General features: G+C 35.1%; 3 protein-coding genes and 1 long non-coding RNA gene across 5 annotated transcripts; 2 read left to right on the top strand and 2 right to left on the bottom strand.

Moving 5' to 3' along the window:
• Positions 1-29,049: 29,049 nt before the first annotated feature.
• LOC134662130 (uncharacterized) lies at positions 29,050-31,173 on the bottom strand. Its single transcript, XM_063518400.1, has 3 exons — positions 30,993-31,173; positions 30,095-30,184; positions 29,050-29,278 (listed from the first exon to the last, which is right to left on the bottom strand). The coding sequence occupies exons 1-3, from the start codon at positions 31,063-31,065 to the stop codon at positions 29,067-29,069; spliced, it is 375 nt and encodes a 124-aa protein (XP_063374470.1). The 5' UTR covers positions 31,066-31,173; the 3' UTR covers positions 29,050-29,066.
• Positions 31,174-31,244: 71 nt separating this feature from the next.
• On the top strand, positions 31,245-33,329 carry LOC134655294 (salivary glue protein Sgs-3-like). The gene is made up of 3 exons (XM_063510748.1): positions 31,245-31,362; positions 31,562-31,648; positions 32,332-33,329. The coding sequence occupies exons 1-3, from the start codon at positions 31,290-31,292 to the stop codon at positions 33,327-33,329; spliced, it is 1,158 nt and encodes a 385-aa protein (XP_063366818.1). The 5' UTR covers positions 31,245-31,289.
• Positions 33,330-34,819: 1,490 nt separating this feature from the next.
• LOC134658803 (uncharacterized) lies at positions 34,820-37,823 on the top strand. The gene is made up of 3 exons (XR_010097738.1): positions 34,820-34,877; positions 35,541-35,630; positions 37,622-37,823. It is a non-coding gene; the product is annotated as an uncharacterized LOC134658803 (long non-coding RNA).
• An 11,732-nt stretch (positions 37,824-49,555) lies between these two features.
• Positions 49,556-59,120, bottom strand: LOC134657899 (roundabout homolog 1-like). Of its 2 annotated transcripts, none has more exons than XM_063513488.1 (17): positions 58,702-59,120; positions 56,966-57,158; positions 56,333-56,436; positions 55,878-56,031; positions 54,879-55,083; positions 54,148-54,334; positions 53,729-53,853; positions 53,489-53,623; positions 53,216-53,413; positions 52,823-53,120; positions 52,604-52,719; positions 51,389-51,600; positions 50,953-51,113; positions 50,735-50,866; positions 50,480-50,631; positions 49,946-50,391; positions 49,556-49,847 (listed from the first exon to the last, which is right to left on the bottom strand). In XM_063513488.1, exons 1-17 carry the CDS (start codon positions 58,796-58,798, stop codon positions 49,766-49,768), a joined length of 2,997 nt encoding a protein of 998 aa, XP_063369558.1. In that variant the 5' UTR covers positions 58,799-59,120; the 3' UTR covers positions 49,556-49,765. The 2 variants fall into 2 exon arrangements, with proteins under 2 accessions (XP_063369558.1, XP_063369550.1); XM_063513480.1 differs by having other exon boundaries at positions 49,557-49,847; positions 50,735-50,878; positions 58,702-59,117.
• Between the last annotated feature and the right edge of the window lie 12,969 nt (positions 59,121-72,089).

The following is a 72,089-nucleotide window of genomic DNA, read 5'->3' as shown; positions in this document are numbered from 1 at the left end:
TTAAACTATTGCAAACAGAGCGTTCATACGCCACAGATTAGTCAATGGTTACATAGGAAAAACGGAACATTCAATATGTTTTGCAAACAATTTAAAGTTAGACACATTTAAAGACGAAGAAGGAAAGTGGTTGTTAACAAATTTGTAGATACAACTTTTTGGTAGCTACCAGCTCATTTTACAAATCATCCTCAAAGTTTGGAATGTTTAATTAAAGTTAATTACTTTTATGCGAAAATACGAACGTATAAAATAACTGGATATAGTTAATATGTTCGTATGAAGTTAATGCGGCGTAAATATCAATTACGCTGCGTATATTGGGAAATTTGGTAACCAGTCGGTGATTGTCCACGCACTCTGCTCCCCCTGTCGGTTGCATTTTGGCGAATATTGCTAATTTACTTTTATTATACACTAAACATAAATATAGGGGCCAGTCCTTTTGAATAGATGTCGTAAATCTTTGTTGTTATTGTTGTTCTATCAAGAGCTGTATTTTCATCGATTACTTAATCAAGTAATCCAAAAGCCAATATAAAAAGTTTATCTCTCTCTCTCTCTCTCTCTATGCTAGTTCAAAAAATAAAAAAAATATATTCATACCCGCAATATATCACAAAAAAGTTATAAATTTCAAAGACAATTCTTTTTTACGCACAATAATTAGAGTCAAAAGCATGACACGGTATGATCGATAAATGCCGCAGCTAATTACACAGTTAATGACAATGATAGCGATACCTATTAGTCACATCATTATGGCATTATGATTCATCATAAAAAGATATGCCAATGAATTGTCATTAGCTGCAGTGTTATTGAAATGATTATGTTGTTTGGTATATTTTGCGTTGATTAAAATAGTTGAAATTTTGTTCCCGCTGATTGTTAATCGCTTTATACCAGCCCAAATGTTTTATTGATCACGTTCTCATACATATATATCTACCAGTCAGCGTTATAAGCAGGTATAACAGGCAGGCAGGCAGGTATAGTTAGGCATAGTTGTTTATCGTGTGAACTTTATGGGTGCGTATCATAATGAATACGCACTTTTGGTATAATTTCAGTTTACAAACGTTCAAAACGTATACTAATCTTATGTATAATGCACTAAATCTATATTTTCAATTAGTATAACATAAAAATAATATAACATACAATATACATATCGCTGTTTGGTATAACATACAAATAAACGAATAACATTTAATGTAACTTTCATTACGCATAAAAATTAAAATAAAATAACATCTCATATAAGTACCTACCTACGCTTTTTCCCCGAGGTTTTCACGGAGGTCACACTAAATCAATGGGTAGGTTAGGTTCGTTAGGTAGCTTCAGATGCCCGAAGGGCAAACAGCCCAGAAATAGGAGCCCCGCGTAGTTTAGTTGTGAAGGAAATGTTTTTTTTTTTAAACAGTGCGGTGAGACCCATGGTAGAAATAAGAAGAAACTGCTACCAGAAAAGTGGGTTAGGTTAGAACTGTAACCCCCCCCAAAGAAAAAGAAACTTCAATCTGAAATTTGTTTTGTATATTATTTCAACGTTATACCTTTTTATACTTATCATAAACGATATTATATGTAAAGTTCATTATACATAATAAAATTATAGAATTCATTGTTATACGTATCGCACGTTATACTTATTGCACGTTATGCCATTCAAAATTATACTAATTGAATTTATATATTCTGAGCAATATATTATAGGTTTGTATACGTTCTATTACTTACCCGAACTTTATTATGGGGTTAGAGCACCTCTTCTGCAACATGACAATTTGATATAGGTACCGCCGCTCCGCCGTTCATACTTTTCATAGAATAAGTTTGTTATTGATGTTCTTACTTATCGCTTGCAACTAACTACTTATATAAGCGAAATGAACGATTGACTGATGTCAAAGTGAGGTCAAATTGACATCAATCTGTAAACTCGACTCGGGCTTCTTTTCTAAACACCTATATATCTTTTATCAGTACATTATACCATTGTGATTAGGCTGGTAACTAGACTGTTAGGTATTTCGCCGAACGCCTAGCACGATGCATGTTGCATAAGGCAAATCACCCAGTTTTATTGCCCTATTAAGTAATTTAGTTAGGATTTAAATTATTTAAAATTGCCATGAAAAGTCATTTTAGAATTCTAGGGTTTTGCTTTTAAAGGACAAGAGGTGGTAGGTACTTAATTAAATTACCCCGTCCTTTAGAAAGTACATTAAAACTCCAAATAGGTTAATCATGCCTACGTCCGCCATAAACAAATTTTGCCAATTTCCTAATTTCTTCTTAAAAGTACATATTATGAACATCAAATTATAACCCACCTTTTACCACAAAGCCGAATATCCACACGGCATGGCACGATGCTTTCTATTCATATCCCATTATACGGGAAACTCGCCCCTTATGCGGTGCGTCGACTGACATGCATTGTGCTTCTGATTAATGGTTTACAAAAGCCAATCTTTTACTTGAGGAAAATTTTAAGGCTTCGTGGCTTTAAGTAGATGAATGTTTTAAAAATTTATTCAGGTGTTTTCACATTTATTGTGTAAAAAATGTCGAGAGCATGATCTTTGTAAATTTCGGTGCTTTGTTGAAAGCACAATGATACTGAAATAAATAGGAGCTTACTTGCTTTATAAAAAACTTGCCCTTAAACATGTATCTACATGTGTTTAATTTACCATATCCGTTACCCTAAAATCCCAGTTTTTAGTGAAAACGTGTTTTCCTTTCAATACGTTAAACTGGTTTTCCGAAACGCTTTCGTGAAAACCAGAGTCTGTTCGGAAAGAGAAGAGTCGTGGAATGTATTGGGCCCCATATATTCCACGACTCTTCTCTTTCCGCACTAACTCTAGTTTTAACTAGAATTTCACAGTCAGAACTAGTTTCCGTAAAGTGCCTACTAGGGAAATTGCGTTTTCACTAATTTAAACCAGTTTTCACGGTATTCTGCCACAGATAAAATATACTTTTTAGGGTTCCGTAGCCAAATGGCAAAAAACGGAACCCTTATAGATTCGTCATGTCTGTCTGTCTGTCCGTCTGTCTGTCCGTCTGTCTGTCCGTCCGTATGTCACAGCCACTTTTCTCCGAAACTATAAGAACTATACTGTTGAAACTTGGTAAGTAGATGTATTCTGTGAACCGCATTAAGATTTTCACACAAAAATAGAAAAAAAACAATAAATTTTTGGGGTTCCCCATACTTCGAACTGAAACTCAACAATTTTTTTTTCATCAAACCCATACGTGTAGGGTATCTATGGATAGGTCTTCAAAAATGATATTGAGGTTTCTAATATCATTATTTCTAAACTGAATAGTTTGCGCGAGAGACACTTCCAAAGTGGTAAAATGTGTGTCCCCCCCCCTGTAACTTCTAAAATAAGAGAATGATAAAACTAAAAAAAATATATGATGTACATTACCATGTAAATTTCCACCGAAAATTGGTTTGAACGAGATCTAGTAAGTAGTTTTTTTTTATACGTCTTAAATCGCCTAAATACGGAACCCTTCATGGGCGAGTCCGACTCGCACTTGGCCGCTTTTTTACCGAGGCTTCACGGAAAACTAGTTTCAACTAGAAAAAACGCTATTCACTAAAAAAGGGTTATACGGTAGATAACCTATCTAACTCATCTCATTTTGAACGGAATGAGTACGGTATAGAAACGCAAACGTTTAATATTCAACTAGGTAACCATAATGAATAATGAATGTAATGATATACGCAATACATACTAAAACGGCTGTCTCGTAATCTAGTTGGCAGCATCAAAGATAAGATAATGGAGGCAAAACAACGGTCTAATGCGCCATATTGGGTTTCAGAGCAAACAGTGTAGACGCCAACGCCGCCTAGTGTCACATTACCACACATGCTGCTGCCAAAAGGTCATGAATAGAACTGATTTGTTTGTACAGCTATCGGGATATTAAAACAGGAGGAAGTTGTGTTCTGTACGACTTTATACCTAGTTCAATGTAATACTAGTAGATCGCAATAAAAACATCGGTGCCTAGCGAGACACCGATATTGTAATTTATTTTATTATAAAATAATTATTATAGTAGGTACAAGACATTTCAGGTCATCGCAATAGGTAGATTGTTTTGCTTATTTTTCACTTTTCAGGTTATCGCCGTAGTTGCCATTGTTTGATGTTCGTTTCTCACAGTGACCAAAGTTTATTCATATGACAAGTCAATCAAAACACATTTGATTCTAAATCATATAATCCCTCATGTTGTTTCCAGGCACAAAAGGAAAAGTGTAATCAAATTCCAGTTAGTGCTACAAATCATCTCATTTCTTTCACCGTAATCATGTACTTTTTCTCTGTCGTTTCTTTTGCGCTTTTCGGGTTTTTCTTGGAATCCAACAAAAACTGGCACAAGATTCGTCGGTATCTGCGCTAACAGGAAGTTGGCGACCGGAAGGGCTATCTTTGCGCTTCTCTGAAAGCCTCTGAGGCGTAGTGCTGATGTCGGATTGTAATAAATCATTTCTTAGTCGCGACATAGTATTAACCCTTTACCTACGGGCCCTTGAATCAATCCGTAACCGCCCAGTACGGGCATGTTTTGGCGAGAGTCGGCGATTAGGCATTTGATTTCAATAAATATCAAATATCATTATCAAATAATCACTTACTTGTAACTTTTGAAGTATTACAGCTACACACTTGAAACTTCACACACACAACAAGTATAATGTGTTTAATCAATAAATAATCACTTGGAGTAATAATATTCACTATTTTTTCTGCTATCAAGCAATATATCAGTCACTAAGAAATTGAATATTTTTAAGTTACTACTTGCGGATTTCACAAGTTTAAGTTTAAGAACATTAGTTTATAGTATACTTAACACAAATAAATACTTAAATAACGATAATTATGAAAATAATGCATAAATATCAATCACTTAAAACGTTGCATAAAAACAATTTGCCACTTATGGAAAATAGTGATGTGCGTCTATCGACACATTTGTCGATATATCGATAACCTAGTAAATGTAAAACTTATGATTTTGGTGAAATTATTATTAGGTAGGTACAATAGTACCTAATAATGATTTCATAACATGTTAAATTCCAATATTTGAACCAAAAACGGTAAAGAAACACTAAAAATAACACCCCAAACACTGCCACGCCGTACTCTCATATCGACAACAAGTCGATGAAATTTAAAACAACACTACTGTCCGCCATATTGAGTTCAATTTTTAGCACCTCTGCAGTACGGGTGTCAACCCCAGTTGCCAGCAAAAAAGCGGTAATTTTAAAATTATATTTATGTCAGAGCCATCTACCGAAATATTATGATATTTTTTTCTTTGTATCTATACTAATCCCAGTGCATAATGTGACCGCTATTACCAAGCCACAAGGTCTCATTTTGATTTAAAAAAATGTTTAACACGACCATTACTTCGATCAACTATAGTTGACACCCGTACTGCAGCGGTGTTGCCTTACTGGCAACTCTGGTTGACACCCGTAGGTAAAGGGTTAACTGATATTTCAGTGCCGAATGCACAAACGTACAAAAATACTTAAACCTAGACTAATATCGACCGCTAAATAAAATGACTCTATACTTAACGTTTAAGTAAATAAAAGATTTCTTTTTAAAATTCCAGGTTTACAATATTTCCATAAACTATCAAAATGAGACTTGTAACAGAATATGTATTAAAAAGTCTAGATATAATCATCTTGGTTATACGACTTATACGGTTTATGTTTTTGTTTAAGTATTAAATATTTGTCATTAGTTTGACTGTTTCAACTTTGGTTTTTACGCATCATGACAACAACATGTTGATCGTGAATCAATAAAATGTTTACATAATTTTACCCAAAAGTGTATTACGGACAAAAAATTAAACCGAATAAACTTAACATTAAATAGCTCCTTTATTAAAAGAACCTGAATACACATTTAGAGAAAATAACAGTCTGGTAATAGTAGGGATTGCAATAGTAAATACTCTGACTCTCGACAAAAACTCGCGGAACGCGAACTAACTGCAAAGATAACTCTGCAGTTTTGCACAAAAGGCGTGCATCTGCATAATCGATGGCTTATTGGCGTTCCCCTTTACTTCTAAATTGCAAATTTTCCACACGATTTCGCTCCACAGAATAAATTTTCAAGTCGCGAATACGAGTAAAACGCCGGAGTCCCCGTTATTTACATTTTCTTTTGGTACAATTTAGTTTAGGGTGTCGGGCTCATGTAGGGAAAGTTTTCAACAAAAAACCTTCCGATACGTTTTTTTTAAGACCAAATTTAGGTGCCTGATATTCTCTAAGCTGCCATAAATGATAACAAATTGTTACAATATATTATTAAATTATACAACGGGACTTAATCGCGTATCTAAGTTTTAAGATTTACCTCCGACGTTTCGAGGACGGCGTTGTCCCCGTGGTCTCGGAGAAGACTGGCTTAAGTTGACATCAGCATCGTCTAACCGCGCGATCAAGACCAACCAAGATCAAGATCTCATCCACATGGAATCCAGTCATTAGTAAATGTAAGCGTAAACGAATATCGACAGTCGATAAATCGAATATCGTTAGTGTTGTGTGTCGACAGAGTGACATCCCTAGTGCGCAAAACGTTCAAGCGGATAAACAAGACCAAGTGCGGGTAGTTCGAAAAACTCGCGCGGTTAGACGATGCTGATGTCAACTTAAGCCAGTCTTCTCCGAGACCACGGGGACAACGCCGTCCTCGAAACGTCGGAGGTAAATCTTAAAACTTAGATACGCGATTAAGTCCCGTTGTATAATTTAATAATGTGTAAAAATCGTGAAAGTTTAAATCAGTGTGTTACAATATAATAATGAAAATAATGCTAAATTAAAATGTCAAACCGATGTGGACGCCTCAACGTGACCACGACCGCTCTGTCAAGAGCGATACGACAGAGAAGAAGAAAGTGTGAAAAGGGACTCTACGTGTTGGTTTCGGCTCCGCGCATGCCTCCCAAATGTCTGGAACACTATTGTTCCGTGATGGGTAAATAATGATTCAGCCTATATAACCTGTCTCTGGGGTCTTGTGTGTGCATGTGTCAGCCGGCATCGTCGTTTTTAGGGTTCCGTACCCAAAGGGTAAAAAACGGGACCCTATTACTAAGACTTCGCTGTCCGTCCGTCCGTCCGTCCGTCCATCCGTCGGTCCGTCCGTCCGTCCGTCCGTCTGTCACCAGGCTGTATCTCATGAACCACGATAGCTAGACAGTTGAAATTTTCACAAATGATGTAGATATATCATGTGTTCATGAGATACAGTATTTGTTATTATAGCGGCAACAGAGATCTGTTGCCGCTATAACAACAAATACTAAAAATCAAATAAAATAAATATTTAAGGGGGGCTCCCATACAATAAACACGATTTTTTTGCTCTATTTTTGTTGATGGTGCGTAACCCTCCGTGCGCGAGTCCGACTCGCACTTGGCCGGTTTTTTTTGTATGATTGAAGGAATTACGCGTACACACCTGGTTATATATTTAATAGCCTATTTAGTCTCCCACTGCTGAGCAAAGGCCACCCATCTCTCTACACACGCTCTTAACACATACATACAATTTTAAAATTCATGTTTTCATTCCATTACTGGAACGCTTTCCTTTGCCACATGAAATAACGCCACGGATTTAAAAACATTTTCATATAGGTACGTACATTATAATGACTTAATTCACCTCACGAATGTTTATTAGTTCTATTATGTTTCCAGTGAGCGATAAATAAAAGTAATTGCCTAATTATTTAGGGCCGGGGTAAGACTTGCTAATACCCGCCTGCTTTGCAAAGCCTTGTTGAATTTATCGTTCCTTGTTCCTATAAGCGCAGAGCCTGGCAGTCATGACATGACTTGAGACTTACCTTGGGACTGTAAAGCTTTTTTTCTCAAGTAATTCATTTTGTAATCTTAATTAACTGAACCTGTTATATAGGTACTGATAATAATAGTATCGAAGCAAAAGAAAACATTTGTGACTTTTGTTGTTATTATTTAGTTTAGGAGAAAACCTTATCAACTTGGCGGGGGCACTACCGTGCCCCCAGATTCCCTATGTTTTGCAAGAGGCTTGTTTGGTTTAGGATTGTGTTAATCTCAATCTGTATGTTTATGGCGCCTTAACTCAAATCAAAAGTTTGTAAATAAATGGGTATTAACTATTGCCAATGAAGATAAAGTGAATGAATGTGTGTGGTTTTAGCAGCCCACGGTTTAAAAAAATAAGTTCAGTTTAGGGTTATAAAAATAGGTCATAAAGACAACTTTACTGCAGCAACTAAAACATTAATAAATATTTACATAGCACACGTTTCAGTTGCCACTCAACTTTAGAGGCAAAGGTTTAACGACCGACTAACAACATATTTTTATATTCATTCATCATTTAAAATTTGATTGGGTTTGAACAACGGAAACACACGGATATAAAATTTTGGTAACGTATGTGAGTTACGAGTTGTTCAGCTATGTACAATTGATGTCGCACAACTTAGAATTGTGCCAATATCGATGAACAAATCTTACAATTAATTACTAAGTGATCTTCTGTAGTTTCCACAATTAAAGTTTAATGAAACTTTAGGTAAGAAAAAGTTCGCACAGGAAGTCCGAGGAAGGAAAATGAATCCCGCTTGCCCCTCACGCCCCGAAACCAGGACTTCGTATGCGAAATATAATTTATGACAAGTCTTTATTTCTTTAACTAACCTGTAAAAAAAAGTTGACAATAAACTGATATAATATATTGTTTGTGAGATGTTTGAACATGCTTTAGCCGGTATTTTGGAACTGTAGCTTTGGGCATAAATCAGTAGATAATTTACTTAATCATTTTATACGTACTTAAATACACACCACTCCATATTGGTTGGTACTCGGGTGGTTATCATGTATTATGATATAATTTTGCCTCATAAATGAAACAAAATAATATAATTCTTCTCCAATAGATAGGTAGCGTTCCAAACGTTCCCATAAAACCCGCGGCGGTAATTGCGGTCTATTAATAATAATTATCGCGCGAATTATCCCTATCAAAACACATAGCAGCATGTAACGGTACATAAAGGCATAACGGTAAGCTATTACTATTAATATTTCTACTAAAGCGCTCATCCCCAATACCGCAATTATGCCTAACGTGTCCGAAGTGAAGATGTCATTTCACTCGTCCCGTCCAAATTCAGAGTCATTCAATTTGCATATAAAGCGGCCAGAGGCGTCAATGGGACGAGAGGGCTCGACGGTGCAATACCAGCCCTGGAACCTGATGACCATTGTCGAATTTTTCAGTTGGGAATTCGGTAATGTGTAAAACGAAGGGTGAAGTTTGAGAACGACGATACCTACTGCTTGACGTTAGTGGGTGATTCTTAAATTGTGTCAAAAAAATTTTATTTTCATAAACTTTTTTATTTTTCACATATTATTACATATATCAAAAGTGCATACAAAAAGCAATTTTTTGATTCATATGGTCAAGCTTGATACCCTCGGGAAAGGTAAATAAAATGAGTACATAAACACGGTTGTGACAAAGTGTCCCTCAGTCGTGACATTTCGGCATTTTGGTGGCCAACTCGGCTATTTTGATTTATATAGTTATTTTACCATAGCCTAAGTCACTTCTATGACTACGACAAACCTAATGACAGCTCAGACGTCGAAATGCGTCAAACTATAAAGGCTGTAGAGCGTGACAAAAAATTCGATACACATCATACATACATACATACAAGTGAAAATATTTTTTTTTGCTCTGGCAGTCGGGCAATAATAGCAAATGATCTGTAGCTAATAAAAATGCATTACTGAAAAGTGCATGTGCCTCTAAATTAATCAAACGAATTAAGAATGACACGGCCACGTGTCTATATGTCACGAACGTGGACTTAAAAGTCCGTGGTGGTGACTGATTTTTGAGGCCACGGTCGTGATAATTTGGAACATGTTCGATATTACATAAACATTTCCTTTGATTTTGCAAATGTTAAATAATTAGCTTAATCTGCAATGTATGAGGTATACCTATCTTATGTTACAAACAATAACGTGAAACTGCAACTTACTTTTAAAACTCTAACACGGCGGTGATGCGTTAAGGTTGACCATTTTTTCAAATGAACACAAATAAATAATTTTCGACAAAACTTCTCCCTGCAGCCATTTGTAAACCTGACAACAACACAGTGCTGCTGTTCTAAAAAAGCTTTAATAGGGCTGCCAGTAGTAAACATAATTTTCTACCGAGTACCGCATGTTTATATTACCACGCGCGGTGGTGACGCGAAAACTAATCACAAAATGTATGTTGTTTAAAATCGTTATAAATCCATATAATTTTTAATCAGTGTTGTAGAACAAGGATTAGTGTTTTGTATTTGATATAAATATTTGTAAATACACTTCATATTTTTTCAAAAAAAAAATCAAATATCACAAAATCTGGGGAAGTCACACTACACGGTCCGTGACATTTCGCACTTGTAATTTTTTTTTATATGTTTCTAATTCTCTTAGGACAATACATTTAGGTTGACCTAAAACTAGAGGTAAATTGCTAAGTATATTGATATAGAGTTTACTTATTTTCACAAAAATACATGCTATTCTTACGTGTTACACAAAAAATGCATAAGAATAAGAATTACCCTAGTAGTAAATATTTTTGCCGTGATCGCATTTTATCTTTTTTAAGTATTTCTAGAAAACAAATTTAAATGTAAATCATTAACAAAGTACGCTATACCGAATTAATTAGGTGTGGCCTATAGGCTGTATACAGCCTGGTTATAATTATTCGCTTAAAAAAGCTTTAGTGATTTACATTGACATGTTTTGTAAGCATTGTGCTGACAATATTCATAGTACCTGCACTTATAAAAAGTGCAGGTGTAATAGAGAATGTTGCAAATGAGATCTTTTTTTTACCTTAACCATCGACCTTATTAATAATTTAATTTTTGATGTCATTAATCTAAAACTGATATACTAAACTGCCTTTTATTTGAGAAAATAAATAATATTTAGTTTCCAGCGGCGATTTCCTGGAAATAATGGAGGATTGTTCCAATCCGCGATAAGGCACTGGCAGTAAATTAAAAGTTAATTGTAACAAAGGCTCGTGTTTGCTTAACCGCATGATAAGGACGGTCTTAAAACAAATCCAGATTTACAATGCGTTATAAAACTGAACTTTAAAAATGAACGCAATATGTTTGACTTTAGATCATATATTATATTTATGAATGAATAAAAAGTATAATGGATGGCCCAAAACTAAGTTATCTAACAAATCATTTTTACTGCGTATGTGTATCAAAGCTAACGGAGGATATTTTGCAAATAGATAATTCGTCTTTTTATGCATGATGGTAAGCGATTACCGTCTCCCATGGACACCTGCAAGTCTAGAGGGGTTTCCTCGCTTATTTGGAGAATAGCACTAGGTACAGCATATATACAGGATGGCCAAATAAGAGGTATACACTTTATTTTTGATATTTTATTCTATAAAACATAAAAAATATTAAGTATTCCTTGTTAAATATAATATGTAGGGTCAGCAATTACACATGGAAAATAATGTCAGACAAATTTGTCCACCTCTAGCAGCATGGCAGATGCGAACCCTTTTCATCGCGTTTTTCATCACTTTTTCACACATTTCTGGCGTTATCTCAGCGACAGTGTTTCGAATATTTTGTTTTAATTGCTGAAGGTTCGTTGGCCTATTAGCATAGACACGTCCCTTTAGATAGCCCCACAGAAAAAAATCAGGAGCTGTTGAATCAGGCGATCTTGGGGGCCAGTCAATGTCACCGTTTCTCGAAATTAATCGACCGGGAAACGTTATTTTTAATGTTTCTATTGTTTTTAATGATTAAAACACGTTGTTCCGCCGTAAAACGCTCCATAATAAATTTGCCGTATCTACACAAACTAATTTTCATGCAATAACTGTCATATTTACCGCCAAAATAAAATGGCGGCAAAAAAAAGTTGTATACCTGTAAGTTGGCCACCCTGTATATGCTTCGGCGTATAAAATAGTTCTTCTTTGTCGGACTCAGCTTCACATCGCCAATTGCCATTTCCCGGCCTCTGCAATAATGTATAATCTTCGTTTCTTAGATAATAGAATCATAATTTCTTTAAACCCATTCAAACATTTTATGGCTTTCACGCTTGCTTCCAAGCATTCAATACACATTGTTTAGTTCCAAGTCAAACAGTTATTCAACATTGAATTCCAAGTTTCAAAGTAAACAGACGTTACTATCATTTTAACAGTCAGTTTGAAACTAGACATGAAACGCGGCGATGCGACAGCAATGGCGGAACGTCAACTTTTCCGCGCTTCGCGTAAATTCAAAGTGTCGTAAAATATGAAAAATATCCAGACGTTCGCGAATGCAGTAATAAAACTCACAGAGGAACAATTTGTAGGTACTAGAAAGGCTGCACAGCACAAAATGAACGGACATGTTTGCACTTGAGAATCATACCGCCCCTATTTCACCACGGCAACACTGGTGCGACAATTTGACAAATGTCACTGTTGCTGACGTACAGGCATCCATGGGTACCATCGGGCGGGCCGTATTCCTGTTTGCCACCATCATTGTATTATTTAAAAAAACTTTATTATATCGGCAAAAAACAGGTATTTCTCTTTCGAAGTTTATGATGATGATAATGACAATTGTCACACGATTTAATAGAAATTTCAGTAATTTTTGACAGGAAATGAGTTCTGTGTCGGAACTTCGTGACAATTGTCGTGTTTCTTGTGACAATTGTCATTAGCATCGCAAAATAAGTACTTATTTATTTGCGATGTAATGGAGTTTTTTTTATTAATATGTTGGTGGTAAACAAGCACACCGCCCGTCCGATGGTAAGCGGTTACCATAGTCTATGGACGCCTGTGACGTCAGTAACAGTGATGTCGACAATTGTCGCACTTGTCACCGTGGTTAAATAGGGGTCTGGGTGACGCAAGAATTGTTTTATGTCAGGGTCGTAAACCTTGGTCTACTCGGAAATTTATGGTTTTCAGAACGTGACCGGTTCAGTGGTCAAAAAAGTAAAGGTATGGATAATTGATATTTAGGAATACCTACTATAAAATTAGTAGCAAGTAGGTTTTAAAGTTGTTTTACAAAAGAAGATAATTTAGGATTAACCCGGCGACAGTAGAGGTGGGTAAATTTTCAGATTCTGTCAATTTACCCCATTTCACACACAAGCGCACTTCACGCACACTACCTCACTTTACTGGGACAGGTCATTGACCCATCAAGTTTTTTTAAGATAGCGTTTTGAGTTTAGTGATAACCACTGACCTCTTTTGAGGAACAGAAACTGTAAAAACGTTCCATTGAAAGAAGAAAGAGAAACAATACATTAAATCTTGCTCTCCTTGTCTGTTCATGTCACACGTGACGTATTTAAATTCTAATTTAATTCATTTGATTGTTAACTATTTTCTGCATATTACGGCTTTACACCGGCTTTAAACCGAATAAACCCAGATGTCATTAAGTCAGATGTAAAATGTTATTTACTACTCTATACGGTTATTCATAAGGCGAAAAATCAATTCAATTAGAAATTTAAATAAATAAAGTTTCGGCAGGGTGGAAATTTATTTAAGGCGGACAAAATAAAATTTAATAATATATGTCGGCTGATGTACCCCTAAGATCTTTACAGATTTACTTGTACGAGTATCGTATATTCGCTATTTATTTTGCTATTAAATTTATAAAATTAAAATAAATAATTAAATATTATACTGGCATTCCACCGCTATTATTTCAGTGCTGAACTGATTATCTTCGATCGTAGCCTTGATGATGTAGTTGTACTTACACTTACGGCGGTAGGAGCGGCAATGAACCCCGCGCAGCGTAGAACGAGAGGTGCATTGGGGTAAGTGCATATACATATAATTCTTCGTGCGTCTGTCTGTCTGTCCGTCCGTCTGTCATAGTCTATTTTCTCCGAAACTACTGGACCAATTCAGTTGAAATTTGGCACACATATGTAAATTTGGCACACTAATGTAAATTTGTGACCCAAAGTTGGACGTGTAACGTAAATAAAATTTATTTTAGAGAATTTGAAATACGGCAGCCATTTTGGGGGGGGGGGGGTAAATGAAAAAATAATGTTTTTTAAACTATATAGTGTTACATATCAAATAAAAGAGCTCATTGTAAGAATCTGAAATATTATTTTTTTAATAATTTTAGGATTAATAGTTCAGCAGTTATTCATGAAAATAGGCAAAAAATGATCATTCTCCGCCCACCTTCTCCGAAACTACTGGATCTAAAATTTTGAAAAAAAAATACACAAAGTAGTTCTTTACCTATATATGTCAGGAAAATCTATAAGAAATGTGCAGTCAAGCGTGAGACGGACTTAATATACGGAACCCTTGGAATGCGAGTCCGACTCGCACTTGTTTTTGTTTAGCTCTTATTAGGTTTAAGGAGTTTTATGAGTGAAAAAAGAAGTTTTTTGTTTTATGTGCCCGCGTTATTGCCGATCGATTGAGTTTTAAACGATAATTAGACAAAAAAACTTGTTTTTCACCCAACGAATGTATATCCCCATGACACTTTTTCCAAGTCGCCTTTGGATAGGCTTAATTTTAAAAATAATTGAAATAATGTTCTATATCATACTTGCAAAAAAAATCTAAAAATAATTTACGTGACCAATGCTTATTATTAGTAAATATCTTATAATTTAATATCTGATATATCACACGATACAAAAAATGGCCGCAAAGTTAAAAGTTCATTTATTTACGTTACTAGTCCATCTTTGGATCACCGACTCTTTGTCATATGTGACAAATGTGTACCAAATTTCAATTGAATTAGTCAATTAGGGGCAGACACACGAGTGATCTTAAAAGGGATTTTTTTCTTGAATGATTTGTATGCACTTACCCCAACGCACCTCACGTTCCACGCGGCGCAGCGTAATCAGTAAGTACCTAATAATTAGTGTCCGACCGAAACACAAATTTCTGTATATATAAATATTGTTGTCCTACTTGCTCCCCAACTTTTGGTCTTTGTCACATAGTTTAGTTTCATAATACGAAGTACTATTTCGTATGTTTCGGCCAGGCCGAAAGATTCGGCCGTTTTTTGGCCGAAACCGAAACTACGGCCGAAACTTGATTTTATGGCCGAAACTGGCCGAAACCGAAACCGAATTTTCGTTCGGACACTACTAATAATCACAATGGTCTTAAGTACCACAGACCCTACTGTCGCTTAAGTCCTTTATGACAATCTCTGCCTATTAGAACTTATAAAAAAAAAGAAACCGAGTAATTATATCCAACTACCGAACCTGCTTACAAATTTTCTCGAGATATTTGAGAAATGTGATATGCAAAGGAGAACATTCGAACAAACGAAAGTATTTTTGCCCAAGCTGAAACGGAGACCTTCGTCTACGCTCGGTCAGTGATGGTTTAGGTACAGTCAGCTGCAGGTCACCCCTGCATAGAAGATTGTATGCAGGGGTGGTACCTTTTCTCTGCAGCTGACTGTACACCTATAAAAAATAGTTGTACCTGCTGCAATTTTATACCGGTACCGTAATTTATATTTCAACAGGTATAGTACCTTCAAAACGAAGCGGTATTGATAAATAATAACGGTACCGTACCGCCTATAAATAATAATAATAATTCAGCCTATATACAGGGTGGTCCAAACCTTGACGTCCAAAAATTTTTTTTTAGATTCCTCACGTCGTGGGCTATCAGAATATACCCCATGTATGTTAGCCGATTTTTCGTAGTTATCGAGTTATGATTTTTTTTTTACTTTTAACTTTTCTTATGAAATTCCGGGGTTCCCATACAGAGTGGCTAAAAAATAACTGCATTTCCGTTGCCAGGGAGGTTTTGAGATTATACTGAGCAACTTTTACAATGGGGCCAACCCCGAAACCGCGAAAAAAAATTACCCTTCCATAGAAAATGGACTAGCCAAAATGTATAAAAAAACCAATTTTTTTTTCGCGATTTCGGGGTTGGTCCAATAATAAAAGTTGCTCAGTATAATCCCAACACCTCCCTGGCAACGGAATGCAGTTATTTTTCAGCCACTCTGTATGGGAACCCCGGAATTTCATAGGAAAAGTTAAAAGCTTAAAAAATCATAACTTGAAAACTACGAAAAATCGGCTAACATACATATGGGGTACATTCTGATAGCCCACGATTTTTGGACGTCAAGGTTTGGACCACCCTGTATAGACAATAATCTCAACGCTAGCCCAATGCGGATTGGGGACTTCACACACAGCTTTGAATTTCTTCGCAAATGTATCCACTACGAGTATGCAGGTTTCCTCACGATGTTTCCTCCTTCACCGAAAAGCTAGTGGTAAATATCAAATGATATTTCGTACATAAGTTCCGAAAAACTCATTGGTACGAGCCAGGATACCAATGAGTTTTTCCTTACCGCTTATACCGTAAAGAAATAATGCAGTCTCTGCTTTGCACGATTATTGTGTGGACATAATTCTTATAATCACCGAAACATACATACCTCTACGCACAGAATGTCATTGAAATAAAACATTGTTTTTTATAGTAAATTTATATAACATTCGATTTATACACATAACAATAAGCAGGCCGGGCCGCAGCGATATTGGCCTGTAAGCTTCATCTCGGTCTCCAAATCCACAAAACTCGCTGGTACTAAATGCTGATCTTGCCGTTATTAATTATCTTGATTCTTGAAGATTATCAGAACAGCACGTTACGTAATCGCATACATAGACTGAACGAACGTCAACAAAGTAGGTGTAGACACTGCAATTCTTTAGGTATTAAACGAATTACGCTTCGTATTAATAGATGAGTAATATTTAAATGAACATATAATATTCTCTAACATAAATACAAGATTACAATTAATTGACATCAAAAGTCATTGACGTACAGAAGTCATATACATTTTTATAATGACGCAAAATTGATACCAGCATAATGAAAATCAATCCCAATCAGTAAAACGAGTCTTTAAACTTTTTTTCATTTTAAGCGGGTTTTGAAGGAACAAGTTACTTAAATTCGATTGTAATCGTATTGTTTTAGGATAATTTACTGCTGTTTTCGACCGTTACGACCCGTAAATAACAACGACTCACATTTAAAATTTGACTCGAGCTCGACGTGATTATATTTATTTACCCTATTTTATGAAATACAATTTATCTACTGGTATACATTTTCGTATGCGTATATGATGAAATGTCTATAATAATATCAAAAACGAGCTACGACGACGTACGTCTGCTTCGATGCAAGGCCAACGGCCATCTGACTTGAAGAAGAGTTTTGAGTGATGTCGTCAATGTATGGAAATTATACGAAAGTTTACATTTGGGATTGAATTTCTGTGTTGTATCTGTGAGCAAAAATATAAGTAGATAATAGTTTGGTAGTTTAGTTATCTAGCCTTCAAAATCCCACAACAACTCAATAACTGTCAAAGACAAAACTGTAATGCGTCGTGCTCAAACGGAACTCCATATTTTGATTTTTGGACAGTTTTAGTGTTGATTTGTAGAGAATTACAGCAAATAAAAAATATTATGGCGTGAAGATCCGGTACACGGCTTCTTCGTGAACATATTTACGTATAATTTAATGCAGTTATTAATCATTCATTGAACAAATTGATTGCACAAAGTGAGGTCTAAATCGAAAACGTCATATACCGTCCCCTTAAGCCATAAAATTAACAAGTTTAGCCATAACATTAACAAGTTTAGCCATAAAATAAACAAAATTACACATTTGGATAGTATAATCTATTTGTTTCAAAAGTAATAATTCTATGTTACCTAAATAAATAAAAAATCTAATTTAATTAAATTATCAACGTAATCAACGAAAGATAGGTACATTACCACAATAAAAACATTGAAAATTGTTAAAAATGGTTCCATAAAACGGGAGGTAACGTTGTTGTAATTTTAATTATACAGTTCTATCTTCGTTGGCGGGTAGTGTTGATTGATGGCTGGTTTAAACAAAGAAACCGCCATTATTCACTCTGACCCACTTAATGATTCTATGGTGTAAGTAGATAGGTTTACAAATAGTAATAAGTAGGTACCTACTTAATTGTTAACCTACATTAATATTTTTAATGATATTTGGTTAGTTATATGTATACGTTTTTTTTTTTACAAGAGTTTATGGTAAAATTAAATTAATTTGCTAAATAAATTTCAATAAGTCCGCGTGCGTCAATTAGCATTTTAGCAAGCAATTCATACTGTGTAAAGTTCATATCTGAATATAGATTGTTATATTTAGTAACCTAGGTATATAATATATACCTACATTCTTTTCTTTTTTGTGTGTATATGTATAAAGCGGTTCTATTTCAAAATTGAAATAGGTAGATTAGTTACTTGTTAGAACACAACGGTACAATATACATATAACAGCTTCCAAATATGACGAGGAAAATCCTTCCAAATTACAAACAAGGATATCCAATATTCGACATTTAAAAACAAATTGTATTGAAGTACTTCCATGGTACGACTTATCAGCCTTGTTCAATTCAGACGCCATTGTCCTAGTTACCCTAGAATTCAAGTTTCACAGGTCTTGGTAGGTAAGTTATTCTTAGCTTATTCTGTGCAATTTCCTATGCAAATTTAATTGTGCCCGGGGTTCACGTAAATCTCTGCTCTCTCTGGCTGCAAAGTTAATTACGCGCCCGGGCTACTCTGTGCGATTAACGAGCCAGCTGCTTTTATTGTGTCTACATCGACAAAGAAAAACATGGAATTATTAGATACCCGAGGAAATGGAACAAAGATCCGCTTTGTTTGTTGGGTGCTTCAGCCGTCTAAGGACTCTGGGCGAAGCGGGAGTATTCAAAACGGCTCTTCGGTCGTCCTTGTGCTCTTGAGGATGTTTTACTGTAAAAACAGGTTTTTACTGCTTGTATTGTGTATTTTCTTAAGTAGATATTTTTGAAGATGAATTTGATAATAGCCGATTGAAAGAAGTAACGTAGTGAATTCTGAAATTACGTGGTAAAATGTTAGAACAGTCTATTAAGGTTTTTATTACTTAAAAGTTCTCGATGCGCATGCATATATATCGATGTAATGTCAATTACTCGAAGGTCTAGCCTAGTCTGAAAGAAATTCCTTAATTTATCATGTCTCATGTGTAATCAAATTAACAATATAGAGGTTTTTAGCCCATAATGCATCACGACTGTAGTTAAAATAAACAGTTAAGTACTTAAGTTTAATTTACACCTCCCATTCGCGACAATTCATACTCACTGTTAGTTCCTCTGGCAGCTCCCCGGGGGAAGAAAACTGTGGACATAAATATTGTTATTTTATTACCTGTAATGTTTTAGGCCGGTGTTTCAATAAAGCTAATTAATTCTACTTTATCCAACGTAATGAACTAATTACAAGATGGTCAATTACTGTCGTGAATTAGATACACGTTACCCTATGACAAATTAAGGCTTAAATTAATATTAATAAACATAACTAAATGGGAGAAAACAATTTAAGGTTAACTTTGAATTTTAGGTAGGTATGTCATTAGTGTTTGAATAAGGTACCTATGTAATGCCATCATTTGTAATCCGACTGATAAGTAAATATGTTACACCTGCCAATTTTTTTAATTAATCATAATAAAATTGGGGACAGTATCGCGCCCAGAGAAGTAGGTATTATTTATATTTCTGGAGTTACTTTTTGACTGAGTTATGTTCCGTGTTAAAGCTTAAATAGGAAATGGGTCATACCCTGAGATTGTCAATGACTTCTTGATTAATGATCCTCACGATCGAACCCCAAGATAAGTTACTGATGATCGAACAACTAAATGTAGCGCTCTGAGGGCCTACCGCGAACCACGTTAGACGTGTTGCCTCTCCCTCGCACTTGTAAATTCGTACGTAAGTGTGACAGGGAGGTAACACGTCGAACGTGGTTCGGGGTAAGCCCTCTGATCCACTTTGTGTCTATTATAAACTGAATTGTGGGACATTAAAGTGTTGTTCTAGTACATTTTTGTGTATATAATCGATAAATCTGTTACATGGTTCCTAAACGTAAGTAGGTATGAGATAAATAAATAAAGTAACTAAGTAATGCCTACAGAGTATTGTTCCTTAATTTAAACTTATTGGTTGTATGCAAAGTGTAAAACAGCGCGGGAAAATGTACCTACCTACCAAACTTTCATAATCATAATCATTTATTCGTGGGATGATATCGCCACAAGTAGGTACTATTTGACGGATGTCAACTGTCGGATAACTCGTGTATTTCATCCTAGGGCGACATCACAGTTATGCACATTACCTACATATTATGTACAGTACATACTTTATTGATATATCTTTGAAAGCCACTCCCAAGTTGAAAATAGTTTTCTTGCATAAGACGCTAGAGATAGTTAACGCGTTGCTATAGTTAATACAGTGTTTTAAGAGGCTCGCTTAGCCTACAGGACACAATACCTATAAAAATACAAGATACTTGTGAAGTGAAGATAAGCTCAATCGTAATGCTAATAAGTCTCATAATAATAAAAGTAAGTATGTAACCCGCAATGCGTCTTTACACATTTGGCGTAATTCCAACGTCACCAATGACATCGTCAACTTGTGAACTTCCAAACTTTTGTCATAACAGCGTTCAGTTCTGGCTATTTACGAGCTGGCTGAACCTGAACATGGAAATATAACATTTATACTATTGCATCAAGAGTGAGTTTTGCATGTCATAAAATGCGGTTTATTACTTGTCCTACTCCATTTGATTACATTGAAGATTGAGATTTTTTTACACGAAAAGGAAACGTACTTATATTTATTTTGCTCAAGTTATTACGTTCAAACTATAAGTATATACGTACGTAGTGATATACGTATAAAAAACTTTCTAATGAAATAAGAGGTAAAAAAAAAACGATTACAATGGAAGCGAAGTCCTGACTTTGGACACAGTATCTTAATACAAAACTGACCATGCAAAGTGCAAAAGAACATTCAGAAGATCTATCTGCGAGCTCCGAAACAGAAGTAGGTAATTTACATATATTCGTTCATATTCTACATAGGTAGGTAATAGTGAACAACATAAATTTTACATAAAGATATCAAGAATGATATCTAGAAATAGAAATAGAAATTCACAAATTTGACTGACTGGTCGGTACTTTATTGTATATGAGACCCATAGATATAAGCTACATGCCAGTCTGATAAAACAATATATGTAATATCCGATATATACTCTGGATTGCGACTCGCCTTATTATACACATTCATTATATCATACGTATACCTACCAAAGCTTCGCACTATATTTTTATAGCCACAAATTCTCGGCATAATGACGCCTCACTTCCAACCATCGCAACTCACGCAAGCACCAAGTCTATCACAAAGAAACAAGTTTATTCTATCATCCAGATTGTTCTCGCCTCGAATGCCAAAATTCGCTACATTGTAGATGCCAAAGGGATGTTTTGCTCCGTCTAACTTTATGAGATATTTGTTTGTTTTAGCACGCTTTTGTACACCATATCTGCTATGAGTTTGAATTATAGTCACTTTGTTGCTTTTTGTTGTCAGTGTTAACAATAAGATGCCAAGAAAAATATTATTATGCTTGAGAATTCCAGCAGCATTTGTCCTAAAAGAAACCAACACTTTTTCCTCAGTAATTTACTGTAAGAAACCGCAAATGCCAGAAAAGTTATTTTCCTCTGGGAATAAAATATTAAAATCAGTTTATCAATGTAAGTATTTGTGTTTAAATGAAAAGGTGTTAAAAACTAGTTTGTTATTGACTGATGCTTTTAATCCGTTTAATTGTCTAACTGAAACAAAATAAAATCAACAATTAGAACAAGTTGACTAATTTAACTACATCGAATTAAAGTTTATTATAACTTTTAGATTAAATATCATATAGTTACATGATCCTATTAGTTTTATAATTTAATAACATTATACTTACTAATTAAGCTCTTTTACAATTTTATTATATTCATAGAAGTACCTTTGCTGTATAGCAAGCAGGTTTTATGCAAGTAATATGATCGGTTTCAGTGTAATCTTAGTCCATGTCATTACACAGAACAGTAGTTTCCACTTAAATTTATGGGCATATTTTATCGAGTGAAACGTGGCCGCCTTATTGGTGCATTAATGAAGACGTTTTGTCCCTTCTTTACTCGCTTCGGACTGCATCTTTAATTATAGAACTCTTAATAAGGCCCACTACACACGGCTCCGTTTCATCACAGCGATGATGGCGCGTCTAATTGGTACAGTAAATTTAAATAACACTGACAGTTCACGTTCGTAGCTAGTCCTAATTATTAAGAGAGAGTGAATCGTAAAAATAATTCAACTCGGCTCATTTGTAGGGAACGTATTTTTTTTTATTACTTTAATGGCGAGTAGGCTGATTACATTGATTGTATTTATAAACTACGTTTCTTATCGTGGTTTTATTAAGTCCTGGAGCTTGTTATATACTCGTAAACTACATGTTAGATAAGTTCGTTGTTTTATTATTTTACTAACTAGGTACATTACATTTTTTAACAGTAGTAAATATTTTATTACGTAACATATTTGTTTATATGTACACATTTCCTGGCTGGTTTGTAGTAGATCAAAGTAGAAGCTAGCTACGCTGATATAATTTGTAAATTCGGCAGGTAGGTATCTGCCAATGTATGTATACTTACAGGTATACAGGTTGAAACCCTCATTAAGCTTCAAAGTTTTTGCATCTACTAAATAAAACATTAACCGGGAATTCAAGACAGAATAATTAAAATATTTTGTTTAAAGAATAAATACCTATACATATGGGTACTTACACTAAATTAATGTTCTTACGCATTTTCGTAATACATTTATAACCCAAATTAAATAGTAGGTATATAAAAATCATTATCATTGCAGGTTATTGTTATTTAAATTTAAACTAATTACTTATAATGAATATAATGTAGTTGCTTAACTGTTGTAATTTAAAAAAATATATAATGCAGTGTTATGAAAATGGGTACCCATATTTTTAAGCAAAGCGAGAAAGGACCGTAAACATTTATGGCTAATTTCCCTTGGGAGCTTAATTTTCCTGGCTATCCTAAAGAAACAGGATACATTTTTTTCAATTTATCATTTCATTTTATTAATTTTAAATCGTTATTAATATTATTTTTAATTTCATTAGTGTGCAAGTTCTTGAGATAAATGCTGTGTTATTAATTATATTATTTGAAACAATTTACTTTTTTATTCAAATTGTTAATTAACTTAAATCAAAAGTTACGTAGTGTATCCGCAACTAATAATAATGACATCACTCTTCAGAGCATAAAATATCAAAGTATCTATTTCAGTATGCAAAGTACCTAAATAACAAAAATTGCTATTACCTATAGCTAAGTTAACAATTTGTTTCCCGCAAACGTGAAATTATATCTTCTTTTATTTTGGCGCTAAACAAGCTAACTAGAAACGCGAAAGCTTTAAGAGCGCGATATCGTGAAGAGCTTAGGTACATTAATTTTCCAGTCCCGTGGTCAGCGCAACGGAAATATCGAATATTTCCTAAAAGGAAAACACGAGTTGTAAAGTCGCTGCTCCTAAATTTATAACGGATTTAGGTACGAAAGGAAAACGAGAAGAAAACAATAATGTGTTGTTTTGAAATATGGCCGGCGGAAAACCGCCTTCCCTTTGCCATAATGGCACGATTTTTCACTGCAAGGAAAACCACTGAAACGCTTAGGGCTCTTAGGGTTCCTTGACAATGTACTTAAGGATTATAATTTTTGGTTCAATTTTAGAATTTTAGCATACAAAATTATTATTTGTTTAAAATTAGTCAAATTAATCAAATTTGGCATTTAGTGTTTTAACAGCCTAGAATGAAAAATAGTGGGGGTAAAAGCATTTATAAAACAAAACACCGGTCAATACATTACTGATATAAAACAACTTTTATATTTGAATCTCATAACAGAAGTATAAACTGTACATACCTAACATTGTCTTAAGTGCTAATTTAATGCTTGCGGGTTGTTTATTGTTTACATGAAGTAAGCTAATCTTCAATGTTACCCAATGAACAAGTTTACATCGAGATCGTTGCTACAGCAGAACCTTGGCTTTCAATCGCGGTTCTAACTTCTCCACCTTTTCTAGGAAATTGCAGTTGGGATTAGACACTTAAGGTATACTTACATTCGAAATTGTGCTTTGACTTAATGACTGTCGTTTTAGTGCCACTTAATACATAAATTGCAATAATTTATCTATTTTCTTCTTAAAATGTTTCGAATAATATTCTGCTAGGTAATATTATTTCAATGCAACAAAGATAATAGGTATTGCTAAAATCTAAATAGGGTTAAACTATACACAAATAAAGCATAACAATTACCAATACGAACATTAAATGTTGCTCAAAGACAAAGTAGCTGACATTTTACGACTTTGGCGTACTCGTACGTATAAAACACGGAATAATTAATAGACGCAAAGAGTATTTTAATACTATCTTCGAACATAACATTTAATATAGTTTCCTATTAAAGTTAAGTTATCGTTCAAGTGCTTTAAAACTGACATATTTACGAACCTAAGAGGAATAATTCAGTACAATGTTACCATACAGGGAGATAACAAATAAATGACTAATAAGGATGACATAATTATGTTATTAATAGTCGGTGACACTTGACTTCGTGCGGCCACCGGATGGATACAATGGAAGCATTCTTCACCTATGTACCTACAAAGTTTTGTGATTATTTGACTTCGTATGACATGATTCATAGCAACATCTACATAGAGTAAATAATAAAATAAGTTAAGATTGGATAAAGGCACAAAATAAGTAATAGTTGATAAAGGGAAACGGGATCTAACTTTATTGATTTGAGAAAACTCGAGCAATTTAAAATGGTTTAAAATATCTACAAACTCTATTTTGATATGGATTAATTATATCTACAGATTCTCAGATATAATTTTATTTATCAAACTATTCGATGTAAAATAACTTGTTTAACTTGTAGCTAACGGTGGTGCCCTCTACATATTTGCTACCATTGCTATTAGTGTACGGATACGTCCGGTCTTTATTCCCTAATCCCGAACTCCCGTGTCGACCCGCTTATTATTTTGCATTAATGTTCCAAGCTTCCGCCTTGTAATTCCTGCTGATAAGGAAACTTCAGTTATAGCCATTCGTTAGAAAAATTGGACCGGATTTGTAGTAATTAGCGCTCAGTTGTTCGTAGCGATAAAAGGCGTATTCCACTTTTTTAAATCTTTTAATGCTGGAACTATTGCTGGCTATTTTTGGGAAAAGTAGTAATGTCACAAGCTGTGTAATACCGGTTCGGGCTAAAATGACTAATGAAATGAATAAGAGCTTAACTGAAAAAGCTATAAATAAAATAACTTATACAATTACCCTGACTTAAGTATTTGTCACAAGTGTTTCTTGAAACAAGCACCTGCAGACCAATTCGAACTTACATTTAGATATCAAATATAAATATGTAATTTTGTTTTTATTCGGCTGTGTGACTCGTTCATACCAATACATGTACAAGCAAGTACGAGTGATTTGCACAAGCGAATAATAACAAAATTATATAATTTTGATATCGGAATGTAAGCGTAAGTATGTTTTGTATGTTTGATTCGAATTGGCCTCCTGGCCGGGTGGGATAGCTCGATATTATAATTACCTAACACTGTAAAGAAATGTATTATGAATACAAAGAACCTACTGAGACTTTAAAATGTTTAAACGATCTTCGGAAAGGCAAAAACTTCATCGTAAAATAACAATTTCTTCCGGAAGACCGGATAACCAACAGTCTGAAATGCTTCAGTCTGTGAGTTGATGAGATACGTCAATAAAAATCTTTGTAGCAATCCATAAAAGCAAACCGCTCAAAGTCCATAAGCCACAGTCGACGAGGGCCCCTTCTATTCACTAAAATGGACTTGAGACCTCGTCGATTCCTTTAAAACTCAGTCTTGGGGAAATCGCTTTTTCATCCCCGGTAATGGCCGTCCTTTCCGGGACGTTTTAATTAACTCCGACTAGAGTGCTTTTTTAGTTTCGGTTTGAATTATTGCTAAAACTCTATCCATAAGTTTGACGAAAATTTGGATTGTATAACCAACCTTGAATTTATAATTTACTTAAGTTAATTATTTTTAAATGTAGGGTAGTTTTGCACATTTGAATTTTGTCAGATGTCAACGTATTTTTAGGTACTCAGTCCCCGGTTGATCACAAATGCTAAAGTATTCAAAACATTATACTCGTACCGTTCGTTAAAATACTTTTATTTCATGAACTTATTTAGTTCCGTAAAACACCACCTTGCTAAAATCCTAATAAGGAAGCCGCAATTTTGACTCCCTTCATAAAGTGCGCAGGTATAATATAATCTTAAGGTGGATAGCTTAAGGTGTTATTTATACCTTGTTTTACTCGTTGTTTATCGTTCAACCGGGCTTGCCGCCACTGGCGACAAATTTGACGTGTTTACACTAGGAGAGTAACTCTTGACTGATATTTATCATGCGATCTAACTCAAGTTACGTACCTACAAACAGTACCTACATTATTTATTTTATCTGTATAGACTCGACTTTTCATTTGGTACGAGATGCGTACCGTGCGTAAGTATAAAGATTGTTAAGAAATACATATTTTAAGAATGTCTCCTGTTTACTATTTCTGAATAAATATGTACTTATTTATAAGTTAGGTTATATACATGTTATATACAATAAATATGGTCCCTTCGTTAAGTTTCTTCCCTTCCTGTTATTGTTGTTTTATTAATCTTAACGTGGTTTGCCAATTCTGGCAATTATAAGAATAAGAATAAGAATAATATTTATTAAAAGAAAAACCTTATTAATTATACTTGTTTAGTCTCATTTATCTCAGATTACTAGATCGATGGTCTGCGGCTTTTCCCTCTCTTTGAAGTTTACCATTCTCCTTAAATACTATACCTATAGTATAGGTACCACCTTAATTATGTCTATAAACAGAATATTGTTTGCCGTTATCCGTAATACAACAACGCCTCATTGTCTCTGAATATGACGTATGTCGTCACAAATGACGGACAGTTACGACAAAATATGTGCATAAGTTCCAAAAACCTCCTTTTACCCGTCAAGAGTGGTACAGCGAAGTCACCTCAAACAGCAATTACTTACCTCATTCATATTTATAAACACTATTTTAAGCTTTAGTGGTTCCTATTAGCATAATTCCCTTGTGTTCATGCGCGTGCGTCATTTATCCCTTCATCTCGACGTCTCAGCGGGCAACGAAAGTGTTATTATGAAGCCTTTAACCTTTTAAACTGGTTTGAATTTTAATAAGTTAATATGTCGATGCATCATTGACTAATAGCGAGTGTTTCAATAGTAATACTTGCAGATTTTCGCTTAAAGTCTCAGTGGGGTGCCGATGGGCTTAAAGTACCGGCCAGGTAATGTAGCGTAGGTAGGTATCCATTTAGTATTGTTGAAAAGAGTATCAAGTTTCAGAAAGGCAACGTGAAGGCAACACTACTGAATTTCAAGATAACCTTGATGTTGCGGTTGCCACTGTTCTTAAGAGTCCTTCATATCAGCATTAATTAAATGGTCCAAATTATTATTTATATTAATATGTATACTATGTTTATGGTACCTATATACATATATCTATTTTAACATAAATCATATTTTAAAAATGTAAATATTTAGCTATGTCGTAACGGCTGTGGTAACGGCCTACCGGATCTCTCAAGTGTTCCACTGCATGTCAATATTTTTTAAATAATAACAACTAATAATGATTTATATAACTTTAGAACATTTTTTGTGTTAGATGAAAAACAAGCTGATAACTATAATTCGCTAATCATTACAATACTGTGATTTAAATTAGCTTTTCAGTGTGGAAAGGTATAACGTGGACACCGGTGATAATATTTTAAAATAATATTAATGAAACTTCAGTTAAAGTGAATTAAGTATTATAATAATTTGTAAGGTTAAAGATTTGTTAAAGGATTTTCCTAACAGAAAATTTTCATATTAGCGAATTATCACATCCTGTTTTTTCATAATCATGTTCGCCTTTGTTTATTTCCTTCGCAATTATTTTAATATCATTATAATAATAACGATGTGGGATTAACTAGGTAATGCCCTGAAAAATTTAATGTGGTTTTTCTATTTTACTATGCAATACGTAATTTTTATCTCATGGTAGGGAAACAGAAACTCAAGCTATCGTGTCACACAGTATTCTAATAAATATCTTCGTCCTTAAGGATTTAGGAGCCAGCCCCGTGTGATTGGGTATTTAAGCTAGGTACCTATTTACACAAGTTTCCATGAGTTGCCAACCTTGTCATGCCGATAAAATTATATTTATTAAAATATACGTTTAACTATTTTAACAGCCTCTGGGAGCCGGGAGTATAGCTGAAGGGCCCGAGTTCAAAGTATATACCTGCGACATAATAACCACAAGCCTTATTGAGCTTATTAAGTTGAATTGGCCTTATTTGTGTAAGATTGTCCCATAAGTAACGTATCTATGATTTAGCATTTTTTTTCCTTTTTCTATAGGTAGGTAAGATACGTCTCATATCTTTCGGTTAAATCTTTCGACGAAAGTAAGGACACCAAGCAGGAAGAATTTCATACATTTACTTGCCATTTCCTATCTCTATCGCACGCGTATAATGATAATTATCATCAGCGTGACAACAACATAATTATGCGCGTGCGATAGAGATACGTAATGACAGGTCAATCTATGTATTCGTGCTTATATAGCGTCCTTATGTAAAGGACTAATAATTATAATCATAATCAGGAGTGTCAGGGTATTCAAAGGCTGGTGGCTTCTTGGTTGCGGTCGAAGAGTCTATTTCTCTTCTACTGCATTCATTCAACTGTTGTTCCAATTTCGCCAATTCTCGTGTGTATGATAATCTTATTGATTGCAGTTGTTGTTTTACTCTTCCTAGTACATACTTAGAATGTTCTAGGTCTCGCCTCATTTCTGAAAAGTAATAGTTTTATGACGTAAACAGTATAATAAAATGAATAAATTATCTTAAGTATTCTTAAGCATGGTAGCTTAAAACAAAGCTTTGGATCCTTTTAAAAGTCACCTAATTTCGCAACCTGTAGGTAGTTACAAAATATATTTTTTCGTAGTTGCTGTTTGTACTTCGTTCTTTCAACCTCTTCATGTTACATCATGTCAGTTTAGGTATATTTATGTTTAAGCTAGTGCTTAAATTCAGGAAACGTCCAGAGACTAATATGAAGGGTCCACGGAAAGAACATGTCTAGTCACATTTTTCGGAAAATGAGATTTTTATCTCAAAATGAAGAGCTCTTAATGAACTATTAGTTATATCTTTTGCTACCACTGTATAATAAATGTAACATAACTTTATTTTTAGTTAAATAATACCTGGTCACGGAATTACCATACGTTTTGACATTGTTCCAAATTTTAAAACCGCGATTACTCAAAATATCACTAGTGTGACTAGACATGTTCTTTCCGTGGACCCTTCATATAAGAGTGTCAGAAAATCCAATTCGTTGCTCAAAAATACATTTGATATAGTGCCTTGCTGCCAAATTATCCAATGTCAAGTTATAGGCATTAATTTAAACATTATAAATGAACACGAGGTCAAATGCAATTTCTTCAAACAATATGGATGATTTAAAAATACTTGCATATAATAAATTTATAGGTATATATTAATATAAATCGATTATCTATCATAACTTCTAGGATAACATATGAAAACAAATTCGTTTGTTATTGCTTAGTTATAAATTATTTATTCTTACTTACCACGTTTTGCACGACTAAGCTTTTGAAATGAGTTACGAAGACCTTTTTTATCCGTAGGTACGACTGTTATAGGATAGACAATTATGAATTCTGTAAAAAAAAGATACTTAAAACTTACGTCAATTTAATTTGAATTGACAACTCTTTTTTAACTAAGACAGTGTAATCTACTTTATTCTAAATTTAATTGTGTTGTTACGTTGTATTGTATTGAATTTTGATATCAACGACATCAACCATAGTTGTAAAGTACAAAAACCCAAGTTCCAAATATAAACACTCTAATCTATAATCTAATTTCTATTACACCTTATGTGTATAATTGCATGAATTCTATAGTAATTTAAATTGTATTTCTTTTTCCTTATTTTCTCGTAATGCATGTTAATTATAAGATGTAAATTTTTTTTTGAAAAGATGTGTCCCGCCGAGTTTGTTGCCGGTCCCATATTGGGATACCCTCCTCCAATTGAGGGGGGATTTAAATCTTCTCGGGGCAGAGGTGTAGGGTTGGAGCCGGTCTACCTAGCTTTATTTGACGTTCATAAGCGCATTGTAATTATGCCTACTTGAATAAACTATCTTTTATCTTATCTTATCTTAAACTTCCCACCTATAAATGGCTCTCGTAACATCATCATAGGTACAAAACCATTGACCCGCTGGGTATCCACCACTATTAGGGCGTTAAAAAAAATTTAAGTATGCATATAGGTATACCTACTTCAATTTTTTTATTATTATTAAGAAATAAAGAAACAAACGGTCATTTACAATTACAATTCAATCTAAGGATATATAATGGACATTCTAAACAAAAGTGTTTATTTTTATATTTTTTAACGTATATATTACTGTTTATGTTAAAATATTGTATTTTACTAAATAACGTAATTACCCAAATCCCACCAGGAGTACGCGCAGTTGATGATTGTAACAGTTAATAAAATTGTTAATGTATGGACCTTCATGTTCTGCTTATTGATAAGAAATAAAGGAAAATAAGTTAATTAACCACTAATCAATTACTGTCCTAGTAAATCATGCAGTTAATTCATTTAAAAATACATGCCTATATTTTTTTTTTTACATAATTAATAATCATAATCAGCCGTAGCCATATCAAAATTCAATTATGAGGTGTTTAATCAACGTTCTTGCTCAATATTTTCATACACTTTACAATAAAGTCGCCATGAGGATATCTACATTAACTATTTTGTCCATTTTCACAGTCAACAATTGTGTCAATACATTGCGGACATGCGGTAATAAGTTTATTTAATACATATTTTTACAGTATAGGAAGGTCAGAGTTTTTACTAAATAGAAAAATAAGTTTGGGACAAATTGTTGAGCGAGGTAAAATATAATGCCATGATTAACTCCTTTTTTATCGAATTGACTAGTCAGTTTTGCAAGAGGGTTTCATAATTCCATACATTTCCTATGTTTTTTGTTCGACAGATCCAAGGATACTTAGAACAAATACAATCGTGGGAACAGAAGGTATTCATACACAACAGCGTTTTCAAAAGCTTTGCGTTAAAAAGGGTAAGTTAAGTATCAGTAATGCAAAAGCAACAGTTTATGCAAAGTTAGCTTGATCCGAATAGCAATTTTTATTTTCTGCTTTTTACAGTTTTTAACTATGTTTTGGCTAGTAATAGTATAATATAACATTTCCGCACTATAACCCCGGGGTACACTTCCAAAGAGCAGTGAAAAACGGACTATATACCTAATAAAAGTAATATTAATTTCAACAAGTAGTAGTCTCGAGTTCGATTTAAATGTCACCAAGTACTTTCAGAATCATTAACACATATTATGTTCATAGTTTGGAACTATGACTTTTAACAAAGTTGCCTCCAGCAATCATACCACAGTAACATATGAGTTTCGATTCTTTTCTGAACGAATGTGAACCTTCTGTCATAAAACAGTTGAATAAGTCAAGATCTATACAGAATTAACACATGACACCTGTAGATGTTTTTGCTACAGTTTCCGTGCTAGATATTATTTTGGCATTAGACACTTGGCATTAGAATATCTGTTTATCTGTTATTTATATAAAATATATATACAGTGGTACTACTAAACTAACTTGGCATTAATATGCAATGTTTTATTTGTGTTTACTGTTTATAATAAGTTCAATAGAAACATAAACCCTATTTTATGTATATTATTTGGTATTACTTAAGAAACTAATTATGAAATCATTTTTTCAGATATGGCAAAAGATCTGACGCAAGCTGTGGTTACTCTCCATAAACTGAAAATTGATATAAATTATTTAAAAGGTTACATACCCGAGATACGAAAATTTAGAAAGATGTTAAACAGGTGTATTACTAGAATACCTATAACAACGACTACCACCACTACAACCACAACAACCACTACAACACGACCAACAACTACTACAACTACTACAACTACTACAACACGACCAACAACAACAACAACTACTACTACACGACCAACAACAACTACTACTACCACAACTCGACCGACGACAACAACAACTACAACAACTCGACCAACAACAACTACTACCACAACGCGTCCCACAACACGAAAAACAACAACTACAACACGACCCACAACACGGAAAACAACTACTACCACAACGCGTCCCACAACACGAAAAACAACAACTACAACACGACCCACAACACGAAAAATAACTACTACCACAACGCGTCCCACAACACGAAAAACAACTACTACCACAACGCGTCCCACAACAGTCACAACACGTAAAACAACAACTACAACACGACCCACAACACGAAAATCAACAACTACTACTACAACACGACCAAAAACTACTACAACGACACGTCCGACAACTCGAAAAACAACAACGACTACCACGACACGATCAACAACAACAAAAACTACAACACGACCCACAACACGAAAAACTACAACTACTACTACGACACGACCGACAACTACTACAACGACAAGGCCCACAACTCGAAAAACAACTACTACTACAACACGACCAGCAACTACGTCTACAACACGACCAACGACTAAAACAACAACCACAACACGACCAACAACCACGAAACGGCCGACAACAACAACCACAAAACAACATTCAACTACCACTCCTAGGACTACGACATTTTCAACGGAACAACCAATAACAACTACTGACCGAAGTCGTAGAACAAAACCAACGACACGTGATCCTATATGGGGTGAATATTATTAAGAGGTAATGAAAATTCACGATTCTCGCCTTCGGACAAAATAAATGTAAATATGATACCTACACTTGGAAAACTTCTTAATGCTTCACATAGGTATACTTATGAAGCACTAAGTAACAGGCAAAGTTTGACTTGTAAGTATTTTGTTTTCATGTATAGGTAAGTAGGTATGTTTCTTTGTATTGTATTTTATTTTGTAGTTTCACAGTGCCTTGGTTTTACTGTTGTGTTCCTTATTGGCTAATAAAAAAATACTCACTTAAATTGATGCCCTTTTTATGAGAACATAAATTATGTATGAGACCAAGAGGCAAATTCCTACTTACACCTGACATCAAAAAGATTTGCAAATGCCGTCCGAGCGAAATGAACGCGCGAATGATAACTAACTGACATCGTTTCGAAATCGTTTTGATGTCAGAAAATTAATATTTTTACCGTAAAATTTTGCTTATGTATTATTACAGTTATCGTAAATTTACCTACTAATTATAAAATGTATGGGAACGAATAGGTGCGATTTAGAATTCTATCTCGAACATCATTATTATTATTTTTTACTTAAAAACATTAAATATAAGTAAGTAAGTATAAAACAGTAAAGCCTTTTTGATATTAATTATTTTGATTTTTTCCATTTTATTGTGATAGTAGGCTGGTAATTTGTATCGACTAAACTTTATGTTCTAAGTTCATCATGTCTCATCAATCATCATACCTATTGTAGGTAGTGATTTATAAATAATAAATAACATTATAAAATAAAAATTCTAATTGTTTTTTTTTGAACACACATAATTATCGGCTTCAAACTTAAAAAAATTGATCACGTCTTGATACTAGTACTAGTACGCGTGATCCGATGGTCCCACTACCATGTGGTCTAAGAAAACGTCAGTTTTAATAGTCCTATTAGTTAATCGGACTAAGCGGAAAGAAAGTTCATGTGGTCCGATTGGTAGGACAAAGGCAGAAGGACCACGTGGTCAGGGAAATTTCATCTATGGAAATAAGAAATCAATAAATTCATTTATTTATTTGCGTTTTACTATATCTAAGGTTATTTAAAACCCATAAATCACATAATCAATGACAATGTTTTCAACTGAAAGTTGCATTCAGCCTTGCATTATCACTTTTCACGCTTAGGAAAAAATCTTTGATACGTGCACGCCGGGCACATTGAGTTTGTGATATTAGTAATTGTGAAAACAATGGCTGGCATAATTATCTACCATAGAGAAACAAATGAAAAAAAAAGGAACTTCTAATTACACCCTTTAAATTAGATTCGTGTGATGAGTGTATAATTTAAAAACAAAGATTTAAAACCAATAAAACACCTCCCGACTGCGCGACCGATCGCTCCCACAAATGTGTGTACACACCACAGAAACACGAATCGACCAAGCGAGCTCACGAAAGAAATACAATGTCGGTATCATTTCCACATGATAAATTAACATTCGCGAATAAAGCCCGAGGTGTTATTTGCAAATCAGTCGAAGACCTGCCAAAAATCAATTATGTGGTTCGTAATTAACATTCTGGTAAGTGAGGTTTTTTCTACATTGCCTATGGTAAACCCAGCATGAGAGCCCATGCATTAGTTTATTTTGTCATTATTATCATTGTAAATAATGTTAACGCTGGGTGGGATGCTGTTAAGGCTAAGAGATACTTTGTTTAAAATATTCAAACGTAAACTATGGATTACCATTATTTGTTCTTTTTTTTATTGATAAGTAAATTATTTAACCCAGTTAAAGCGCCTCTCATAGCTTGTAAACCCAACGAGATTTTATTTAACTTTCGCCTAGTTGCTAATTTTCAGTCATATATTTACAGTCAAGGAGATCCTTTGACAACACATATGTACATTGAAAGTCATCGAATGTCACATTATGATTCGTGAAATCTATAAAACAACTATTTATTTCATGTTTTTGGGGTTAGGCCCATAATAAAATATATAAATATGGCGTCCTCATTCACATCTCAAGAGTATCGTCAGGCACAACAATATTACCCTACACAGCCACGGACATAAACAAAAACCACCATTGCTCGTTTTCTCAAGGACTACTTTCATTAACATGGATGATATAAAATCACATAATTATCACGTCGCGTATGCCCCGTGATCGCTACATTCTGGAAATCCTCCAAACCACGTCACTTGTAAGGTAATTCGCTCGTTTTCTATGTTACAGGTACGTCGATCCGCCTTGGCATAAATCGGCGTATGGGTTACGTTGGTGTTCCAACAAAACACCGTCTGGCACTTCGTAGCGTCGACTATGGTACTCTTAATTACTTTTCAATATTATGTACATATATTTGGTCAAACCAAATTTGTCAGTAAATAAGAACAAAAAATCTATACTCATCCTTTTCTTTTGGGTGCTAGTACTAGTGTAAGACAAAGATAGTATGATTATCTCTGTCTATGTTTGAAATGAGACAGTCCTTTGGCAAACTATACGAGGGGCGTTCAATAAAAAGTGAGAATGAGTATGTTATATACAACTTTTATTAAATGTTATTTTATTTTTCGACATAGTCACCTTTTAGCATAATACACTTAGTATATCTTTTTTCTAAACTTAATATTCCATTTCTAACAAAGGTTTTATCTTGAGTACTTAAAAAATCTTGTACTGCAGCGACTACCGCGTCGTCGTCTTCAAATTTCTTGCCTCTTAGGTATTTCTTCAATCTCGGAAATAGGTAGAAATCACTAGGGGCGAGGTCTGGTGAATACGGAGGATGCTTAAGGATATCGAACCCAGCATCACGTATTGCAGCCATTGCAACGGCGGACTTGTGTGCCGGTGCATTGTCCTGATGGAACAACACAATTTTCGATAGTTTACCTCGCCGTTTTTCACGGATCTCATTGCGCAATGTTGCTATTTGTTTGGCATATAAAGAGCCCGTAATAGTGGCTCCATGCTCGAGATACTCAATCACTACGACCCCTTTACCATCCCAAAAAACAGAGCCCATGACCTTATCGGCAGATGGGCCCACCTTGAATTTCTTCGGAGTTGGAGATGATGGCCTTTTCCATGTCATAGACTGCAGTTTCGTTTCAGGGTCGTAATGATGGAGCCATGTTTCGTCCATTGTTATAAATCGCGCCAAAAAAAGTTCCCGGTCTTGCTGTATCAGGTCCAAAGCTTCTTGACAAATCTCGACTCTAGTTTGTTTTTGCGTGTCAGTAAGCATTCTGGGTACCCAACGCGCTGATACCTTTTTCATACCCAAGCGTTCATGTAAAATATTATGCACGCTCCCCGTTGAAATCTTTACATTTTCAGCAATAAAACGAACCGTGACACGACGATCCGCCAAAACTAAGTTTTCGACTTTTTTCACAATTTCTTCAGTTACTGCTGTAGTAGGGCGTCCGGAGCGGGGGTCATCCATGGTCGATGTTCTTCCACGTCTAAATTCGGCGCACCAACGTGTAACTGTCGAATACGGAGGAGCATTAGACCTTAAAGTGTCCCGTAAATCTAAATTGACTTGGTCCGTATAAAAATTTTTCAAACACAAGTATTTAATAACGGCGCGCAGTTCAATTTTCTCCATTTTCGCTAACGTACTCAACAGCATCGCAAAGAAATCGCCGTATTTTTTTTTTTAAACAAAAAACAGTTAGTTTTTTTTTCATGGCAATCAGCTAGGTAGATTAGCTTTACCGGCCAGTATTTACTTTCCTAATATTTAAAGAGTTTGCATCTCATTCTCATTATATATTGAACGCCCCTCGTAACTGACAATTCGAAAACTTTTTTAAACTTATGCCTGAGTTTTCTCATCACAGAAATATATAAAAAAACCTCTAAGTATATTTTTTCGTCACTTTGAGCTTTGAGTGAACATCGAGAAATTAAATTTCGCTATCTGCTTGTGTCTATCGTGACGATTAAAAATTGAAATTAGATTTTCGATGGTTTGTAACCAGATGGTGAGAGAAGTTTCTCTTTTTAACCCTAAATCACGTTTAAAGTAGCGAGGACATGTTTTAGGGAGATGTGATTGGAAGTGTGTGCGTACTGGCTTAAATGTTAATGGACTAAAAGATACTTAACCATCCAGATGATAAAATAAATAAAAATATCTAATATATATATATATATATGTTTAAATAATTAATTATATGAATATAATTATTAATCAATCAGCGTAGGGTTTTTATTAGAAACGACAAAGGAAAAAACTAAATTCCGAGAAGCAGCCTTTGCAACAAAACACTAATACCATATCATTATGTACTTACTTTCAGAAATGCAATCAAACATTGCATATATGCACTCAGCTATTCTGCAATTTAAAAGTGATATCAATAAATTGAAGTCTTACATACCCTATTTACACACGTTTGAACAGCTTTTGGCCGATTGCGAAGCTATGCAAATACCTTTGGCCGTACCAACAACCACAACACCTTCAGTTGTAAATGGACCGACGTATCCTACAGAACCTCCTAGATACAACCAATGGGTCTGGTACGATCCATACAAAGTTAAACATATCAGGCACCACCACAAAGACCACAACCGACACAACAGGCACAACCGACACAACCGACACAACAGACACAACCGACACGAACATAGAGGATATTCGAAGCATCAAGATAGACCAGATATTAATTGAATGTTCAATTTCACAAAATAATCAATTGAACCATGGCAATGCAAAAGAACTTGTGGTTTTATTTATGACTAACTTCTCCAAAAACAAACCTTGTTCACAAACAAACATAACTTCAGTGTCCACGCACCATTACACGCCAAAGTATTTGTAAAATAGGTAAGTAATCAAATAGTCGTATATAAATGTTTATTTGGTTTGGACCTCGTTGGGATTTCATTGTATGCCACGTGACTGTGTTTTAATAATCTTCAAGGAGATACTCGTACATCAAGTAAGCAAGCTTTCCTAAATTGTTTGGACAGTTGTGTCATCCTGAATAACCTCATAGTAGTTATTGAAGAAAACAAATAAATGTTTTATTACGAGTAAATGGTCAAATCTTACACACAATTTGCCTTGGCCAATTTCCCGTGGATACGGGAATTATGAGCCATACTTATACCGGACTTCATTTAAATATATATATAGAGAATTTCTAAATATAAAATAACAATTACCAGTTTTCTGTCGCTCGTGACGACATCTCAAAACAATTTTAAGTGCATAAAGCGATGTCAAGATTAATGTTTATTTTCAATATAATAAAATTATTATATGCAGTGTTTGCTTTATGTATGATAGAGACCACCCGCTAGCTGCGTAAGAGAGCGCGCATTCGAAAGATCTTTGTGCTAACAGTTGGTTTGCCTCAAACAAACATAACAAAACAAACAGACTGGCAATTGAGGAAAGCGGTCGCATCTGATTTTTTATTTCTTTGCTGTCGGGAGGTGGTTTACAATTTAACACAAAAGAGAAAGCTTTTTCCAACATTCTGGGTTATTATTCGCTTTTTATACTTCTTCGTAACATTTTTTTTTATTCAAGCTCACTCTCGCTTAGCATAAATGAGCAAATTTTAATTTATGCAATGGTTACTTATTACATATTAAATACTTTCTGTGTTGTTAGGCATATCATCGTCGTTATCCCATACATGTTCAAAATACGTACACAGCACTTTTATAGGTTTCCTCCAAGCATCAAAGGGTCTACTGCAAAAATCTAAATTTCGTTATCTGCCTCTCTGTCACCCATGCATATCCGAGAAATAGAGAGGCAAATAACGAAATTACGATTTTCGTTTCTTGAGATAGGCCCTCAGGATCTCCACAACGAATAGTCGTCAGCTGTTATCCAACGACTCTCCGTCGCGGAGGCGTCAGCGCGTAATAAAAAAGTATTTGTATTTTGATCAAATCGAGGCATAAATATAACACTTAAATCTAACTGTCGCTTCAGAATTCACATAAAGCGTCACTAACGACATTATCGTTGTGAAGGGGTCGAGCTCCGACGACGGGGGAACTTAACCGAAAAAATAGTTTCCGACTGCTACTTGTACATATTATGTACGCTGGTGAAGTGTGCCACAATTAAAGATAATGATAAACTTTATTTAGAATTTAGGTGTAGTTGTCTACATTTGCTAGTCTTAACTTGAACTTTAGACTTGCCTGCTGTCAAATTACGTAACCTGAACCAATTGATATTTTTTGTAAGCATGATGTGCACGCATTGCACATTTCCGCTACATGATATATGTATGCAGGTCAAAATAATAATATGCCACACCTACGTTGCTCAGGTAAAAATGCCCGCATCAAATATTATAAATAATTCAAATAGCTCGACGATGATGTTGCTATATTTATGGTCGGCGCACCAGCAATTGTTTAAAACAAAAACAGTCAAATTTAAACAAATCACAGCATAGCCTATGCATAAGATTGAAATGTAGGTTATTGGACCCCATACATTCCCTTTAGACGCATAAAACCACAAACGCGAAATACCAATCCCAGGTTTTTTGGTATTTTGCGGACTTCTAAAAAATATTACGCAAAACGCCAACTACGCATAATACCACAAACGCGAAATACCAACCTGACGTGTTGTGGTGTTTGGCGATTTTATTACGCAATATACCAAACACTTACAATACCACAAACGCGAAATACCAACTGGAACTTGTAAAATATAATATTTACAATCGAAGTATAATACCTTTCATCAACAACAGCCATTCGTTATCTAAAGAGGTTTCATTTTATAAGGAAGTGAAGTTAGGATTTCCCTTTAGACGCATAAAACCACAAACGCGATATACCAATCCCAGGTTTTTTGGTATTTTGCGGACTTCTAAAAAATATTACGCAAAACGCCAACTACGCATAATACCACAAACGCGAAATACCAACCTGACGTGTTGTGGTGTTTGGCGATTTTATTACGCAATATACCAAACACTTACAATACCACAAACGCGAAATACCAACTGGAACTTGTAAAATATAATATTTACAATCGAAGTATAATACCTTTCATCAACAACAGCCATTCGTTATCTAAAGAGGTTTCATTTTATAAGGAAGTGAAGTTCTTATTTCATGTGACTTTGAATGTCAAAGCTATAACTATAAATAGTTTTAATACATAAGATTTCGAACCTATGGTTTCCAAAACGGCCGACTTATTTTGAAACTGTAGTCTACAGACGGCAAGGCGGACATGCATCTAGTTGGTATTTCGCGTATCGTGTTAGTTGGCATTTCGCGTACTGTGATAGGTGGTATTCCGCATACATGGTATTTAGCGTGATTTGTGTTTTGCGTAATTTCATGTTGGCGTTATGCGTAGTTGGTGTTTTGCGTAGTTGGTGTTTCGCTTAAGTGGTTTTTTGCGTAGAGTTGGTGATTCGCGTTTGTGGTTTTATGCGTCTAAAGGATACATTCCACGACTCTTCTCTTTCCGAACAGACTAATAAATGTTTTGCCAGTCGATAATAACAAGCTCCGTTCAGCGGGATAGAGACCGCAACACGCCGTTAAACTTTTTAACGTTACAGCTCCAATCCTGTTCTAAGTATTTGGTTTTAGTAGTATTTCTACAGATTAACTGCAAGTCTAGATTCTGCTTTGATTACGCATTAGGTAAATTGTCATAATATATATATTTTCCTGATAAATACGGTACCTACTTATTTTAACATATCCAAATAACATTTATTATAGAAACTTAAATATAAATACAAACTAAAAATATAAAAAAATAACTACTTACTAAAACCCGTCCCGGGCTGTCCCCAACGCAAAGGTGCCCATCACGCTCGCTGTATTGCCGCATTGGATTGCGATGGACAGCCTTTGCATTAGGAAAAACCCGGAGCGGGGGTCAAGGCCCCTTTCAATCAGGCGACGACCCAGCTCACGGAGGAAGGTCTTACCCTCAGCGCACCAGCAACCCGAAGTCTGAACAGCGAGGGAGACGAATAAATACCCGCTCAGCGCCGAGTATATATCTTTTTTAAGGGACGCCGCGTGCTCAGCAGCCGCTCTTGCATACCGCATTGTGCACATAAAATTTACAACTGATGTGCAAAAATAATCATTTGTCGCTCATTGACAGAGAAAAATTAACAAAATGAATTAAATTTCACCATAAATCATTTACCGTTAGTCGGTGATTATGATTACACACTTACGTTATAATTTTAGTCTTGTCTTGTCTAGCTTCGATTAATCGTAGAAACTCCTAGTACGTACGTGCGCGATTTGAGATCCGCTCGACGATAACACGCCGCACGCCAAGGGATGGCACCGACGCCGCCGGCCTATTTCTAATTTAAAATATCAACCAGATAAGTGCAGTTTTAGCACTTGGTGCCACCTAGTCAAGACGTTAATTATCATAAATATTAATCTTTATGCATTGTCATGTAACTTCACTTCAGGGCTATTCCTGTAGGAGTGAAACCTAGAGTCCGAATATTTTGCACCACTAAATTAGGAACAAATAAATAGGCCAGGTACTTAATAGTAACAAATTTTTATTTTTGCATCGGTATAGGTAGCTATTAACTATAGCTACCTATACCGATGCAAAAATAACTTGCAACTGACGCGCACATCTAGCGTCTCTGACACTAGTCAGAGACGCTAGATGTGCGCGTCAGTTGCAAGCACTATATATCATAAAACAGTTTATAGACACACAAAATTTCAAACTATACCTATTATGACACTCCATATCATTAAACAAGATTTTTTTAACCATTTAACAAAAAAGGAGACAAGGAATGTGACGGTACAAATGTTCGCTGTAAATGCGTAAGTCTCGGTAGCTCAGTTTGTAGAGCGGCGAGCTGGTATCCCGAGACGCGAGTTCGAGTCTCGCCCTAGACAGTGAGTTCTTCCACTGTTCCTCTATTTCTAAGCATTATAAACATTTTACGCTAAATATATACTTTCTAGTAGATACATTGTGCAATGTACGAGTAGGGGGGTCCCGTTGTTTCCCATATAGTTTTAAGTCATAATGTATTGTTTGTCATATTATCATTAGTCATAAAACTGAAACCGTTAACATTTCAGGATTTTCGTTAGGTTATCCTATAGATAGGTTAGGTTAGGTTAGGTTTGTTTTATGGCAATTCTGAAAATTAATTATGACTAACGAAAATTCGGGCAAACAATGCATTATGGCTTAAAACTATTTGGGAACCAATAGAGACCCACGAGTAGGTCTTTGAGCGAATCAAACCGACAAATATATAGTCCAAATAGGTGAAACCAATTGACTACGGAAACCTAAAAAAAAACAGGGTTTTCCACTAATACCCCTAAGGAACACCTTCTCGTTAAGTCACCTGTATTAAATTGCATTGTTGCATGAATTAATATGATAGTCGCCTTGTTGCATAACACCATTCATTAGGGTTTTATCTCGCAGGAAGGCGTCGCGATGATATATTGCCCGCTCGAAATTGGTACTTCATTTCAATTTATGTAGGATACCTAGAAAGTCATAAATAATTTGGAAATACGATATTCGGTATTCGCTAGTTGAAATCTCGATTTAGCAATAGCAGAGTCTAATAAATAGAGAAGACTGGTAACCCACATACACCGCAGTGAAAATATTACATGTTTTAGATAACGGCAAATATTATTTGTACCTTTTAGTTATTTCGGTATGAAAACTTCCATCTTACTGCTAATTATATTTTTTCATTTTGAGCCCTTATTATACGCCATTCAATAAATACATATTATATGCCTAAAATAATTTAATGTTCTCGTACTTTTATGCATCAGGACAGCGACCAAGAAAGTCGGATTGTACGTTTATGTCATAACAACAGTAGGTATGTGACAGATTTTATACGTATAAAGCTAAAATGGAAAGCTACATGAAGAACGTGCCGAACATGGTGTTGTATGGGAGTTGTTCGTCTTGAATATTTACTAGTCTCTGGTAATTGCTACATTAACATTATTTTAGTAATGGCTCTGTGAGCTGTAAATCTTGCAAATTCCCATGAATCCGTCATGTTAAAAACTGAATTGAAAAAAAAAACATGACAAAGTTTCACGATAATCAGATGAGAAATGTCACCTGTAGAGAAAAGCATCCGGACATACGAAAGCATTTTTACCCAACCTGAAACAGAGACTTTCGTTTCGCTCGGTCAATTAGTGATGATAATGATAGCTACATATTGTATTCTGTGAAAAGGATATGAAAAATCTGTTCACTTTGTGATTCTGCTTCTTGAATTCTTAGTCCAGTCAATATAATTTTCTACCGTGTCGTCTTGTAGCTATTGTTCAAGGACATGACTTATTGACCATTGATCGACACTAAAAATATAGGACCACAACAAAAACCACGGAAATCTCCTAATCCAGATTAATGTAAATTAAGAGGCTATTAGAACTAGAAGCTCCATCCATCAATGCCCAAGGGATCTGTTAACGGGTTTTCCGAACTCCAATGAGTTTCCAAAATAGGTAAAACTTTTGGGTCTCACCCATTAATTTTGAAAGCACTTGTTACTAAAACTGCCACATTTCAAGCTATATAAATACTAAGCTTGCTGGCAGTTAATAATTTACATTTCTAGTTTGTTTGACAGATAAATTAGTTCAAATATGAGATACGATATCTAGAATTGCGGCTTGGTTGATGATAAAATCGGATCTTAATAGATATGGCAGGTGTATTTGCTATCTAGAGTATAGGTAATAAAATTTACAGTGAATTATAGACTTAGTACACCCAGTAAAAGTTGCGGTAATAAGAGTTTTTCATCCGATGTTTATCCTTATGCTTATCACCTAATCTCTCTTTCAATATTTAATTACAGTGGCGAGGCGGCAATAGAACTCGATTGCCATCAGGTTGCCTCTTATACCCAACCATCCTGAATGGTTTAAGAAATAATTTGGAGCCTGCATGACATTTCAGTACTTACACATACTTTACCAGTTTTACGGACCTGTTTTTTACCCTGTTTTTGAGCCTGGGGCACTGGAGGCTTGGGTCACTTTTTTTTAGTATATGACATTTATTTCAGTTTACCTGTTTTTTACTTTATTTTTCTGGTTTGTGTTTAATGTCAGACACTGCAATCGATTTCAATATACCTAATTGACATTTCAAGAGTAACAACGCAATGTTTTGTCGTCTGAATTCATGGTTAATTCGACAAAATACATTCTAGCTTGAATAGGTATATACTTAAGTAGCATTTATAAATTTACAGGCGAAATTTAGACTTACCTCGGTGAAAAGAAGTCTGAACTATAAGAATGTACACCCGACCACTGCTGACAATAGGCTGGCAGTCAAATTTAAAAGAAAATTCTAAAGATGGCCAGCGTTTTCTTTACTAAAACTTCAAACTTAAGGAACTTGTTAACTGGTATCTGGTAGGTGTGCTAAAATGTAGCTTATTTACCTACTTGTATAAAAACTATTTTATTAGGTATGTACAGTTAGTCGACGTCAAAGATATGTTTACATTTTTCGTCTTATTACAAAGCGCGTCTATCTCTCAAATCGTGTCTAAGTAGTACCACCTGTCCTGTAACTTAACAAGGAGAAACTTTATTAGTCTAGTAATAAATTCGAGACAAAACAAAATTAAGGATAACAAAATGTCCGGGGAAAATTACGTGATTATAGTCGTATTAGTCATGGTTTATTTGGTTTTATAAATCACCAAAAAACAGGCGTCTATCGCGTGACCGCCCCGTCACGTTACCTACCAACGCCGATGTCATAATTCTGTGTCGATTTCATTCACCCGTGACTAATGCTTACAAACTTAGAACTTTACTTCACGTTTTATTAAGGCTTAGTTTTAATTTTAATGTTTAGTTAATTTATTCTGTTATTACCTATGTAGGTACCTATTATAGTAATAAATTTCTCAAAACTTAGAATACTTAATTGCTTTAAAATTATTGTCTAGATTCTTTTAATTAATATAAGTACACATTTTTGGATTTGGCACGAACGTTGAATAATTATAAACAAAAAGATATCGTATAAAATTGTGTATTTTATGCGATATCTTTTTGTTTACTGTATCGATTGTTGTTTCTTCTAGTTTTAATGTAATAATTATGTACAGTTGATTTTTAAAGTACCTGTTCAATAATTTCATTAAGTTTTATTTGGCTGTGTGCTATACTCGGTAAGTAAAATTAAATAATCAAAATAGATTTAATGACTAACTAAGCCATCACCTTCCACTAAAGTCAACGCGCAATTACGATACGACTCACCTTAGTTAAGTGGTAAAGATGTATGTATAAGTATATTGGTAACACAACCACAAGTTTATTATAGCAAGATTGATCGCTTTTTCCCCAAAATATTCGATCGCGTGAACATTTTTCATAAAAATAACATCTTCCAGACACGATAAAATACTAGAAATCCGTCGATAGCCAACAATCCTTTGGGGAGCGCACCTGAAGTGCAGAACTGGAAATTGGAAACCGTAACTCAACAAGTATTAGGGGAAGGAAAACTCCGTAGCCGCCATCTGTAGGCCTTATCTAAGGCTATAAATACACGGAGCCCCGGAACGAAGTAGCAGGAATTATGGCCGAAGGTACGTACAGTATAATGGATAATTCATGCACCCTCCCTCGCCTCTAATTTTAAAGTATATTTCTTTTGTATGTAATTATTTTAACCAAAGTTGTAAAATGTTTGTGAATAAAAATTATGCTTTCGTATTTTAAATTACTTAATTTTGAAAATTGTACCTTCTTATTTTATGTTGTACAGCGCCATACATCTGAACACACACTCTAGCACCTTGACAACAGAGGCGTGTTCAAATATTTATGAGCAGCTTGGCCGCTCGGATATATCTAATGGTGACTGTACACTACACCTTTTTTTAGATTTGTTAATGTTTATCTTGTTTCTATTTAGAATCCCGAGCTTTTTCGATCCTAATACAAGAAAAAAGTGTCCCAAGATTTTATTTTCATTCTGTTAGGTACCACTTTGCATATAGACGGAATGGAAGTAACGAGAAATATATGGAAATACTAGGGCACTTTTTATCTCCTATTAGAATCGAAAGAGCTCGTGATTCTGAGTAGTAGAAACACCATCAAAATTAACAAATCTAAAATAAAATTATAGTGTACTACCTAAACTTTATGCAAAATGGCTCTGGGTCCCGTTTCTCAAAAGCTTGTAACTTGTAATACAAGTGGAAGTCCCTTCCTAACAGAAGCTGTCAAAAAGTGACATCCGCTTGTATTATTACAAGTTACAAGCTTTTGAGAAACGGGCCCCTGGTATACTAAACAGAATACAAATATATTATACCGCACTTTTATTTTAAGTTACTTGCCCAAACCTTCGGGACTTCGTGTTAAAGCCGGCTTGCCGTTTTAATAGTTCAAGTAACATTTAGACCACGTACAGTCCAAACTCTACGTTCAAGTTTACAGTAATATAATTATACCTGTAACAACTAAGTTTGCAGACAACCACACCGCAACACCATTCTAATAAATGGATTACCTACCTAATTTTTCACTTCTACCCCCCAGAGACTGCGGCAAATAAAACAAAAACAATGCGACGTTCATTTGTTTCTTGTCACTGCACGCACGAGGATCGCAAAAGCGAGTTTACGATAAGTTTATAAATTGTAATTGTAATATAAACAGTTGGTACTGCATTAAACAAATATGGATTCATTCTACTTTCATAAAAGAGGTGTTAAAATATAGCCTGATATCTGTCAAGTTAGTTAGTCGGAAATTATAATATAATATAATTATAATAACCGAAAATTTGTAGGCACCTACAGGTTAACGCTTTCATTACAAATAACCAGACTTGTTTGCCACGATATGATGGTTGGTTGTTGATTGTGTGAACGTTTATGACGACATTTGAAATAATCTCATCTTGACCAAACAAAAATACACACAAGAAACAAAAACACAGCGACATTCATTTGTTCCTTGTCACCACACACAAGAACTTTCACAATAATGACGTTTCTTACATCTCTCGCAATTTTTCTCCGCTGTCTCCGCCACTTGACTCCGACAGAGGGCTCTCTCAAAACCGCCCTAGGGGAGTGTTGATTAATAAAGGAAATAAAAAAAAACTCTGAAAACGCGGTATGATTGAAAGGAGTCACGTTCTACGTAGGGCTCCGAAATGAATTCTGATTTTCGGTGATAGGAAACATGCATTAGCCGCGTTGTTGACTTTCCGAGTGCATGTTCTAGTGTAGATGTCAAATTATTCGTTTTCCTTTAATCCAAGTGCTGTTTTTGATTTATTTTTCATGGGAAATTGTTCGAAATATCTTCGAGGTACGTAATAACTTCACATTACATTTTCTGTAAACTTATATTGATTTTAGAGATTATTTTGTATACATAACACACATAATTATATTGTGGTATGCGCATAGCACTCTAAATATATATTGAAACATACTAATATCACTTGTACTAAGTGGATAGCAGACGACCGCTTCGCCATACAAACATAGTCGTTATTTTCCTGTCTAGATATTGACATAAAAAATATTATTACATTACTTGACTTATATTCACCAAAGCATACCGGCATACCCCTTCGTTTGACTATGTTAAATTTTTTTAATAGGTATATTAAAATTTAAAGCGAATAATTTAATCCATCCAAAATAAGTGCTCCTAAGTCAGATAACAATTTTAATAAAATGAAATAATCAAACTAAAGACATACATCAATTCGTGTCAAAATATTTCATTTAATGTTATTATCCAGAGAGAAAAATGGGGACTACGTTTGTATGAAAAGGCGTTTTCGCGCGATCTTCCAAGTTCGTCCTAATAATGAATGGTATCTGATATTTACGGCCATATTCGAACTTTAAGATACGTCAAATACTAGAGACTGAAACGAACGCGTCACTTTTGACACTGACATATCCAATCCATATCGTTTCAATCTTTAGTATTTGACGTATTAGCCGTTCGCAAACATACATACCAATTATGAAGATTCACAGTATTGAGCTTTAAATAATTTCAAAATCAATATTACGCTGTTTACTATAATTTGTCGCAATTGTCAATAATATGACAACTTATATAATAATATGTGGATTAGTACTCTTAACAGTTCTAACCGTCTTAACCTCTTGGCCTTAATTCTTACTGATAAGAGGCGTCATCCAACACCTGGTGTGAAATGCAATCAAGTTTAATTATTACGGGTATTAATAACAAGGGTGCACTTGGGGTTGAACGCGTCGCCATGGTAACACCCCTTCGGACGCAGCCTGCGAATGTAGCCTGCATTAATATGTGTTTAGTTATTTACGAGAAAAGCTGATTAGGGGTGTAATTGTTACGAAGCTTTCGGATGCACAGCCAACGTATCCGTGAATACTGTTGGATCAATGGAACTGTCATACTAATATTGAAAATTTTGGTGAAATTAAAAAGTATCAAACTTTGTTTACGCAAAGACCCAAGAAGATAGACCGTATTCTACTGCAACTTGGATGATTTTGCATGGTAATTAGTTCCCCTACGGCTAAAATGCAGGTAAGATGCAGGTCATCTTCTTTATTTCAAAGGTTGTCAATTCCATGAAAGAATACGTATTGTCTTTCATCAAAATTTAAGTTTTTAAAAAGAAAATCGGAATGTGTTTTGTAGAAAATGGTAAAATAAAACTAGATTTATAATGTACTGTTTTAATAATACGAGCTGGTTCGACGTAACTAACTTGGTACAAGATCAAATGAATATGCATATAAAATTGCAAAGATATAAATAGCTTCTATCTTTATTACAAAATGTTTTGAAATTGCCGTCTAAAATGAATGATCCTCTAAATTTGCTATTATTTGCATTGGTAATAATATTACATTACACACAATAAATAAGATAATGTTAAAATTGTATAAGAATATCAAACATTTTAAAATATGTACAAAACAAAAAAGTCCAAAATTATACTATATCACAGTCACTAGAGAGATGAAAAACTATACCTACGTTACGTCACATGGCAGTCTATTTTGAAAACACGTTCACATTTAAGCTACATCTGTTAAACCAGTCAAAATTAATACATAACAGAAATAACTATCGATAGTTCTCCTTCCGACAATTTTGGAACTTTATTTAAATCTTTAAAAATTTCAAGCTTATTTTATTTTTAAATGTGCAATAATCAGTTACAACTCCTGTTTTTTTTTAAACCGATTGCTAAGTTTGTTGCTAATAGAGACGTGGTTTCTTCAATCAAATCATGCATTCCACTCCTTAATTTCAGCCCATATATGCAGATATTTCATACAAATTATGTATTATGTACATTTCCCTATAAATTAGTATTGCTTGAGTTACGTTTCTAGTGATATTTTGTTAACAGTATAATAAATACTTAACCAAAATTAGCTTCGATACGTATGTCCTGAACAACCTGATGCCCCTGAGTGATTGGTAAACGCGTGCATTTCTCGATAAGGAGACTCTCTGTAAACAAGGATAATACGATCAGAACATTTAATTTTGGGTGTCAAGTGAGTTGAAATCAAAATTTAGTGCTATTGTTAAATGATCATGTATATTACCTTTCATATGGCGGTGGAGGAAGGATATCACAAAGATTCATCCTACAATTTTGATCGTTTCTAGCTTCTGTAGTGTATCTCGGACCTTCGCCATTGCTCCGAAAACTGTTCTCTTTACCCAGCCAATGCCATTGAGGATAATCATATTCTACTTCTGCCATAGCCCATTCTTTATTTTCATCGTGATGACTGGAGGATCTAGAATGATGTGTCTTACATGACGGGCAGTCATCTATGGACATATCTTGCATTTCATCAACATCGTTTCCACATTTAGTCATCTCGCTGTAGTCCTTTGTCAAAGTCGAACTACTACTTCGACAACATGTGGAGCACTCTTCGTTGGAAAATTGATTGCTTTCTGCAAATGACCTAACCATACTGTTATCATAGGATCCCGGACTTACTGCACATTTCATACATGAATCTTCTGTGTCGGTGTGAACCTATGTAACATATAAAATATTTATTTTACATATGAATTTAAAATTTAAATTAATTTTAGACTTAATCCATTGCCATTATTGTACTTACAGGGTAGTTTAGTTCTGTATAAATAGCACTAGATGCATACGGTTCTGGTGGAACTCTTCTTTGTTCTTCGTGAGGCATCATGCCAATATTATTTTGCTGTTGTGGGAGAGTATATTCAGCTTCCATTGTCATAGTACCAGTCGATCTTCCACCTAAAGATATAATTTCAATATAAGAAGCATGCCATCCACGGAGCATGTATATAGACAGTAAGTACCTACTTTAAGAATCAGTAAAATATGTAAGGGTTCTTACCATGAAGTAAACTTTGATGACAGTTTAAAATCTCTATTCTTGGTTCATTTGAGCCTTCAAATAGTGGTCTTTCTCGAAGCCATACAGCTTCTTTACCTAACAGACACTGTTGAGCGTTAGTTATGGCGCTTCCTGGAAGTAGAGCTAATTTCAGGTATTTAATGAAATTCCGCCTCTAACGTAACTTTACGTAACGTTTGTTGTTATTATTTACTCACCAGTAGAGTTTTGACTTTTCCTTTGCTTCGAATGACGACTCCTAATATAAACAACAGTCCCGGCAGAAGCCAGGATTAGCACTAATAAAGTTAAACACAGCGCCAGCAGCCAAGTTTCTTGGAACATCGACAATATTGCTTTGTCTCTCGCCGGTTCCGTTCTGAAACAATAGACAAGTAGGTAACAAGTCGTTACCAACGATGTAAGTGATGAATCAAAAATGTGTTTAACATTTAATGTTTTGTTTGTAGCTACTAGTAATGAGCTTCATATTAATGAGCGACGGTGTTATCTCACGGTATATGAAAGTCCTTTTATGATAGAAATAACCTTAATGTTACCTACTCGCTTGCAATTAGTATCAAATCGAATATTACTCATAGAGCAAAATGTATGTGCCTATCGAATTTGCACTGGTGGGGAGTAAATACTTACTGGACGTATTGTCTTTGGATATGCGTTGGTAACATATGTAGATGCGCGGGCGCGCTGAAAGGCCCGTGGCCGCGGCGCGTGACCGCAGCGGCACGTGCGCTGTACCGACCGCCCGCGCGCAGGGAGCTGGCGGCAGCCGCGCGCGTGCGCGCGCCCAGTGACATCTGACCCACTACGCGACCTCCGGCACTACCTCCAACGCGCACCTCAATCTAAAAATAGTGAATATAGATAGATAGATAGATTCATTTATTGGTACTGATCATACACTGTCAACATGGGTTCATATTTACAATGGGATTCAAGTGCATTACAATTAATGATTTCATGTAGGTATATAAAACTTCAATTAAATATCAATTCAAAAAATAATACAATAGCAAATTAAGTCCGTACATACAATAAAATTAACAATAAATTTAAATTAAAAACATTAATAATTAATTAAAAACAATAAATTAATAATGATGTCAGTGTCAGTTATGTATTTTTATAGGTATTTTCATTCTTCAAAGAACTCGTTTACTGTGTAGTAAGCCTTCATTAGACAATAAATTTTTAGCTTATTTATAAATTGACGTTCGGTGTCAACGTCTTTAATTGCCTCAGGAATCTTATTGTAAACTTTAGCACCCACATTATCTTGAGAGATTTGCCGGTTTTCTGTAGCCAGCCCAGGTTTCCTCCTTGCGGAGTAGCTTCTATGGGGAATTCATCTGGGTTCCTTCTCACGTACTTACCCACCTCAAGAATATAGAGTGAGAGCACTGTCAAGACTCTGAGGTGAGTGAAGAGCTGTCTGGCTGTCTCATCCGGAGGAACTCCGCATATTAGGCGGATCACTTTCTTTTGCAGCAGAAACGGCCCGGCCTGTCTCTGTCAGCTGCTAAGCCCCATAAGTCTATGCCTCTGGTGAGCTGCGTGTGGAAGTAGGCATAGTATGCCGTCATTAGGTTTCGCTGTGTTAGCGTCCGCTTTAGACGAGATATAGCATAGTAGGCGTAGTTCAGTTTCATGCATAAGGCGTCTATGTGTTCTCCCCATTGTAAACCTTTATATGTAAAATATACTTACATAATTAACACCCTTCACTACATATCTATAAGTGTACCTATACAAGTAGACAGTAAAGATATACGTATACATGTACAGTCGAATAAAAACTTTTAAGAACGTAAAGACTTTACAAGACAAGCAATGTAAGAAACTACTTACTAGGTATCCCGACAGTTCACCATTCCAAGTATGCGGTGGAGGTGGATCCCAGCGAATCCAAGCAGACGTAGCATTAATCACTCCCGCAGTAACGCTCTGCGGCGGCGCTGTTGGCACTGGAAATACGCGGAACTTTACCACTTAGCGGAGAAAACTTAATGACATTACGACGACCATATTCACAACTTGAAAACAAGAACTATGAATGAACTGTCTTACCGTCTTCATCGGTGAAGCCACTTTTCAAATTTGAAGGTTTGCCCAGCAACAGTTTGTAGAATGGCATTATGAACACGTCATATTGAGAGTAAGGCATTAATCCAGTTAAAACATGGCTAGATGATCCGCTGTTATGGACTGTTGTCATTGAAAAATTTCCGTATTTCGATCGTATAACATTATTTATAGTTATGTTTGATGTTGGATTTTGAAAGTCCATAAAATGTGGCTTATTTAAAGATGTTCCGTTGAACCAGATTTTAACTCCTTCTAAATATTCGTTGTAATCAGTCATAACCTAAAATAGAACCGATTGACACATCTATAAATAAAATGATTCTTCAAACTTCAAGAATAGGTAATAAATAGTTAATTATGTGACGTAGAACTTACTTCCCAAACAATTTTCAATGTATTCGGGGATATTCCTTCAACTCGTCTCAAAGTAAGAACATCTTGTTGTAAGTACCGACGTGCTTGAACTAACTCGTACTGCGTCATCGGTGGATGGTTTTGTGGTTTACTCAATTCTGTATACGGAGTCGAAGAATCTATCTCAGTGTTAAATGAGTTCGCTTCTCTTCTTAACACCTAGAAATGCAAAAGGATATGAAAATACTTATGTATTTTAAAAACACACATACAATAGTAAGAGAGAGCACCCACCTGCAAAGTGGCAGTATGTAAGGAACTCCCTGCTTCACTGACGGCTACGCAAGTTAGTCTACCGGCATGTCGAATCAACACTTTATCTAAATACAACGTGCCAGAACCATGTCTAGCTTTTGGGAACACCAACTCCTGCGAACACATGATCGTAACGTCTTATAAATCTTATAATATACTATTTAAAGTACAACTAGTGAAGCAATTATGCTTCGATAATTTTTATTATTTAATTTTTACCTGAGATCCTTCCATTGTCCAAAAAATTAAGGGTTTTGGGGTACCTTCAGCCTCACATGAAAAAGAAACCTCTTCTCCTTCCCACGCAGTTTGATCGGAAGGCACTCGAGTGAAATGAGGTAGGGCTAAAACAACATGGTTACTAGACTTTTTCCTGGGATTAATGTGGTTATTAAATAAATGTATAGCTACACAAAAACTAAATTACTTCAACTGCCTGTCTCTAAATATGTCAAGTTGAACATCTATCATGTGCCAGCCATATCTGACCGCAGCTATTAATTTTTACCGTTGAGTGTAGTGTGCTCTCAAGTGATTAAATTTATGTGTGAGTGATAGCAGTTCTGTGGTTGAATTCATCTCTTTAGTTGAACCAAAGTCCTGTGATTGGGAAAGTAATTATTTAAAATAATCCTTACAATGCACAGTAAGTATGGCACTAGCGCTGCTGAACCCAGCCTGGCTCTCCGCTCGGCATGTATAGGTGCCTCCGTCTGACGACACGACCCTGTCTATCCTCAACGATCCTCGGCGTACTATAGCATATGGCGATAATGATCCGCTGTCTCGCGACCAAGTCACTGACACGTCGGATTCTGGCGATGCCTACAAAAAAGTCATATTATTATGAAAACAAACAATAGTGATAAACACAAGAAGATACTTCTTAGTACTTCTGCATCTTGACAGTGGGCCTGATTCGGATTTTGTAATAGATATCTATTAGACATCGCCAAGATACGATAACGATATGTTTAAGATCTAACCTGTCAAATTTGACATTTCCGCGATTCTGGAGATACTTTAGAACGATTTCCACAAGATATTACTTAGAGATCTAATTCACATCTAATTGATATCTAACACGATCTATCGTAAAAGTGACATTGGTTGCCCGAATTGCGCTGCAAAAGAGAACTAGTTGAAATCTAAACTATAACGTATCTAGAATGGATCTAGTACGTGTCGTCTCTTGTGAATATCTTGAAGTTCAAATACGGCAGAGTAGCTTTTATACCAGCTTATCAAATCAGTAACCAAACACCGATAACAATAGATGGAGTCATAAAAGAAGCATTGCAGGATGCGATACCTGAATATGCTATTACGATTCAAAACAGTGACAATGTATTACACCTATGTGACTTACTTGACAATGGAATTCAATGTTCTGGCCTATTAGCGCCGTTATGTTATTGGGTTTCACTAGAAAATGTGGCCTGCGTAATACGAGTAACGTCGCGGGCCGGGATTGGCGCTCGCCCGCCACGTTCGACGCGACACACCGGTACACGCCACTATCTGATGGAAGACTTTCCAGGATCTTAAGATTACTCCCGTCTAGTAATGATATTCTGAAAAAAAAAACATAATGAAAACTCTTTAACTAAGTACCGACAGATGAATCTGAAACGTTGCCATCCTTACAAATTGTCCATTCATTTATTTACTTAGTACCAAAAATAGAAATAATATGAACGGTTTTTATTATACATACTTTTTTGTTCATAACGTCGGAATATTACTTTCCTCAACATTCAAAAGACGAAATTATTGGCAGTCTTCAATTGTTTGTTTGAAATGTTGTTCTCGGAACGGCAACAACCATTCTTGGCTAATCCGTGATTTATAAATGTCGTATAAAACAGGTCATTTACGTTTGTTTACAAACGCTTTTTATGGATTAATGCAATTTACGGAAAAGGTTTCACAAGCGGAGATTTTCTATGTAAAACGAAAGGCACTCAGTTGAATTTCAAGTCTCCAAATTTGGATTTACTCAAAGCTTCATACTTACTCAAAGTTTATGTAAATAAATAGTTGTTAATAAAAATATGTAGTTTGTTTATTGTTTGCCTACTTGAATAAAGTAATAGTTTAATTGAATATGGAATAAAATAGTTCCCTGGAAAACTTAATTTACAGTTAGACTGCATACAAAATTTAATTACCAATCAATAATACCATAACGTTTTGAAATTGTAATTCTCAACCGAACCTAATCAAAATAATAACATTTTTAAAAACATTTTTCATAATAAGTATTATATTAATACATAATAAAAAAGATAATGATACCTTCAGCAACTACAGTACCTATGTTTGTGTATAGGCAATAAAGACACAGTATGGTTTCTTAACTACCTACCTGCCATTAACATCTACATCGACCACGTGGCCATCTTTGGTCCAGTGGATCGACGGTTCCGGCGCTCCCCTGGGCGCCAGGCACTCCAGCAGCGCCGGCTCGCCTCCCGCCACCTTCACGTCTCGGGGTTCTGTTCTGAAGTCATCGCGTAGGACTGCAACCAAATTTACTAGATAATTACGAAATAAGGTGAGTAGGGTGTGTAGTTTTCATTTCGAAAAAAGGCTCTAATACCGGTTACTTATATTGAGGGTTTTCCTAAATGAGCCAAGAAATTTCGGAAAAACCGACATCTTCTCTGTATTGAATTGAGTTAAAGAGATTTCCCAATACATACTCACTTTTGCACCTAAAAATGGACATCACAGGAACAGAAGAAAGGTTCATTGCGATTATTTTCTTATGTTGCTGTGTATGATTCACCGCACTTATATTTGTTTTGTAAAATTACTTACCAGCTATTGTAAGTGTAGCGTTCTTGCTGACCGCCTCCCCGGCGGAGTTCCGTGCCACACACCAGTACACGCCCTCGTCGTTTTCCTTCTTGCCCCGCATAACCCTAAACGCAAACAAACACGTCATCGTGGGGCGTTTCATTACTGACTAGTTCTTAGCTTGTATTGATTTACATTGGACTTTAAACTTGTTTGGAGTGGTTAATAACGCGAATATGAAGGATTACTTCTAATAATACGAAACGTTGACTAATATTTATGTCAAGTAAACGGGGGTTATTTTTGAAATAACGGGTTAACACATTCACAGCCACCGACGCACATGTGCGTCGACCGTCATACAAGTTTGTTCCTAGGCTACGCCCCCTGGCAGTGCATGCGTTAAGAATGTTATGAGTTATTATTTATTTACTTACTCTGAAAATAATTTGAACATGTCAGTATTTTCTGAAATAACGAGCAACTTTTATACAAATTTAAAAATAAGAGCTCATAAAAAAATTCATGACCAAACTGAAAATACAGCATTGAAAATACTTTAAACAATAGCGAAACATAATACCAAACCACAATAAGCCAATAACGTGATTCTTATAAGTTTTTCCAAAAAACTAATTGTCTCCTTTAACCAACCTAAGAAACAGTAGTCCATCTTCAAGCAATACTCTGTGAGGGTGGTCCGTGGGCGCGAGTGGCACCCCATCCTTGTACCACTGGATGGTCGGTTTAGGCTTGCCCTCGGCCACGCACCGCAACGTCGCGGGCTCACTGCGGCCCACGATCGTGTCCGCCGGGTGCTCTTTGATCCGCGGGGCTCGGCTTTGGCCTACGGAAAAGGAGGGTTAGTCCCTATGCTCTAGAGCAATTACTTAATAGGATTGTAAGTTGAAAATAATTGCTATGGTTTTGACAATAGGCTGGCGATACAAAAATTTTCAATAGGCAAATTAAGTTTTTTCAAAGCTTACTCACTGTAGGTACTCTTTACTTGTATTGCCTGCATATTTTTAAAGAATTATTTAATGTAAAATTTCAAGTCACAATGTACTACATATACATTTACTAGATAGCATCCATTTTAACAAAATTGTTTATTTTAGTCTATCTTTAAAATTCTTGTAATATCATCATATACTAATTATTCAGTAAATAGTTTATTTCTAACTTCGTATCCATTTTTAATTAACCTTTTTGGTATACACAACATAATTAAGGAACTTGGAACTTAATAATTCTCATCTCGGATATCTTGGACGGTCGTGATTTTTCCCTGGACTCTTACCTGCCTACCTAACTATACCCTGCCGGCCTAGCCAAGCTGACAATCGCTATCGCTTCGACAACGAAACGCTTCGTGTCTCTCTATCACTCTTCCATATTAGTGCGACAGTGACAGTTGCGTTTCGATCGCTACGGAGCGTAAGCGATTGCAACGTTGGCTACGCAGCCTAGACTCTTATTAATTAGATCACCAATATACCTACTTATTCACCCACGTGCATAGTTGACATTTGATTCTATGCTAAACATATAGGTAATACTGATAGCACTATTTTATACAAAACAATAATATTATATCAACGGCGGGTCGCCGGGACGGCAAGAAAGAAATACAACAAAATTGTACACTTAATCATATGCCTTATCATTATCATAATGAAGATAAACATCAAATAATTTATTTACCTACCTAACATAATAAAGTTTCAGACTCCATCAGTGTTAATGCTGCCGATTGCATCGCTATTGAGAATGTCAAAAATCCCGTAATGGGCATAGATTTTAACAAGGTTCTTGACACGATCCTTTATAATAAAAATATATGGTAATACGTGTAGAAAATTATTGTTGCATATTTTTTACTCAGTAAAAAAACCTAGTCTATCAAGCCGAGGAGATTACCTACTTAAAATATGTTTAAACCTATTGATTTTTTATCCCAACGTGGAGACGCCCTATTCGAATCGAAAAATCGAAATATAAAATCTCAATTTGTTACTAACTTCATAATTCATAACTTCATTGCGCTAAATGCACATTAATGCGAGTTTAGTTCTAATAAGATCAACAAAATAACGGTTCATTCCATCATATTAGTATAAATAGCTATAAATAGATGCTTCAATTAACCTATTTTATATCATAGACATGCTTGATACAGTAGCAACTAATAATTAATTAGCTAAAATATCATCACCGGAGGTCGAATGTTTTCTGAGAGTATTTTACTAAAATTGAATTGAGTTAAATAGTCAGTATTGCGTTTTATATATACTAATTATTTTTGACTCGTTCGATAGGTACAAACAAAACAAGCTATCTAAACACAAACAGTATTTTTTAAGGTATAAATGCAATTTTTTACTTACCATTTGTAACACCAGGAAAGACGAGCAAAATATACAAAAGTACGATCCCGAAGTGGTTGCATGTTCGTTTATCTGCCTTAATTGCACCCGCGACCATACTGATTACCGTCACCTCGCACTTCGTATTGACACTTCTTAAACATAGTTATTTACAGTTTCATAGTCCATTGTCACTACAAAAGAACTCGTTAGAACTTTATTTATTTAAAGAGTCTCAAATCATTTCATAGTTTTGTGATGTCGCGATGTGTTTAGGCCGACAAGCGACACAACCTCCCCGCGCGCTGTGCCGGAGGTTACTGCCCCCCACTCTTGTTGTCATTTCGCGCCGACTCCGTAGCTTACCCGTGAGCTTTTCCGCGATTGTTAAGCTACGATTTCCCGAAAAAGCTACGACGACGCGAGTCCGCGTTCGAAGTAGACCGGCGACAGCGTAATTACTTTAATTTAGCGATCAATGTGTCACTCAACTTCAGACTTTGGATTAAAACTTGTCTGGTGGCTTAATTACTGTTTTTTGTTAACGTTGTAATTTACACATGGTATTAAATACATAATTAATGCCGTGTGGACGTTAAGAATTTTTGTGTTAGTATATCGTGGTAATAATACTTTTAATGGTTCCATTCCTCAAAAGGAATAAACGGAAATTTTATAAGATCACTTGTGTATCTGTCTGTATGTCTGTTTGACATTTGATCTATGTGTCTGTCCGTCTACCGAATTTTGAAACTAATTAGCTGAGAAAGACGGCACATTTTATTTACAATTTGAAGGTGCATAGGTACATAATTTGGAAGTTAAAAAAGGAAAATAGGCTTAATTTTTCCTTTAATTTATACCAAAAAACTTTTTTGCGCAAATGTACAACAATATCCAAATGGCGGATTCAATGCCAAATGACATTTCCTACAAGTCATCCCACTCGACCAGAGGGCCAAACAGAGATACATACAATTAGTGCAGATATTGAACGTAGTAGGTACCTATTTATCTTAGCGGAAATTCATAGGTAACCCAAGACCATGGAGAATTTCCATACTAATCACTTATTCCACAACCGTTCAGCAAACGGAGTAAGCCTACGCACACATTTAACTATCTCAACCCAACCGCAAGCTCCAGATTAATATCGTAGAACAATTCAGTCCACGTGTCTGGTGGTACGTGTCAATTGACAGCGTATAGACATGCAAGTCACGTGCCTAGTTACCTAACAAGCACTGAAATATTTACACAGGCTAGATGAAGCTGGGGGTGCGCCGTGACACAAAGGAGACGTGCACCGTACAATGCTCTACTTTCACGATCAACGAAATTGTGGCCTGGAAAGTTTGCGACACAATTTTTTGATGAGGACGTTGGCTGGGGACGGATTAACACAGACTTCACTTCACATATGGGGATTACATTGCATCTTTATTTATTTTTATCAATAAAAATAAATAAAGTTTCTAACAATTTTTACTCATAAGGTCCCAGAATTGTTGTTTTTATTTTTTGTACCTCTCGAAAACATCATTGTGGCATCATAAGCAGTTTTTATATTTCTCTGGCGGTTATATATAGTGTCATTATAATTTTATTCAAAATAAAATGGATTATTTACACACTGGACCGACTTGACTGTAGGATGCTATTCACAATTCACATGCGCGTTGCGTGACTGCTTTCCCATACGATGAGAGGGGTCGACGTCGTAGGCGTTTTACTTATAAATCAATAAAAGTTGAGCTTTCAAAGCAGAGCTACGGATTAAATGCATAATAAATATTTGAACTTGCCAATTTAGAAATTGGCAGTTGATTTTTATAAATTCATTTTCATATTTTTTAACCTAATAATAGGCCAATTCGAACGTGCACCTGACATCAAAATGATGTACGGATGCGCCATCCTATACCAAATCACATTACGTACAGTTACCTTCTATTAATTTACGAATAATAGATATTGAACTATTAAGAAATATAAATATTTTTGCTCAAATCTTTTCGTTACCATAAAATGGGGTGAGTAGGGTTCGCGGGGAGAGTTGGGTTATGAATGGGGAGAGAAGGGATGAAAGGGGGGTGAGATACTGCTACAAAAATAATGTATTCCAATTTAAAATGGAGCTATAGTAATACTCATAATAATAAAAAAATCGATCCAACAATCTTCCAAAATCAACTTTGTATGAAATTCCATCTCACCCCAATTACGAGGGACTATGCGGTGAGGTGGGATTTCCTGTTTATCGTCAAAGTTATGAAATGGAACTACCCAAAATAAAATAAAAACTAAAATACAAACGTCCGGAACACTTATTATATACACCATTCAGTTTGCATGTGTAAAAATAAAATGTTATCGAGGTTTGGCTGTCAGTTTTGCCTCTACTCACCCCATTTTACGGTACGCTAATATTTAACAATCCAAATGTAATTGTCAAACAGGGATTATTTCGCGGTCATGTCGTGAAACTGGCCATGTCACCTGTCAAAAACAATGTCAAGCGCGCCTAAACTTTAATTCCACGTCCATCAGAACTGAAATTCATCATTCATATCTACCTCATTCAACCCCACGTAATCTAGCGATATCCCCCGGGTGCTCGTAATCAACCTATCAGTCCGGACAAAGGAAGTTTCCTTCATTAACTCCATTCTACTAAAGTATTCATTGGCTCAGATTATTTCGGGATTGCTAGCATTAACTTGACATCTTAGTTTGAGTATTTGTGGCGGGTGTTTTAGGTTCAGATGAATGGTAAAACCATTAAATGTTAATTTTTTTCAGATTTCCATTTTTCAAAGAACTAACGTGCGTTCTTAAAATTAAAATTTAGATTATACCGATGTATAATTAATAAATAAGCAATCGAACTATAAGATTAAAATCTAAGCAAGAATAAAAATGGCAAAAGGACTATTTTACTTTATAAAGCCAGGAGTTATTTAGTCGGTTTGGTCTTGAATGCTGCGCACGTAAGATGCTCGGACCGACCGTGGTGTCAGGTGAAGCGAACGACGATACACATCACGGACGCGTGCCCAGACAGTCAGTAGTCGGTACCTTTGCAGTGCGAGATTATGTATTGGCAGTCGTTAAAATTACAGAAATAGCAGCCATTTGTTTTTTTTTTATCGTTTTACGCACAGGAATCACATCTAACAGTTACATAATAGTTACAGTATAAATTACAGTAACAGTCATATAATAGCAGAAACAAAAAAAATATATCTTAGAGTGATGTTAAAATTACTTTATTGTGTAAAACGTAAACTGCGCAACGTACAATATAAATGTTTCCTTGATACAAGAGCATTTCTAAGGTGTTTTGTACAAAATATAGTGGTTAGTAACATTTTGTTACCCATATTATGATATGTACGAGGCTATCATATATGGGTATAATATGTATCCGTCCTATAGTAACGGACGGGTTACTACGAAACCCTAAACTCAGCATGGCCTGACATGCTCTCGGCCGGTTTTTGAAGAGATCACACTTTACTTGAATTTTAACTTACAAAGCACGTAAATCAACTAAAATCTCAAAATTAATCAAAGACCTCGCTGATCCTTAAAGTTTATAGACTCCGATCAAATATTTTACTGCACCGTGAAACTTTTTAAGCCACCATAAAAAGCCAACGAGATGAACGATCGGCGCTATAGAATAAATTCTCATTTGTATGAAACAAGTCAGTATCGGGCCAGCGCCTGAGGGGCCACTAATTCAATCAATTGGCCGACCATAAATAAAATGGCGGACATTTCGCGATACGAGACACGAGTCCGCACGTAATTGAGAGGCAAGAAACAGACGGCTGCGAGCGACAAATCAATTAGACACGAAACAGATAAAAAGGATGCATTAATAATGAAAAAGAAGTCGAAAAAGAAGCTTCGCTTTCGACGCCAGATAAAAGCACGCACGGTAATGGTCATTACTGAGATATACGCGTTATTTCAAGATTATCACTCCTTTATCTTTAGACGATGTTTCTTACTTTATCTGCCGTAACAAGAGTATAACTCTAGACGCTGGATTATTTTCTTGTGCATAGCGTGCTGTTTAACAATTATCTGTATCGCTTTATTTAGCTTGGCAAGTCTGCATGTGGAGCTCATTAAACAACGCTGATACCGACATCTTTAACTAATTGAGGGTCTGTTATCAAAGTTCTACTTATGCCATTTCATTATAAACCACTTAAGCTTTTCTACTCGAGAAAACATAAACAAAGTCCCTCGACAAACAAACAGGAAATTAGACACCGATATCCGAGGGAGCTTAGGCACTAATCCCTATTTTTGTTAAGGGTGTCTGCCAACAAATGGAAGTGACAGTGCTTACTATCGAAATTAATCGTGAAAAATCTCTTGATGCGAAGAGGCCGGGGCTAAATGGAGCACCCGCTAAACCCCGCCACGTGCGCTGTCTGTTACCAGTTGACACTATTGGGATAAAGCCAAAGGGAGATTTAGTTAAACACGACAAATTTTCATGATAAATAGTTGAGGAAGTGGCATGTGTGAACGGCACATCTATCTTTTGAAGTTATATTTCCGCAGTAATAAGGAAATTCTTTGAGCAATTACGTGATAATTGAACATAAAATTGCGGCTAGTTTAAATTTCTAAGGAAGTTTCTCGTTATAAGTGACTGGGTCTAGTTAGCAATTATCCTCGCTCCTTTTAATTTCTGCTAGATCTAATTTTCATTCATGTGGCCTAGTTGTTTTAAAAATGAGGTGTTAGTTTGGATCACGCACGCACGTGACTAGTTAGGAGTAATGTAATGTATGTGGATAGAGAATCTCTTAACTTGCAAGACCACGGCACTTCCTTATTTTTAGGACGCTATCAAACTTAGGTATTTAATATTACGTATTAAATTGCGAGACTTTTGCTAGAAAAATGACTTAAAACAATAGCTAGGTACCTAAACATTACATAAATATTAAGATCCCTGCAATTTATATCTTGGATAAAGAAATAAAATCGGATTTACAGAACATAAATAAAAAAATATTTAAAAATATAGGTAGGTATATATTTGTTCCATAGTAGTAAGATGCTAAAACAGACCACTTGCTTAGGTATTTATTTTTTAAGCCAACTGTCCTCGTATATTTTATGAAATCGTGTTAAAATAACAGTTTTGTCAAAATGCTGTTCGTTACCTACTCAAAGTCATGTCATAAATATAGTTCTTATCATGGATGTCGATAAATGTGCCGCAAGTCAACAAAGCTAAGTCAATCTCGTTCCCCATCGATCGTGCGCTTACTAAGATTTGGCTGCCTGTTATCGCACGTGGCAGTGTGCACAATGAGTAACAAATTACTGCACAAATCGCGGTGCTTATCTTTACGGAGCTTCGGAATCATGTGCAGTGTTCCTTTGTCATTTAAAGATACTGGGTGCATTCATATATTTATGTAATAGATAGGTGTTTAAATCAAAGTGTTCAACTTCTGATACCTGAGAAATTTGTTAAATACAAACTTTTCCTTTTCTTATTTAAGTAAGTAAGTCTTATTTACGAATCTGAAATTTGGTGCTTAATTATTGACGCTAAATCTTACAAATACTTTTCAATTTTATCTCGACCGTTGGCTGAAACCGCTCGGTTTGAAATATTGTAACAAAGATTCTAAATAAGTAATACCCTCTTCGATCCCTGATGAGATAAGGGCGGAGGACGCCCCAACATTTTGTCCTGTGCGTTATCTTGACAAACATTTTTTTGCAAATGTTGCAGCTCTGTTCAAAATTGTCGTTTATCTTTTTCACGGCTTGTGGGAATGGCAGTTAAAATTGGTGCGATAGCGGTTACTTTGAAATACCTTTGTATATGATACATATTTTTGTAGACAGTAAAAACGCCATATACATACCTACTATTTAATTCGGTCAATTGATTAAACGAATTATGCACACTTAAGTCTTATTATTATTTCCCAAATTATAATTACCTACATTGTTTAACACATAAGTAAAGCGCGTGTAACAAATATCAAACTTATAATAACAAAAACAGCAAAGTACCCAGGTGAGAACATATCATCAATCCCTCTATTGTAGGACGCAAACTTTTATGAGGTTCGTCAAATAAATGAGCGCATTAGGCCGGGGCTTCCGAATATGTTCACCGTCGAGTGTGCTCGTTACCACGACGAGGGTCCTTTATCAAACCAGCTATGATACTTCAACGGCTTTTACACATCGCCTAGCAAAGTTTGATGGAAACATCGTTATTTATTCAATTGTGCACTAAGTTTAACGGCGTTTATATAAGAGAATTTAGATAAAGGACATTTCCAAGACATTGCCAGGTCTAGCATATGCAATTTATAAAATATAACGTAAACTGGTGTCACAGTACCCAAACTGTGACAAATATGTAATAAGAGCGCGTATCGGTGACTGTGCTCTCGTTTATTAATAATGAGAACCATTTATATACCTACTTCAAACAAAGCTGCATTTCTTAACATTCATTAATTTAGACAAGAAATTAAATTAGGAATAAACAAAACACTGCTTACTCAAATAGTCCTCTTTTAATCCCTGACGAAGTCCAATAAAGGGGTAGGGCAGGATTGCTTGGAACATTCTTCCGGGACACTCGGAATGGATTCAGACTAACGGACCCTTCGAACCCCGCATAAAATAGAAAACGGCTGGCTATTTCTGAAGGTATCCCATTGTCTGCCTCGGTGCATGCAACCCTTCCGAGTAATACAGAAATTTCATTCGACAAAGGTTTCTAATTCCGCCTCGCTTTAGATTGTCTATTTATTGTTGGTTTCGAAAGCTTTGTTTAGTGGAAATAGATTGGGGAAAAATGATTGATCATCAGTTTGAGATAATAATTATATAAAGTAGTATGTATACTTATAACAACAAACACTTAATGAATTGAAATGAAACACTTACAACAATAAACGCTTAGTAATTTATAAATTATGTTTGTGTGACAAAATATTCATTAGCACATAGATATCCTAACATAAATAATAGAGATACCTACACTACCTGCACACGAGAAATATTTCTTTCATATTTAAAAATAAAACAATATTCATAATTTTAATTGTATCATGCAATATTTTGATTGTATGAAGCAGGTATCTAACCCTTTCCCACTGGGCCCTTATTCGACATGTAAAACTGTCAGATTTCGCGTCATTTGAAATTCAACTGCTGAAGTTCATTTGAAGTTCATCAAGTGCTGAAGTTCATTTGGTACAAACAATAATTTAACAAAAAACAACTTTGTTTTATTATTACTTTAAGGTTTATAATGGTTTGGTTTGGTTGTCACCTAACTGTGGATTGCTAATGTCAAATTTTGACAAGTAATGATTCCAAAGGTAGACTTGGTTCTCTATGACCTTCGGCACCATCTTGGAGTTTTTGACGTGCGAAAGGGTAATTTATAGCAAAGAGTAAAACTTTTTTTTTTTCAGTACGTAAGTTTACATGAATTAATGACATCTTGTGAGCGATAGACCAACGAATGCGCTGTAGGCGATGCGGCGGCGAGTAGTGGAACTTACGTGACAATTTCCATCAATCAAAAAGGGACTACATTGCTGATGGTCGATAAAGGCTATTAATAATTGAATTTTAACAGCAAGAATGCCTTATTGACAAGCGATCTTTTTGTTGAACCCACACCTACACGTCAAATAATGCTTGCTCCACACATTCTCTTATAAACGCTCAAAATTGTAAAAAAAATTAAACAATTTACTCATCACCTCTCTCAACTCAAGCTGCCTATTTCTAATCCACGTTAACAAACCACAAGTTGTACCTTAACACATTTCGTAAACCATATATTCAGAAAAGTCCGTATTTTATTTCTAAGTGGAACATGAATATAGCTGGTCAAGCAGATCTTGACAGTAAAAAAGGCGCGAAATTCAAATTTTCTATGGGACGATATCCCTTCGCGCCTACATTTTTCAAATTTGCCGCCTTTTCTACTGACAAGATCTGCTTGACCAGCTATAGCTTGTATTACCTTTTTGGCATAAAAATAATCTAAATTAGTCAAAATATTTTGACTAAATATTGCACTAAAGTCTATTTTTTTATTCGGTAGACTGAAATGACAGTTAATAGTATGAAATGACATTTCATGTTCATACTATTAACTGTCATTTCAGTCTACGGAATTAAAAAATAGACTTTACTACTACCTACTATATAGGTACCTACCTTAGTAACTTGGTAACTTTGTGTCACCAACTATTTTGATGCTACCTACAAAGAGCATCAAAATAGTTGGTGACTGACAGGTCAGGCTCCGGTCTTAGTAAGTAATGTAGCCAAATACTGGTAAGTAATATAGTCATAAGACCTACTGTATTTGGCTATATTACTTACCAAGACCTAAAAGTACCTATTGTTTAATATGTATCTACACAGAGATGATTTTTAATTAAAGGAAATTAAATACATATATGTTATTCAACTACAAATAAAAAAATTAGATCTATACTTGGTCAACCAGAACTTGACAGTAGAAAAAGGCGGCAAATTTGAAAAATGTAGTTGTAGGCGCGAAGGGATATCGTCCCATAGAAAATTTGAATTTCGCGCCTTTTTTGACTGACAAGATTTGGTTGACCAGCTATATTTCAGTTTACACATTTTTTTTTCGTTTAATTTTAATAAAACATTAAAGTTTTTAAGCATTAAACTTTATTTAATTTTCTTCACTATAGATTATTTTCTGATATTCAAGTAGGTATGGTGTTTCAGGTTGGTAACAGGAAATAAGAAAACCACGCTGGTGGTCCACATCTGTAAGTTTAAATATGAAACATGATAAAAACACTTAAATTAAAAACTTAATGTCTTCCCAGCTTTGCTCGAAAACATATGAAAACTCAAAAATGCGCGTTTTCCCAGATATAAAACCTAGCTAGATCGATTTTGCGCCCCCGAAAACCCCCATATAGCAAATTTCATCTAAATCGTTAGAGTCGTTCCCGAGATCCCCGAAATATATATACATATAAATAAATAAATAAATATACAAGAATTGCTCGTTTAAAGGTATAAGATATATATTATTAAAAACTTATAAATAAATTATTTGCCCTAAATCGTGGTAGTGACCTACCAAGTGCGGTAGGGTGCCCAGAAAGGCTGCAGGCTGACCGCTTGCCCCGCTGGATAACAATGCTGATCCGCATCATCAGAAGCATACAGATATAAAGCGCTTTGACAGCTCCTCATAGAGGCAACGCGCGCTAGGCCGCACGCCATAAATCTAAGCTAAAGTCTTAAATTCGAGATCATGAACATGAAATATTTGTTCGCTATAATAGTAAAATCATAGGTCTAATACCTATGACTTTAATATTATAGCGAAAAGTTAGCAGGAGACGGCCGTGCCGTGGTCGTGGTAGGTACAGCATGCGTGGACCAGACAAGCAAACCCTGAATTATTTACCTACCTATTTTACTATACCTGGGTCAGACTGTACGAAAGGGGGGCTGGGACTTAGATTTTTTTTTGACAAAGTGGTATCATTATGACACTATTTTTAAATGATTGTAATGTGTAGATCACGTCAAAATAAGCATCTTTTATTGGAAAAACTTTTCTCTAAAATAAAAAATGGCCGAGTTAGACGCGACCAAAGATTGATGTTTTTAAAGGGAGCTGGGACTTGTAAAATTGTATTATTATAAAAACGTCGGTTCTGGCGCTTCGCCGGCCGCTGCCGCGGCACGCTCGCTTCGCTCGCTCGGCTCGCGCGCTGTATGGTCGCAGTTCTACCTAACACTCCTCCTCGCTTCGCTCGTCGTCGTACCTACTCCGACCTGCCTTAAAAGCCTGGCCTGCCTTAAGCTCTATCTCCGCCATTTTCAGTTTTAGTAAAAAGTTTTCCAAGTAAAAGTTGCTTATTTCGATGTGTTCTATACATTAAAATCATTTAAAATATATGTCATAATGACACCACTCTCAATGAAAATTTTCTGTCCCAGCTCCCTTTAAAAATATCAATCTTTGGAGGCGTCTAACTCGGCCATTTTTTATTTTAGAGAAAAGTTTTTCCAATAAAAGATGCTTATTTTGACGTGATATACACATTACAATCATTTAAAAATAGTGTCATAATGACACCACTTTGTCAAAAAAAAATCTAAGTCCCAGCCCCCCCTTTGCTACAGTCCAACCTACCTTTGTTCACCATTGTGTTCACCTATGTATATTTACTCTTCTTTCCAAGATAATCATTTTTTTTTTCAAGATGTAACCCGTATAATCGGGCTGTATAATTTGCCTCAATTTTTTTACACAATGTTGTATGTAATTTTAATTCGATAATTAATGATGTTTTACATATTTATCATATACTATTTTTCCAATTTTTCTTGTATATTACGTTGTTTATTTCGATTGACGTGTTTATTATTTTCGTTACTATGACAGCGGTTTTTTTTTGGCATTTAGCCAGTGTCATGTCGATATAAAAACACTTTAAAAATGCAACGGAAAGGTTGAGTCCTCCATACAATGACATTATTATAACTCAAACAAGAACCATCCAAAGGGGAATGGGGGAAATTGCGATAGGTATTTGCTTCTCTATCACTCTTGCATATCCGAGCGAAATTTAATGGTGGCACATAACGAAATTGGTTTCGCGGAAGGAAACCGCCTTTATTCATCAATGTTATATTTATTAGGAACAAACGTTGACTGCCGACTGTCCTATATATTACACTACTCTTTGCTGCCGACTTCTAGCGCTGGCGGTACACCGCGAAAATCAGTAAAATGCTGCAAATGGTGTTAAAGGTCTGAAAATCGGTACGATTGATCTTTAGGACATTTGAAACAATTTGACCCGAAGCGCCAACAAATAAAAAAAAACGAGAGGAGTTATGACGTCATGTTTCTTTTGTATGAAAAAAAAAAAATTAGAAACCTATCGTGTGTGGTATTCAACGAAAGGGCTTTCTGAGCCAATGCTAAAAATATATCACATCGTTACATTTCAGTCATTTTGTTTAAATTATAATAAAAATAGTTTTCAAAACATACCAAGTTTGGGCTTCTCCAGATACAATCCCGTTAATTTTTTTTTTGTAAAATATACCTCAAATTATCCGTAATATCCTCATATCTAACCGTAATAAAGCAATTTTGAAATTATTTACATTTAATTTTTTTTTTAATTTTTCAATTTTACAAAGTGTAATAATAGCCCTGCCGAATATAATGTCCGAATGAATAAATACGAGTAATAATGTCATTCGGGTAAAATAAGAGTATTGAAACTTGGTTTTTCTACTCCCGTACTTTTATTTGTCATTTAAAGGGTCGTGCACACACCTTTAAACCCCCTATAGTTCTTATCTTATAGTTAGCAGTATCTTTTTGGCACTTTTACGATACTTCGTGTAATCACCACTTAAAAAATATTGTATGGAATACATTGTTGCCAACCTAATTTTAATTGTCATTTCTGACAGACGAGTGAACCATAGACATGTTTTGGTTACTGGTACGATTTTTTTTTTTCATCTTTATAGGGCTGTATCTCCTAAACCGTGCGTCGTAGAGCAAAAAAAATCAAATTTTCGTTCCCCTTTAAGAAATCCCTAAGTAAGATTTAAAAAACAAAAAAAGAAAAAAAAGGAAGAGAAATATTTACAGGGCTGTATCTCCTAAACCGTGCGTCGTAGCGCAAAAGTAATAAAATTTTCGTTCCCCTTAAAAGTCCCACCCACTGAACAACCTATCACATTAGGACATGAAACAATCATCATCATCCATTTTTATTATTATTTCATTGCATTTCAAAGTAAGCGCTTGGTCGTAGAAAAAGTATTGTATGCAACGTTGTTTAACTTTCAAAAAATACTCGTGGCGTCTTTATTAAATTTACTTACTCACGCCACTCGCCTTTTTTGACCTCTCTTAAACAACGGTTGCATAAAATACTACTGCATGTTCCTTTGGTAATATCTAAGCTTTAAGTAAGAAAAAGTTCTAATGAGTGGGGGTGGAGAACTCGGGAGAGGGGGGGGCGTTAAAGGTGAGTTTTTTCAGTTAATTCTTTCTTAATTCTTACATAGACAATTTTTACTACGACTTATAGATTCCGAGATATAAGCGACTTTCTGAAAAAAACGTTATATATTAATTTTATGCTTTCTTTTTAAATATTTAATTGAGAGATTCATAATCACACTTTGTAAAACTGAAAAATTAAAAAAAACCTAAATGTAAATAATTTCAAAATTGCTTTATTAGGATTAGATATGAGGATATTAAGTATAAAATTTGAGGTATATTTTACAAAACATTTTTTAACGGTATTGTATCTGGAGAAACCCAAACTTGGTATGTTTTGAAAATTATTTATTGTATTATTTAAAAAAAATACTGAAATGTAATGATGTGATATATTTTTGGAATCGGCTCAGAAAGCCCTTTCGTTTAATACCACACACGATAGGTACAATATTTTTTTAAATTCCATAAAAAAAAAAAGATGACGTCATAACTCCTCTCGTTTTTTTTTATTTGTTGGTGCTTCAGGTCAAATTGTTTCAAATGTTCGTACCGATTTTCATACCTTTAACATCATTTGCAGCATTTTACTGAATTTCTCGGTGTACCGCCAGCGCTATATATATTATACTACTCTTTGCCTTTTCTTTAAACTTTTTTTTGACAAGTTTTCACAGACAATTAAAAATTTGACATTGATACATCAAGGCGGTTTGTTTACAAAGGGGCCTACCGGGAAGTGTGAAAATCGAAACTCAGCTATTTGCCTCTTTATCGCTCGAATATGCAAGAGTGATTGAGAGGTTAGATAACAAAATTTCGAATTTCTGACTGTATTTTTCTTTAAATATTTTCAAATACAATTAAGTTGCGTTGTTTTATCACAAAGTTAAAAAGCAGGGCTTTAAATACCGTTAAAACGTTACCACAAGGTGACAGATTTAACGTTAAGTTCTAACTAACTTAGACCAGGTACCGTTAGTTATACTACTCTTTACCGGTAACAAAATGGTAACGTTAGCAGCTGTCAATTTGAGCTAACGTTAAGTCAAAGGTATCGATACACCATTTTTAACGTTAGTAGGTAACGTTAACAGCTGCTTATTTACCGTTTGATTCACTGGTAGATGCCATCATCGTTGACAATCGAGCGAATGTTCATTCACTCTCAAGCAGAGATGGGCATTTCGTAATTGATTCCTGGTTCCACGATTACTCGAAATTACTTTGTAATCTGATTACCGATTCCCAGATTACTTTGTAATCTAACAATACCGAATTACTTACACTTCCAATTAAGGAATCAAGAATTACCTTTTCTAATATTACAATTACTAGTAATTGG

This window comes from Cydia amplana, chromosome 2 (genome assembly GCF_948474715.1).
Source record: "Cydia amplana chromosome 2, ilCydAmpl1.1, whole genome shotgun sequence".
In the NCBI taxonomy this organism is placed as follows: Eukaryota; Metazoa; Arthropoda; class Insecta; order Lepidoptera; family Tortricidae; genus Cydia; species Cydia amplana.
Note: the sequence above shows the minus strand (reverse complement) of the source record. Positions and strands in the feature narration are given on the sequence as shown.

Coding starts and splice junctions, on each gene's coding strand:
- LOC134662130 (XM_063518400.1), bottom strand. CDS start 31,065: ATGAAGGTCCATACATTAACAATTTTATTAACTGTTACAATCATCAAC. Junction 30,185..30,992: donor GTACTCCTGGTGGGATTTGG/GTAATTACGTTA, acceptor TTTTTTTTACAG/AATTCATAATTGTCTATCCT. Junction 29,279..30,094: donor GCTTAGTCGTGCAAAACGTG/GTAAGTAAGAAT, acceptor ATTACTTTTCAG/AAATGAGGCGAGACCTAGAA.
- LOC134655294 (XM_063510748.1), top strand. CDS start 31,290: ATGAGGATATCTACATTAACTATTTTGTCCATTTTCACAGTCAACAAT. Junction 31,363..31,561: donor CAATACATTGCGGACATGCG/GTAATAAGTTTA, acceptor TTTGTTCGACAG/ATCCAAGGATACTTAGAACA. Junction 31,649..32,331: donor AAAGCTTTGCGTTAAAAAGG/GTAAGTTAAGTA, acceptor TCATTTTTTCAG/ATATGGCAAAAGATCTGACG.
- LOC134657899 (XM_063513480.1), bottom strand. CDS start 58,798: ATGGTCGCGGGTGCAATTAAGGCAGATAAACGAACATGCAACCACTTC. Junction 56,032..56,332: donor CGCTACACTTACAATAGCTG/GTAAGTAATTTT, acceptor ATTTGGTTGCAG/TCCTACGCGATGACTTCAGA. Junction 53,414..53,488: donor TACATACTGCCACTTTGCAG/GTGGGTGCTCTC, acceptor TTGCATTTCTAG/GTGTTAAGAAGAGAAGCGAA.